Source organism: Canis lupus, chromosome 22 (assembly GCF_011100685.1).
Source record: "Canis lupus familiaris isolate Mischka breed German Shepherd chromosome 22, alternate assembly UU_Cfam_GSD_1.0, whole genome shotgun sequence".
Classification (NCBI taxonomy): domain Eukaryota; kingdom Metazoa; phylum Chordata; class Mammalia; order Carnivora; family Canidae; genus Canis; species Canis lupus.
This window is the reverse complement of record NC_049243.1, coordinates 41,865,128-41,937,216: the sequence shown is the minus strand read 5'-3', so window position 1 is coordinate 41,937,216 and position 72,089 is coordinate 41,865,128. Positions and strand designations below refer to the sequence as shown.

General features: G+C 34.0%; 1 long non-coding RNA gene across 1 annotated transcript; it reads left to right on the top strand.

Annotated features, from left to right (window-relative positions):
- The first annotated feature begins 34,434 nt into the window (after nt 1-34,434).
- Nucleotides 34,435-60,926, top strand: LOC102157325. The gene is made up of 3 exons (XR_005376070.1): nt 34,435-34,553; nt 56,864-56,996; nt 60,731-60,926. It is a non-coding gene; the product is annotated as an uncharacterized LOC102157325 (long non-coding RNA).
- The last annotated feature ends 11,163 nt before the right edge of the window (nt 60,927-72,089 follow it).

The window sequence follows — 72,089 nt, the reverse complement described above, 5'->3', positions numbered from 1 at the left end:
AGGATTCCCGATGAAGCTGAGGCTATGGTGGGGAAAAAAATCACCATGTCTTTGGGTCCTCAGCAGAAAGGAGATATAACTGGTCAGAAAATGGTTTCATACACTACGACAGTTTCTCTGTACTGTACTGTATTTTATAATCAAAATCATTTTGTGTTTATTTCATTTGTATTACAAATTCAGTGACATTACAGGCCTATCCTTAAAGGTTTAGTAGTATATCAAAGCCATAATCCTAGAGATGAGAAGACTCTTTAGGGGACCAGGTCCAGCCCAGTCCACCCACTTATCCAAGCAAAACTTACATCCTCAGGTTTCAGGTTGGCCATATCCCCAGAACTTGTCACGTAGCCTGTGCTTATTAAATGTTATTTTGAATCTAATGGAAAGGATTATCCACATCTGAAGATTTCTTCTAATAAGATTACTGTAACACATATTTGATTTTGAGCCTGGATATCATAAAATGCATCATTCTTTACACTGTACTGAAATTTGTCTCTTCATGCCCTTGACCCTTCTGTGCTATTTATGCCTCCTAAAGATAAACAAAGTTACTCTAATCCCCTCTCAAATTACCCCCATGCAAGATCTATTCAAAGACAGTTACCAAATGACTTCTTTTTTAACTCTTTGATTTCTTAGATTTTTCTCCAGTTATAATGCTTTCAAGAGCCCTCATTATTTAACTTCTTTTTCAGTTATATTAAAATTTATGATTATATATATATATATATATATTTTACAGTAGCACCTCCTATAGTAAAAGGGATAAATTTCTGAAAACTCTTCTGAAAGTATATTAAGAACATATATGAGGATGCCTGGATGGCTCAGCGGTTAAGCATCTGCCTTCAGCTCAGGGTGTGATCCTGGAGTGACAGGATTGAGTCCCTGTCACTCCATTGGGTTCCCCGCATGGAGCCTGTCACTCCATTGGGTTCCCCGCATGGAGCCTGCTTCTCCCTCTGCCTATGTCTCTGCCTCTCTCTCTGTGTCTCTCATGAATAAATAAATAAAATCTTAAAAAAAAAAAGAACATGTATGATTATGTTATAAGTGAAAAGGATAGGTAGGGCTTAAGTAATAAAAACAAACAAACAAACAAACAAACAAATAAATAAATAGCTTTTATTCAATGCAGAATAACTATTCCAGTGGTTCTATTTTGTAGCTCATCATCCAGAATTATATCTCTCCTAAAGCTACAGTGGATGTTTCTTTGAAGCTGCTTTTCCAAGAATAGGGTCTGTTATGAACAGAATCATATCCCTGAAAAATAAATGAAGTCTGAACCCCAGTACCTGTGAATTTGACCTTATTTGGAAATAGGGCCTTTGCAGATATACTTGAATTAATATGAAGTCATTAGTAGGGGAGCTAATTCAATATAACTGGCATTTTTATAATAAGAGGAAATTTTGGATACAGATGCACAGGGAGACAATCATGTGAAAACAGAGGCAGAGACTAGAGTGAGAAGCATCCGACAGCCAAGAAACACCTAGGGTTAATAGAAGCTGGAAGAAACAAGGAAAGATACTCTCCTAGGGGCTTTGGAGAAAGTGGGGCCATGATACCACCTTGAATTGAGAGATCTAAATTTCACAACTAGAAGAGATTAAATTTTTGTTTTAAGGGGCACCTGGGTGGTTTCGTTGGCGAGGCATATGACTCTTAATCTCAGCTCAGGTCTTGATCTCAGGGTTGTGAGTTCAAGCCCCACATTGGGCTTCATGCTGGCTGTACAGCCTGCTTTAAAAACAAACAAACAAACAAACAAACAAACAAACAAACAAACACATTTCTGTTTAAAGCCAGCTATTGTGGTCATTTGTTTTGGAAGATTATTGTGGGAATCTAAAACAGGGTCAAAATATTATTCATGAGCAAAACAACTCTATTGCTACAGTACTTTGGGCTCTTGTCTTCAAAAATTAGATCTATGACATTGCAATCTGATATCATCATCAAGAGGTCATTGGCTAGGGACATCGTCTATAAGTCTAACTGGGGGCTTTTTTATTTCTGAAGTTGGCCTTAAATGGCTTGTCTCAAGTACTGGAGCAGTCTAAGCCTTCAGAGAAGAAAGCTGGGTAGTGGAACCTAGAGCTCAGACCCAAGAGGCAATATCTTTCTAGGTTTCCATCTTGTTGGTCTGATGGAAAATAACCATGATCAAAGGTAACTTTTCACTGTTTGAGGTTTGTAGTATCTCTTCAGTTTTCTAGATTTTATTTGTTTACTAATAATACTGAAAAGGTAAGGAAATAAAAGGATACTGCATGAAATGATACTTAACAAAATAAAAACTGTTCTGGCAGTGAACTACAGAATAAATGAGAGTTTAGAGACAATGGAATTGAGGAAACAAACACTTAGATTGTTTTTACAAGGCCCCAGTGGCATAAAATGAGAACCATAATCTATAGGAAAGAAGCTATAGGCTATCTAATTTATAGAGAACACAAATTTAGTACTGGAGGATCCATGAACTATTTTTGATGTAATGAAAAAAGAGAGAGAGATGCTTAACATTTACTCATGATAGGATTGATAAACTGTTTTAAAATTTTTAGGTTTAAAAAAAAATAAAATAAAATAAAATAAAATTTTTAGGTTTATTTGGTTTTATCTTAAATGAAATGAACTGGGTTTTTAAATCTTGAATAACTAATGGGAAAAATAAAATGTCTTAATACCTATTCATTTTTAATGAGCAAAACAGTATGTTAGGGGAAAATTACATAAAGGGTTTTTAATGGTGGCAGCTCAGGGTCATTGCCTTAGGCCTGGTTCATTCTCCACAGTGCTTGCTCCTCAGTGGCCTGATACCCTGCTGTCTGCTCAATCAGCAATCTCAATTAAAGGAAGAAACAGAATCAAGGTTATTTCTTCTTGCTTCAGAATTGAGAACAGTTTTATTTTCAGAGAAATACATAACCACTACTCTAAATTCTATGAGGATATATGCATTATAAGAGTTAAAAGAATTCCAAAAGTGATGTACTCTATTTATTGCCAAAATATGAAGCTAATTTATATTCATTTATACTGAAAGTAGGACACACTTGACAGCTATTAATCCATACAGTAATTAACATTAGCTTTGCAAGCTGAAGATAATATAAAAAGCTTATGCTGTGATATAAAATGTTTCAATGGATCATAATTAACACACAACTTGAGTTTCTGATTAATCATTTTTCTTAGATTGTTTTATAGGTTATCATTTTTCTTAGATTGTTTTATAGGTTATGCCTAATTAATGAAAATGAATATAGAATTTCAGTACTGTATGCTAGAAGTCCAGAAAAAAAGAATTACTATAACTTCACCTTGCTATTATTCTTCATGTATTGATTAAAATTTGGATGGTTTCATATGAGATTATTATTACCACAAAGTCTTATTTCATAAAAAAAAAAAGTCTTGCTTTCTTTCTAGAACTCTAAAGGACATATTAAGAATTGATGCTATAGAAAATTTTAATTCTAAAATCATACTTAATAACAACTAAATATGTGCAGAATTATCACTCACTGACTACTTGTTTATAGAAAAATATTTAGGGACACCTGGGTGAATCAGCAATTGAGTGTCTGCCTTCAGCTCAGGGCATGATCCCGATTTCAGGGATCGAGTCCTGCATCGGGCTCCTTGAGAGAAGCCTGCTTCTCCCTCTGCCTCTCTCTCTGTGTTTCTTATGAATTAAAAAAATCTTTTTTAAAAAAGTATTTAAGTTTTTCATATTCCTTATCAAAATCCATGCCAACATCTTAAGAAAACATTAAAAATGTGGACGTTGAAAATCATGTCATAACATATAAAATCGAAATCCTTAGATAACTTTTTTTGAAATGAAAGATATGTGGTAATTTACTACTAAAGTTGCTTTAGTACTGTTCTTGTATCCAGAATGCCCCCCTTTAAAACAACTAATATGACCTAATTATTTTATGTGAAATACTATGAATGCTAACCAAATTTCTTTTGGATGTTAACATCCTTTTGTAAAATGACTGAAAATAATGAAGATATTGTTTGTGAAAAAGTAACTCCAGTCCCTTTACTTGTGGTCCCATAGATCATAGATAATAAGCCAAGACCTGGATTCCTTTCCGATGTGGGAAGATAATATTATTCAATTTCATGAGGACAAATTACATTCCTGGCCTATTTAGTCACATAAAATGAATACCACGTTTTCAAAGAATTTATATAAAGTCATAAATTACTACTGCAGAACAACTCCAAACTTACAAAAACCCACTGATTAGCAATGAATTTGAGGTATTGCAAATTTTTATCTTTTTATCCTTTTAATCAAATTAATTTTCAAAGTTTTCAATTATATATTCACAGCTCTCTGATTACCATTCAACCTAGATATTAATTTATACCCTAAAATCAGGAAACCCCTTCAGGACTCACATGAACATCTGCAGGGCAAAAGTCATTCAATGCATTTTAACTCGGAGTCAAAGGCTAGTGCTTAAAGAACATTACATCCCTTTGGTTTGAATATATATCTAAATTTTACACAATGATAACAGTCTCATTCTTTCTAAAATAACCTTGTTTAAGCAAAAAATCATCAATTTATTGGTAAAATTTCTGTGATGGCATTCTTCATATTATTTCAGCAAGTGAAAAGATTCATTGACCATTTTCAGTGTAAGTGAGTCAATGAAAATAGAAATCATGAATGTATAAAGAACCCCAGCGTGCCTTCACTATCAGCAAGGGTTGTTTCTGGAAAACATCACCGAAAGATGAGAATAAGTTAACTCATGCCAGTGGAATATATGTGGATATGGAGCTTTCCTGTTCAGAATGTGGGGACATCAACACAAGTTGTGCCCTCAGGCAGTGATATCCCCTCAAGAAACTTCCTTTCTCACTTCACAGTTACTGCATTTGGTTCTCTGGTTCTTTTAACTTCCCTGCTGTACCTGAAATCTCTACTTCTCTTCCATTTCCAGCACCTCTTGGATCTTGACAGTCTTCACAATTACATTGTGGGAAATAAGCTAAGCTTTTTCCTTTTCCCACTGGCTATGACCTTGGATATACCTACATCTGGGAGGTATACAAGATTTCCCAAAGGGTGCATGAACTTGGACACCTGAGATACCTAGTTTCCATATGAAGTCCTTCCCACTGGTTTTCTCTCTCATCTTACTCTTGCAGTTGCTCTCTCTCACTTTACAAAAGACATATAGACCTCTTGGCCACCCTGAGTCTTCATATGCTTCTTGTTTATGTGTGTAAAATTCCCCAAGGCATTTAATAAAGGGATAATTCCAAGTCTTTTTCATTTCAGTAAGACCTATTTCCCATCTTTTGAGAGAGAGTAAATTTTCTCTCTCCTTGATTGGAAACTAAAAGAGAACCACTGGTATATTAATACAAATATTAATACAAATATTTAAATTGAAAAATGTATTCAGTCTTTTCATGGTAGAAAACAATTCTAACTTGGCTTCTTGGTGAGACCATAAAGACTGGGTTTGCCAATTAGCCTATATGGTGGATATATTTGATATTAATTGAGCTAAATCTGCAGCTCCAAAGTTTTCCAGAAAATATATTTAAAGCATGTGATAAAATATATACCTTTTAATTAAAAAATATAAACTTAGAAATTGTGAAAAATAAACCTTAGAAATTATGTATTGGGATTAAAAATAATTTGATTTTCCAAATTATTTAAATATTTTGAACAAATATTCTTTCTTGGGGAAAACTATACTTCCAAGAAGCTAAAAATGTGATTAATAATTGGGGAAGAAATCTTTTTACATGTCTTTGCCTCTACAAAACTGAAAGGAGTGGCAAATGAAATTGTCAGCAAATAAATTAATAAAAATTAACGTGCAATGATCAGTCATTGTGTGATCTAGCCTAAAACTCCAAAGTTGTTGAAATTCTTGAATGGAATATTATAATGAAACACCTTCCATTCTCAATTACATTAACATGTTTTCTCAGTACTGGCATTTAAAAAATATATTGCTGTAAAATTGTACTTGGGTGTCATTCTAGCAATAAGTATTAGATTTTTCCTGTCATTAAGAAAAACATTTCCAATGATTAGTCATTAACAAAATGTATAGCATTTTATGTTGTTCTTTATTAATCTACTAGTAGTAATTGAAATGAAAACTCAATTTACATATCTTTTAAAACTTGGGGGCTTCTAATCATAGAAATAAAAATTGTATTTCAAGTGTAATATGGAGTGTGATGAAGGGTTATTCATTTTAGGGATGTATGATATGGGGATTAGTGAGAGATGCTGGCATAAAATTCTGTTATGGCAATCAAATGTTAGCACAGAGATAACAAAAAAGGAGATATCAAAAAATTAATCAAAAATTAACACCTGTTAAAGATGTGCTTGTTCATGTATTTTTTTAAATGAATGGATATTATTATCAGATATCATGTCATTATACTACATAATATACATGTAAAATCTAAATTTAGTCTTTATATGTCAAAGATAATGTAATATGTTAGGAATTATGTACTTTGAGAGTATTTAAACTCATGATTAAACTTGTTAGATGGCAGTCTAAACTGTGTAACAGCGAACATAATTTTTCTAAATGTTTTGGTCACTACTAAGTAAAATTGCTTACCAACCACTATAGAATTCCACCTGTTTACTCTGTGGAAAGAGATGTGGAGGGAGAACAGTAACTCTTTTGGGTGGCCCATCTATCCTTCTTCTGATCTTTTCCTACTCTTTGCTCCCTCATTCCCTTCTCCTTCTTGTTTTCTTTTGCCACAGCCTACCATATTTAAAAAAAAATTAAAATCGGACACATGTAATTGCAGATCATTTTCCAATAAGCAACTATCATGAGATCTACAAGCAAGTATTATATCCCCCCCATAGATCTGGTATAATTTTTGAACCTTATTGTGATGTAAAATAACTGTCTCCTTCTTAACTTTAAGACAAACTGCAAGACCATTTTGAATTTAGTCCTAGGAAATGTCATAAAAATAACCAAGGCATTTCTTTTCCTTTCTTTTATTTTTGCCATTCTTGACTTTTTAAAAAAGATGTCTTTATTGAGATATAATTGATATAAAGCATTATATTATTTTTAGGTGTACAACATAATTATTTGATACATTGCAAAAGTATCACCACAGTGAGTCTAGTCAGCATTCATCACTACATGTAGTTATAACTTTTTTCTTTTGATGAGAATTTTTAATATCTATTCTCTTAGCAATTTTCAAATATAAATAGAGTATTGCTAGCTATACTCACCAGGTCTTATTTATTTTACAACCAAAAGTTTCTACCTTTTGACCCCCCTCTCCTATTTTACCCACTTCCTCCCCTGCATCTGGCAACCACCAATCTGTCTTCTGTATCTATAAGTTTGATTATTGTTGTTTTTAATGATTCCATATACAACTGAGATCATATGGTATTTGTTTTTCTCTGTGTGACTTATTTTAGACTTGATTACAAAAGAGCGAGGAACGTTTACTTTCTTTTTCTTTCTCTCTCTCCTCTTGTCTCTTCCTTCCCTCCCCCTTTATAAATAGGACTCAGTGTAAAGAATGCATAGAGACCCTACACACCTTTTAATAACTATTCTTTCTTGTTACAATTCAATGCCAGTTGATTAGCCACTTATTAGTTGGATTTCTTTAATTATTAACAAAATTAAATTGTACAGTAGAGAGTGATTTCCTGGGGTTCTACTTTGTGATGAAAACATGGGCTTTGTGTGAAGTTTGTTAGATAAATTTAATTATGATGCTGGATTCTGTCCTTAGGCATTTCCTAAACTCTTTAGAAGAAAAGCTTAATATTAAAATAAAAGCATAAAGGAAGTAATTATTTGTTCTCAAAGCAGATTTGTGTCTGTACCTTTGTACTTTATTAGAAGAGATTAGCTTGCCAAGGAGACAATTTGTATGATTATTATATTTTGAATTTGCCCTTCTTAACCTCGGTTACTATAAGCAAAGAAGGTGTTGGTAATGAAACGATAGATAGGATCCTTCGTATTTATAATTATTTGCTTATTATGTAAATTTTGAGCTAATTTAAGAACCATATTAGTATAGTTTGTCTTAATAGAGCCACTTAATAAGTACATCTTAATAGCCCATTGGCCTGGTTTATTAGTAAGATTTAAACTTTAAGCTCTGCATGATGGTTTTACCTTGATTTTCTTCCACATTATGATAAGTAGAATGGAATGATATTTTAATTATTATGTAATTTTGCAAAATATTTACATTTTCATCTAAGAGTCAAAATTTAAAAATGAGAGTAGTAAATTGTTTTACAAATAATTATTCTCAACATATGGAACTGAACTTTTCTTTCTGGAGGCTATTTATTTTGTATTTTCATACTATCTGTTGATTTTATTCAATTGAAAAAATGAACCAAAAATCAAACAGATAATGCTGAATACTTTAGTTCTTTCTTTGCTTCAAAGGAAAAAAAAGTGTAAACAGGTTTTTCACTGTTACATTACACAATGGATTTTCTCATATTCTGAGTTTCTTACAAATATCAAGAGTATAATTATTAGTAATGAGATTAGCCAAGTGTAAGGCTAAGGAGTTTCTAGATGTTTTGGTCATTTAATCCAAACACTCCATGAGTTTGATTCTTTCATGCCAAATTTAAGTACATTGTTCAACATTGCACCACGTTAATAGACATATCCAAGATGTAAATGAATATCCAAATGCTCTGAAGAGTAAACTACAGTTCTAAGTTTCCATTATAGAAAAAAAAATGGGTTTTCAAAGTTCCGATTTTATGGTCATTTATTCATAAACCCAACAATTTAAAGATGGACTGTTTATGATCTCCTGATATGTTTCAACAAGAATTCAGATTCAGTGCTATAATGCAGAAATTTTCCTCTTTTTCTTTCTGTGCTATATTCATTGGGTAATTTTTTAAAATGATAGCTGACTGAAGAAATACATAGAAAATTCTTTAATAAAGTTTACAATCAGTTCCCTTATCACTCACTCTTTTTATTTGGTAAATGCAAAGAACCATGACTTTTTTATCTTCAGATCTAGGAGAATCATTAAACAAAAAAGCACTTTTATAGCCATTATACTATACTCTACCCACCCAATAATTAACAATGTTGCATTTTGTGTATGGAAATGTATTTAACTCAAGTCAGTATAATTTAATTTGAATAGGATGAACATAATTCAATAGAATAAGATGGAATGGAATAGAATAGGCAGACAAGACAATATTTTTAATAAGCAAAATAAGATAAAATTTTCAACCACTATATGGAAAAAAGCCAGCCAAAATTTTCTTGTTCGCTTCATTTTCCTTCAGATGCGCTGACAGGTAGAATTCAAACATCATCTCTACTCTGTTCAGATGACCACCAACAACGTCTGTGCCACAAAGCTATGGTTGTTATTTAATGACTGAGGGCAAATGAGAAATTGTTACTGTAGTCTGCTGAGGCTAACATGCCAGGAAGTGTGAGAGAGACGGTTCTAACTAATGATATTTCCTAGTGCAGAATTGGGCCTAAGTTGAAACCCCATTACAAGTTTCTTTCTGTTTAGGGAAAATAAAAGACATTTTTCTCACCATTTTTTTTTTTTTTTAAGTGGGATGCTAGGGAAGAAGATTCCTAAACAAAAGGATTATCCAGTGGAGTAATAGGTGTTATTAATTTCCCTTCAACATAGGCCAACAGAAAATGGCCCAGAAATCTTGACCAAATCTACTTAACAAAAACAATTTTAGTTGATCGTATTAAAAGGAAAATATCATAATTAATTTGAGGCATAATTTCATTTTTCCAACATCAATATGTCCCAATTTGCAATCTCTTGAGGATTTGAGGGCATTATTTTTATTTTATTTTGTTATTTATTTATGATTTGTTTAGTTGTATGCTTATTATGACTAAGAGATCCTATAGATTTTTCAAGTACTATTGGGAATTACCTTGTGAAGATGAAGAAAAGAAAAGCTGTTGATACAAGTGAAGAAAGAAAAAAAGTAATAATTTCAAGTATAAAATCCTTCAGGAGGCCAGAATGAATAAAATCCACTAGAGCAGAAAATAGATTAGACCATTGGTAGATCTAGAAGGCAAAGATCTAATCAGATCTAATCAGAGGACAGATTTAAGGATTGGGATGATATTTGAACTTGGTCTCATAAAATTATCCCGTTTATTGGTTCACATTCTTTTTTTTTTTAAGATTTTATTTATTTATTCATGATAAACATAGAAAGAGAGAGAGAGGGGGCAGAGACACAGGCAGAGGGAGAAGCAGGCTCCATGCCAGGAGCCGGGACTCGGGGCTTGATCCCAGGACTCCAGGATCATGCCCTGGGCCAAAGGCAGGCGCTAAACCACTGAGCCACCCAGGGATCCCCCATTGGTTCACATTCTAAATCAATAATAAAATATTACGATCAGATCAGGAATGATTAATTATTCAATAAAAGTACATGTTTTTAAACATATTAGCTTGAACTGTTCTCTGGTTAGGATTCTTCATAATATTGAAAAGCTGAATCAAAGAGGAAAAGGTATAGCCATTAATGCAAAGAGATGGATGTTTTACTGGGTGAATTTTCATTCACATTCAAAGTTAAATTACTTAATTTTTTCAATCTATGTTCTAGGCTTTTATACATTATTATAAAATGTTAAGCAGTTTTAATTAAAGTATGTGTTGTTTTATATGTTTGAAAGTTAATTAGTATATTCAGACAGCATTAATCAGAAACTCTATACATATTTCTCAAATATGTTAATCTTATCATTGTCATCTCTCTCTCTTTTTTCACCTTTGTTAAGTGTATTTGAGTGTATTTCTTCTAATAGTGCTACTAACCCCTGCATTTCTTTTTGCGGCTTCTTGGGTTTTTTTTTGTCAACATATCCAGACAATGGATAACCCAGAGGTAGTAACATTGGATCTATACCAAAAATTACCATCAAAACACTGATGGCTCTGAGCTTTCAAGGTTTCAGTCATTGATGCTGTTTTATTTATAGAGACAGGTTCTACTTACTTGACTGCTATGTCCAAACTTTTAAATGATTAGCTGGTTTTCATAGTTAACTAAAAGGACAAAAATAGTTATAATTATTGTAATATGAAACTTTCCATTAGAATGATTTTTTTAGAAATTCTTAGAGAAGAAGGAATAAACAGAACCTTGAAGCATTCATTCATCTAATTAAATATGTGAGAGGAGTTTTTAGCCTCTCGACTTTTTTTTTTTAATTTTTTTTTATTTATTTATGATAGTCACACAGGGAGAGAAAGAGAGAGGCAGAGACATAGGCAGAGGGAGAAGCAGGCTCCATGCACCGAGAGCCCGATGTGGGATTCGATCCCGGGTCTCCAGGATCGCGCCCTGGGCCAAAGGCAGGCGCCAAACCGCTGCGCCACCCAGGGATCCCGTAGCCTCTCGACTTTTAACATCTCCTATGGCTCAACCCATTTCCACAGCAGGGAAATCTGGAATGTTTTCCCTGGAGAGAACTTTGGTAAGTCTCTACTAGTCTTGGTAGCTATAAACAATGTAATTTCAATGCTGAAGTATCTTCCTCAGTTTGCTCAGGACTGTTGAGTTTCATGGAACCAGAACTTTCAGCCAACTGTGATGAGTGGTCAATGGATGCAGTAATTGTGGCTGTTAAGTGTTTTATTTATTTATTTGTATTTTATTTTATTTTTTTAGATTTCATTTATTTAGTCATGAGAGACATAGAGATAGGAAAAGCACAAACAGAGGGAGAAGCAGGCTCCCCATAGGGAGCCCCATGAGGGACTTCATCCTGGAACTCTAGGATCACTCCCTGAGCTGAAGGTAGATGCTCAACTGTTGAGCCCCCTGGGCATCCCTGTTAAGTGTTTTAAAGGAGGCTTGGTAGTAATTATGTCAATAATTGATATATTTGAATTTTATTAGTATAATAAAATATACTTATGATATGGAAAAGACATACTTCTCTCTGCACTGCTGGGGACAACCTCTGATAAGGTTTTGAGATTTTGGTTAATACAGAAAAAAAAAAATCCATCTGATTGAAAAGAATTGGCCCTTTCCAAATGGGGCACTCAAAATCCTAATATATTCCTTGCATTGTGTCTCTCTTCCAGTAAAACTCTCCTTTCCTACCCAAGATTCTTGAACTTTTATAGTTATCATTTTCTTGCTTTTCTTAATAGTTTACTACCTATTACTATTACTACCTACTATTCTTGCCTTTCTTAGTAAAAGAGTTGTTTTGTCTGTTTGTGAACTTTATAGAAATGGAAGGTAGTTATTGTTTTTTGTTTTTGTACGTCTTATATATTTTATATTTTCATTTCATTAAAATAATGTACTCATTTATTTATTATACAGAGACATTTGCTTTGTTCCCAGTTTGGGGCCATAGTGAGTGCTATGAACTTTCTTGTACATGTATTCTGGCACATATGTACATGGTTTCCTCTAGGCTATATACCCAGGAGCAAAAATACTGCGTCATCATGTTTGCATATTTTTAAATTTACTAAGTAATGCCTATTTTCCAAAGTATTTTTGCCATTCACACTTTGGCCATCAGTTAAGGCAAATTCTGTTTGCTCTACATCTTTATAGGCACTTAATTCTGTCCACCCTTTTCATTTTTGCCAGCTGGTAGTATCTCATTTTGGTTAAAAATTTTCCTTACCCGATTACTACTGAAGATGAGCACAAGGAATCTTACTTTATCAACTCATTATTTACTCTTTATTGCCTCTAGATCAATGACTTAGAGTCCGTTTTCAGAACAGGCCTAGCAGAAAAAATAAATCTTGCTTAGTGAGAAAATATTGTCTTCACTAAATGAATTATGGGATCTGGCTAACATGTTTGGCAGGATAAAAGGAAAAACATGAAGAAATTGATTTTGCGGGTGTTGTACGAGAAGGGCTTTTCATCATATTACATTATTTTTGCTTCTCTAGAGTTCTTTTCAATAAGTGAAATTGGCTTCATCATTTATTTATTTTTTTATTGCCTGCATAATACAGTTAGAATGTAAGCTTCTGCTGGCAGGAAGCCTGCCTGTCTTGTACACTGCTCTACTGGGCCCAGTGGCAGCACTTGTCACAGATCAGGTACTCAGTGGTAACTGAATTCTCTAATATAGGCTGCCAAGTGGAGCGTACAATGGAGTCATTATTCCTCTAGTTGTGGAGATTATACTTTTCCATGTACAGGATTATTGTCATGTGTGTGTGAGAGAGTACATGTATATTCTATAAAAGGCTTATGATTCTGTGCAGGTTTGTCATTTCTCAGCCTCTCTCTTTTTTTTTTTTTTTTTTTTTTTAAGTAATCACTATACCCCATGTGGAGCTTGGACTCATGACCCCAAGATCAAGAGTGGCATATTCTACCAACTGAGCCACCCGGTGCCCCTATTTCTCAGCCTCTTTTAATGAAATTTCCACATGAATGACTCCTTTCCAGAGAGATGCATTTGGTAATTCTGTAAACTTATGTGGAATCCAATCACCTTGACCTTAACTGATGGAGTGAGAGTAGACATCTCCAATGGAAGATAAGCTATAGTCTGATTTGCGTCATATGATGTGACCTGGCTCAAAACCTCAAAAACATGTGTGTAAATTCATTCTGGGTGATGCCTGGGAGAAATTACTGTTTTTCCTCTTATGGAGCTTATCAAGTGGTGACCAGTTGCTAAGGGGGATCAACTGAAAATAACTTTCAGAATGAACCTTACAGTATTTTGTGAATCTTCCTGGCTCAGACAGATATAAAATAGAAAGAGTATGAAATAATAAATTTATAACATAAAATAGGAAGTAATATTTTTATTTTTAAAATTTTTTAAAAGATTTTATTTATTTATTCATGAGTGACACACACAGAGAGGCAGAGACAGGCAGAGAGGGAAGCAGGCTCCCCATAGGGGATGCTAGCTAGACTCAATCCCAGGACCCCAGATTCACAATCTGAGCCAAAGGCAGATGCTCAACCACTGAGCCACCCAGCACCCAGGTTCCCAGAAATAATATTTTTAAATAGAAGAAAATATTGTTGACAAAATGTAGAAGTTGATTCTTCAGAAGAAAGTCATATTACATTGTGATTCATGTCTATGGTCACTTTAGAAAAAAGGTAAACTATCTTAGAGACTTGAGTTGGGCATTAATTAACATAACAAACCAACACTTTATAAATCTGGTTAGTAACTTTTTTCTTACTTCTGTCATATGAGTAGCTCTCACATGTAAAATGCTTTGTAAGGAATACAGTTTCATTAAACTCAACAAATAATTAAATTACACTTTAAAGGTTGAGATTTGATTATATATGATTGATCATACATTTTCTCAGCTTTATACAAATAAATTTTAATATTTATCTGGATCAATGTTGAATTCATTTAATCTCTTAAGTAAATTAACTCTACTTCCCAGAGGTCTCATCTCCAAATGTGATCAAATTAAGGCTTCAACATATGAATTTGGAGAGTACACAAACATTCAGTCCATCACAACTTCTTCCTGGTTGCCACTATAACTGGTCTGTCCAAATCTACAAGGATCCTTTCTTTCTATTCCCCAATGTTCCAACAGAGTATTTATTATACTCAAAAAATATATGCATGGGGCACCAGGGTGACTCAATTGGTTGAGCATCCAACTCTTGATTTCGGCTTGGGTTACAGGATGGAGCCCCAAGGCAGGCTCCATGCTCAGCACAGAGTCTGCTTGGGATTCTCTCTCTGCCTCTTCCTTTGCCCCTCCTTCTGCTTGCACTTTCTTTCTAAATAAATTCATTAATTAAAAAAATTTTAATATGCCACTTCCTAATGTTACATTTAATTGGAATCCTGTTATTCTTACATTAAAAGTAAAATAATCAACAAATCTCTTGTGGTAGAAATTAAAAGCCCAGACTTAAAATTAGTTTTAAAATACTTTCAAAAAATCTTCTATCATCAGCTAAAGTACATCACAGGAAAGAAGGATGAGAATTCTCATCTTGAGATCACATTCCATTTTCTTTCTACAACTTAAGTCCATCTTTATCTCCTTCTGATGAAACTCAAGGTAATCTGAAAGTACTGATGAAATCTTTGGAAACCCTCACAATGTTTGGGCAGATGGAAACTTTCTATCAATACATATTCCTGTTTTATTATGACAGCATTGATTTCTTCTTTCTTCCCTTTATGGCTATACCTTCCACAAATGTATATATTCTCATATTAAAGTGCTTTTCAGAAATCATTGTAACTACAATAGCTATTGTTAAGGCATTGGAAAGAATTTACTACTACAGTGATTAGCCTAGAGTTTTCCAGTTCTCTACCATAAACCCTGAGAGTGGTTGATGCACATATTCATAGAAGTTTCTCAAGGTTTCATCATGGTCTTCAATTTGTTGTGAGTTATTATATAGGATAATAACTTTCCTCTCTGAGCTAAAGCCTCCATAAGGTAAATACTTTTACATTCAGCTGGTAAGTCTGATTTTGTATTCATTTCATAGAAAATTTGTTTAGTTACCTAAATATACTTTTCAAATTAAAGTTACAATACTATCTTTGTAAAAAGCCAAAATCTTTTATGCATTATAAGCATATAAATTTGCAAATATGCAAAACTTCTTTCTTTCTTCTTTTTTCTTTCTTTCTTTCTTTCTTTCTTTCTTTCTTTCTTTCTTTCTCTCTTTCTTTTTCTTTCTTTCTTTCTTCTTTCTTTCTTTTTCTTTCTCTTTCTTTCTTTTTCTTTCTTCTTTCTCTCTTTTTTTTTCTTTTTATTTAAATATTTTATTTATTTATTCATGATAGAGAGAGGCAGAGACATAGGCAGAGAGAAAAGCAGGCTCCCTGCAGGAACCTGATGTGGGACTCAGTCCCTGGAGTCAGGATCACACCCTGAATCAAAGGCAGATGCTCAACCACTAAGTCACCCAGGCATCCTGCAAAACTTCTTTCTTAATGCAATAGCATTAATAGTAGGGACTTGATACTCATAAATATTTCTCTGCTTAGTGCAAAATCTTCTCAGGCTTAAAAAATGCTTATCCATTAAGGGAGAAGCTTATTACCAACTCAATTAATTTAGAATACTTACTACAGGAGGTTTAGGCTAGATGTAGTAACTGGATGTGCCACTGTAAACCATAGTTTTTATGGTCATATGGATAAATTCATTACTCCAGGAAGTATGCAATCACTTAGCATACATGTTGGACTTAAGTTACACCTATTCCTTAATCATCTGTCTATTTATAGAAATATGCAGCTCCACTCCAGCTTCACTATTTAATTAGCAAATTAAGTTACATAAATATCTTTTTAACTCTGAAGACTTTAAAATTAATAGAATCTCTAACTACGTATATTTAAATTAACGACATTTAGCCCTGATAAGTTCTTGCTTTTTTTTTTTTTTTTGTATTATTAGTCTCATGGAACAGTTAAAGATAATTAAAATGATATTCAATTGAATTTCAACTATTTTGCATGGTTTTTATTTGACAAATATGATTATTAAGCTGATATCCTTCCTTGAGTCAGAGAAAATCTTCCAACTTTTGTTTATAATGTTAACTAATTTCTATATACTCCATTGATAAGTTTGCCAATAATATCACATAAGTAAGAGGGCTCAAAATAATAATATTTTTCCCTCTACTAATCTTATTAAATTTTCTGTGTTAACTTCCCCTATATTTGGTTATTATGGAGTTTATATAGATTCAAAGTGTTTTAATTAAATATAGCCATTATTTTCCTTTTTAAAGATTTATTTATTTATTCATGAGAGACACACAGAGAGTGAGAGTGGCAGAGACACAGGCAGAGGGATAGCAGGCTCCTCGCAGGGAGCCCAAGCGGGACTCGATCCCAGATTCCAGGATAATGACCCGAGCCGAAGGCAGGAGCCCAACTGCTGAGCCACCCAGGCATCCCCATTATTTTCATTTTGATGCTCAAATTTTCATGATTTTTTTCTGCTTGGCTTCTTTGTGCCTTGGCATGAGTCTATTACTACTTAGAAATGTTCTTTTCTTTTGACTCAAAAAATATTATGTAAAAAATTTTAAACAGAATTTTTAAAATAATTAATGTTTTGTTAAACATTAAAATAATTGATTCTGTTTGTACATTCTTGCTCCAGACATGGAATAAACCAGTTCTACAGAAATCCCTGGTTACTTTCAACTAAAAATTAGTATTAGAAAACAAGATCTAAGTATAGGCTGACTTGATCTGAATACATTGCAATGACAGATCTAGAGAGGCCTTTTAGGAGATAGATCATTTTAAGAAAATATGTAAAAGCACCTCTATATTTTTTTCTTTCATTTTTCTGTTTCTATCTTACACTTGGTAACTTCATTCCTAATGAAAATGACAAACTTCCTTGTTTATGTGAGAAGGAAATAGAGGATAACAATTTGATACTAATGTGAGTAACGACAGTACTGAATAAACTCTAGGGTCTATCTATATTTCCTGTTTTGTTTTGTTTTGTTTTGTTGATGCACCTGGATATGTGTGCACAGTCAATTTATGCTTTTTAAATGTCTCATTAATCATCATTCTCTGTGACTCTGTAAGTGCTTATCTGATAGACTGTTTAGTCAACTTCTCTAATTTTCTTTCCACTTGAGGTCATTGGGTTTTACTTGGTGATCATATTCAGCAACTGGAAGAGAAACAAGAACTCCCCCTACTAGTATACTTCAAGATGATAAGGAAATTCCAGCATGTTAATCCCAAAAATTCTGTAAAAGAATTTCATTTTGGGGTACCTGAGTGGCTCAGTCATTAAGCATCTGCCTTCAGCTCGAGTCATGATTCTAGGTGTTAGGATCAAGCCACAGCTCGGGCTCTCAACTCAGCAAGGAGTCTGTTTCTCCCACTTTGTCAGCTCCTCACCACCCCTGCCACTTGATTGTCTCTCTCGCTCTCTTTCTCAAATAAATAAATAAATAAATAAATAAAATCATTAAAAAGAAGAATTTCATTTTGCAACTGTTTATCTACATTGTGACTTATTACAGAGTTAGAAATACTTATATATAAGTTCTAACTTGATAAAGTTATATCTATAATTAGACAAACTTTCTGCATATTACTCTTTAATATTTACTACTATGTGACATTTATATTCTATTTTCAACAAAATTTTAAATTGATCAAATTCTCTTTTGAATTAAAGCTTTTTAATTTATCTTGTTTTCTTTTCTGATCTTCAAAGTTTTCTTTTTTTTAAAATTTTTTTTAAAATTTTTATTTATTTATGATAGTCACACAGAGAGAGAGAGGCAGAGACATAGGCAGAGAGAGAAGCAGGCTCCATGCACCGGGAGCCCGACGTGGGATTCGATCCCGGGTCCCCAGGATCGCGCCCTGGGCCAAAGGCAGGCACCAAACCGCTGCGCCACCCAGGGATCCCCTCAACTTCATTCTTAATTAGAGAAAGGTAAACCCAGACCACAATGAGATACCAATTTACATTAAAAAATTAGACAATACCAAAGATCTGATGAGTGATTCAACGATAACTCTGCATACATACAGCTATTGGAAATTTGAATGAGTACCACTGCTCTGGGAAATGGGTATATATTTTTTGTAAATTGGACCATTTTCTCATCGTATTGCATACCTTTTCAATCTCTAGATTCACCGCTACTTGGCACAATTGAAAAAAAATGAACAGATGTACATGTAGCTGGAGCTTAGTGAGAGAATGGGTTTGAACACTGAGACAAAGAAGTCTCCTGTCATTAACTTCAATACATGGACCCTGAACTTTATGTCCAACTAATATTCGATAAAGGAGGAAAGACTATCCATTGGAAGAAAGACAGTCTCTTCAATAAATGGTTCTGGGAAAATTGGACATCCACATGCAGAAGAATGAAACTAGACCACTCTCTTGCACCATACACAAAGATAAACTCAAAATGGATGAAAGATCTAAATGTGAGACAAGATTCCATCAAAATCCTAGAGGAGAACACAGGCAACCCCCTTTTTGAACTCGGCCACAGTAACTTCTTGCAAGATACATCCACGAAGGCAAAAGAAACAAAAGCAAAAATGAACTATCGGGACTTCATCAAGATAAGAAGCTTTTGCACAGCAAAGGTTACAGTCAACAAAACTAAAAGACAACCTACAGAACGGGAGAAGATATTTGCAAATGACATCAGATAAAGGGCTAGTATCCAAGATCTATAAAGAACTTATTAAACTCAACACCAAAGAAACAAACAATCCAATCATGAAATGGGCAAAAGACATGAAGAGAAATCTCACAGAGGAAGACATAGACATGGCCAACACGCACATGAGAAAATGCTCTGCATCACTTGCCATCAGGGAAATACAAATCAAAACCACAATGAGATACCACCTCACACCAGTGAGAATGGGAAAATTAACAAGGCAGGAAACCACAAATGTTGGAGAGGATGCAGAGAAAAGGGAACCCTGTTACACTGTTGGTGGGAATGTGAACTGGTGCAGCCACTCTGGAAAACTGTGTGGAGGTTCCTCAAAGAGTTAAAAATAGACCTGCCCTAGGACCCAGCAATTGCACTGTTGGGGATTTACCCCAAAGATTCAGATGCAATGAAACGCCGGGACACCTGCACCCTGATGTTTATAGCAGCAACGGCCACAATAGCCAAACTGTGGAAGGAGCCTCGGTGTCCATCGAAAGATGAATGGATAAAGAAGATGTGGTCTATGTATACAATGGAATATTACTCAGCCATTAGAAACGACAAATACCCACCATTTGCTTCAATGTGGATGGAACTGGAGGGTATTATGCTGAGTGAAGTAAGTCAATCGGAGAAGGACAAACAGTGTATGTTCTCATTCATTTGGGGAATATAAACAATAGTGAAAGGGAATATAAGGGAAGGGAGAAGAAATGTGTGGGAAATATCAGAAAGGAGACAGAACATAAAGACTCCTAACTCTGGGAAACAAACTAGGGGTGGTGGAAGGGGAGGAGGGCGGGGAGTGGGGGGAAGGGCACTGAGGGGGCACTTGATGGGATGAGCACTGGGTGTTATTCTGTATGTTGGTAAATTGAACACCAATAAAAAATAAATTTATTAAAAAAAAACAAAAAAACAAAACAAAAAAAACTCCAATACATAAGTTTGCGTTGAAGCAGCAGTAAGTCCGAGTTAACACTGAACATGAGGTCAATGTTATGTATCTCCAAATATCCTGGTAAGTCTAATTAATGAACTATAGCACAGTGTACATAGGGGTCAATGAGAATTGGAGGTCCAGTAAGGAAGGCAGGGACTCAGAGAGTGGTATCACACTTAGGTTTGGATATGGTGGTACAAAGGGTCAGGAAATCATTTTTACAGGACCCAGGCAGTAAGGTGACATTCATCTCTATTGAAAGGTTTTGGAGAAATAAAATTAGATCCTCATAAATGCATGGAGACACCAAAAACAAAAGTGGAAAAGGAAAAGTGTTCATCGATACCAATAGACACTCTATTTATGCATAGAAGGGAATTGAGGGAGCAAAGGGGCTGCTTTCGACAGTTCCTGATATATAGAGGAATCCTTCTCTGATGGAACGTTATCAATTTCTCTGTTACCTACATAAAGAGGCAAATCATTACTTGCAATAATTATTTTTAAATTGTTTATTTACAGAGAACATATTTAGTTGTATTCCAAAAGTCATACATAGTTGAGGATGAAATGCTTTACCAGGCAATCTATTTGACTATTAAATTGTAGTAATCTGCAGTCCAGAGATTGATGCCATGTAATCACCGATGAATGACTGAACGTTAAACTGCCTAGTGTCATAAATCAGTTTTTATGTTACAGGTCTCATTCAGGTGTGTTTTTAATCTAAACTTAGAGACTGAGTTTAATAGTGTGTGAAGAAAAGCAAAGACAAACCCTTTTTCACAGGGGCATATTATATTTCCTTTGTGCAATATGAAAGTGATGCTTTTACTTTATACTGCAAGAATGTGGTTTCTCTCAAAGCAAATGAAAATTAACATTAAAAGCAAATTTATTGTCTTTGTTCAACTAACACCAAGAGAATAATATGTGTGGAAATTTTAGGAAAAGAAAAAGGCTTAAACTTCTTTATTAACCACTTAATATTTCTTTATATTCTCAGAATTGGATTAGCAGTTTCAAATCTCATTCAAGATTTTTAGAAAGACACTAAATAACAAGCTTTTAAGACTTTGAGCAGTAACACAGGATGCCAGAGTAAATGGAACAATATCAAAGTTTTGAAAAGTAAAATTAGAAGATTAGCATTCTGTTCATACCTATTCAAAAGCCATAAAAATTTTAGCTGAGTTGGGACGCCTGGGTGGCTTAGCGGTGGAGCATTTGCCTTCGGCTCAGGGCATGATCCTGGAATATCGTGATGGAGTCCCACATCGGGCTCCCTGCATGAAGTCTGCTTCTCCTGTCTCTGCTTGTGTCTCTGCCTCTCTCTCTCTGTCTCTCATGAATAAATAAATAAAATCTTAAAAAAAATTTAGCTGAGCAAAAATCCTAAAGTTTTCCAAAATGCATATATATTATTTATATATTATATGATATATATTTATATAGAATAAAATATATGAATATAAAAACAGAAAGTGAAATGAACTCGAAAAAAATTAAAAGAGCATCATACAGTCTAGTTGTTTTTAAATGTGGCTGGTCATTAGAATAGCATAGGGAGTTTTGAAGAAAAAAACAATAACTCGACCCGACCATTTGTATTTTTTAAACACTTTAAAATAATTCTACTGTGCAGCTGAGCTTTAAAAGCTGACAAAGTTTGGTAGTTTTAGTGATATATATGGAATTCTATTAAATTCTCTGTGGACTAATCATGATATATGGAATTAAAGTGAATAATAGTTACTTAATCATAATAGAAAAAGAAAATGTTTATCTGTTTTCAGGATCAATAGACAGACCAAAAAACAAAAGATAATTATGGTTGTAAATCATAATCCAAATATGATTAACCTAATGATGGAAACATAATAACCTAAACTTTAAGGAGCAAGGTGAGTGATGCAGTGGGTGAAAATTCTTGTGTGCATAGGTTTCTATTGCTTACAACTATATAGCTCAGTCAACAATGTTTGAATTTATTAAATCAGGTAGTAAGGAATGGACATTTTCAAAGATTTAAAACTTTTGAGTTAGAAAGATATTTACTAATGAACTAAAACTAATAGCAAAACCAAGCAGAATGAAAAGGGAAAGAAATTTATTTTAGTAAGTAAAGAGCACCACAGTCTGTCATCAGTGATGCAAAATTTCAAAAACAGTATTTATAAGCAATCTGTGCCAAACTATGTTACTAATGCATAAGTAAGAAGAGGAGAAATAACCCCTAGCTATGCTCTAAAGCAATGAACTAGTCTTAGGGTAATCCTCTAAAATTTTAAAAGTAGTATTAAAAATAAATTCAAAAGATAATTGTGGTAGCATTTCTGAGACTAGTGAAGGAAGAATCATAGATCAGACATATCTTCCTGACTAAAACAATTAAAACACAAAGTAAAGACGGAATGGTTTTCATGCATCAGGTATCAAAATACAAGGCTGTGAAACCTGGGAAACAGCAAATGGCCAATGGTTCTTCAGGAAGAGTCAGCCTAACATCTTGCTGATTTAGGAGAAAGAATCTGTCTTCTTTCTGAATTGAGAGATGATGCTGGGAGACTGGAGAAAACAAGGTGACAAGAGTTTGTAGAACGGATAACCATAGAAGACAAGTCTGCCCCGAGAAGGAACTCTGATTATCTACAGGTATTCCCTTTGAGTCTTTAGCTGAGTACTGATCTGTGCATGTACGTGAGGAAACCAGCCAGGGCTCAGATATGAAAAACTTAATGAATTTAAGGTAGCAAGCCTCATAGTTTATGTGTGACCAGGAATAGTTTTTGTTTGACCTAGACAGCATGAAAAAAACAAAAACAGAAACCAACCAACCAAACAAAAACTCTTCCTAATTCTTTGTTTAGTATACTCAGAAGGGAAGTGGGGCAAAATTGGACCTGGCCTGAAGGCTGTTTTTAATATTGCCTAACAAAACTTAAATGCAAGCTTGAAGGAATCAAACTATTACCAAGTAATTTAGATGTATCCCAGAATAATACTCAAGAATGTTTATAGGGATAAAAAATATATATACTACCATCAATTTAAAATCATAAGGGATCCCTGGGTGGCGCAGCGGTTTAGCGCCTGCCTTTGGCCCAGGGCGCGATCCTGGAGACCCGGGATCGAATCTCACGTCGGGCTCCCGGTGCATGGAGCCTGCTTTTCCCTCTGCCTATGTCTCTGCCTCTCTCTCTCTCTCTCACTGTGTTCCTATCATAAATAATTAAAAAAAAAAAATTTAAATCATAAGACCAAGTATCCATCAGAAATTATCAGGCATGCAAAATTATACACATATATTTTAATAAATATATATTACATTTAATAAGTATATAATACATATAAAATAAATGTATATATTTATAATAACACATAAATAAAATTACATATGTATAATTCATATATATGCTGAAGTATCTATTTTATCTCAATTACCTCAATTATTCATATATATCTGAATTATCTATCTATATGAATTATAGATCAAAGCTCTAGACATAAAAATTCACTGTAAAATAAAAAATACATAAGCCAAACATTAGCCAGCACAGAAGAAACAATTAGTAAACTTGAAGGCATAACAGTAGACACCATCCAAAATTAAATGCAGAAAAAAATAATAGAAACAGAATGATCAGAGAAACAAGGATCTGTGGAGCAAATTCAGGTAGCTTAATGTATATATTATTGAGGTTCCTAAAAGAAAGGGGGGTCAGAAGGAAAAATATTTGAAAAAAATAATGGCCAAAGTTTTTGCCAACCTCTGCTCAATAGATTTATATTAAGAGAGTTATTTGGGATGCTTGGTAGCTCAGTCAGTTAAGGTCTGCCTTCAGCTCAGGTCATGATCCTGGAGTCCTGGGATCAAGCCTGGAATCAGGCTTTCTGCTCACTGGGGAGTCTGCTTCTCCCTCTCCCTCTCTGTTCCTCCCTCTTCATGTACTCTCTCTCTCTCTCCTGAGGGGGGGGGGGAGGAAAAGAGAGAGTTAGTTATGTAACAACTGCTGGCATTTATCAAGAGCTTAAACTGTATCAAAACTCTGCTACTGGGGCATTTGGTTTCTGCTCTGGTCATGATCTCCTGGTGGTGAGATGGAGCCCAGCATCCAGCTCTGTGCTCAATATGGAGTCTGCTTTAGATTCTCTCTCTCCCTCTCCCTATAGCTTGTGCTATTTCTCTCTCTCAAATAAATAAATGAAATCTAAAACAAAACAAAACAACTCTGCTGCACACTAGAAATTAACCACATTTAATAATTCACTATTATTTTTTTCCATTTACAGATGAAGACATTATAACTCTGAGATAGGAAGAGACTTGCTCAAGATCATAATGAAAGCAGATGTGAAAGAGGTATAATTCAAAAACAAGTTAGGTTTGACCTCCAGTTGCAGAATTACAACCATTATGCTAAGCAGCCTCATATTTTAATTAAACTTAATTTAAAATTAATATGATATATGGGAACATGATATCTGTATTCAGCAAATGAAACTGAAAGCCACTGATTTAAAACCTTAATGGAGGGAAAAAATGAGATGAGTTTTTTAATCTTTTAGTGTGCTACCTGACATTGCTTTGCTGTTACTATTTCACAGACCAAATCCCAATGCAGGATTTTTAACAGCCTTTTTAACCATAAACCTCTCACTTCACTTCCTCATCATTGTTTCCTTAGAGCTACTGAAGTAACAGATAAAATGTAAGAGAAAAAAAGCCTTTGAGAAGACTAAATTGTTTTAAAATTTATCTTTTAAAATATTTGTGTAAAATTTATAATTACATTAATTATAAAATCTATTTGAAATTAAAATTTATTTTAAAAATTAATAGGGAGAAAGGAGATGGCAGGTATTTTAAGTATCTAGAGATTGGAAAAAAATTGGAAAAGTTTTAGATAAAAAGTATGAAGTTTTAGAGGCAGCTGCCAGGTGAGAAAAAAATTATGAAAACTCTCATTATATTGTGTAAGTCTCCACAGTGTCCTCAAGACTTTTTTTTTCTTTTGGTATAATGTCTACATATTTCAAAAACTTTTGGGAATTGGATTAATGTGAATGTTACAATGTATGAACTAGAACCTCAGGTCAAGTAAAACAAGGTTGGCTTTTCTCTGGGTTATTTACATTGGTGGCAAACATTCCATGCCGTTCATTACATTTTTTACCTCTTCTGATTTTTTTATCATGGAAGGCACATTCAACATTAGTTGCTTTTCGAGAAAATATATGAGTTTATTCCTTTATCTTGTCAGCCTTATATTCCTCATATTGAGATGGTTTCTACTTTTGTGGAAACTTTCTCACAAAGCTTGAATTTGTTTTCCAAGAAGAGAATCCTTTTAGACTTCTTTAAAGACCTTCTTTATGCATAAGCTTCATATCCTGGTATTAGCTGTGTAATATGAATCCATTTCTAGTGACAATTCTATCTATGGCTGAGCTGCCAGCCTGCATTATGGCATCTATTTACAAGAATAATACACAACTTTAAAATTTCCATTAACAGCCAACCTTCACATTTTCTTTAAGATAGAGTTACCTTATAAGCTTAAGGAGTTACTAGTTTGTGGGAAAAGAGAGCTTCAATTTTTCATTTTTTAAACAATGAACTTAAAATATTTTCTTTCTGTACTTTTGATCATGCAGAAGATAATATTACTATAAAGAAGCTATTTGGGATCCCTGGGTGGCGCAGCGGTTTAGCGCCTGCCTTTGGCCCAGGGCGTGATCCTGGAGACCCGGGATCGAATCCCACGTCGGGCTCCCAGTGCATGGAGCCTGCTTCTCCCTCTGCCTATGTCTCTGCCTCTCTCTCTCACTGTGTGCCTATCATAAATAAAAAAAAAATAAAATAAAAATTAAAAAATAAAAAAAAGAAGCTATTTATTTTTATTTATGTTTAATGGACACACAAATCACTGGGTATTTTGCTATAGTGCAAGTCTGTATATCTGATAGTGTAGATTTCTACCAAGCTCCTAAGTGATATCAGTAAGGCTGGCCTGCAGGTCATATTCTGAGGGCAGGGAGCTACAGAGTAGTGAAAAAGGGGAAAAGGAAGCTGGATCTCAATATGTCCACGCAGAATAAAATTATTTCACTGTCCTGGATTGACTCACTGGAGAATTGTTGAGTGAAAGAGAAATCAGTTTAATATATCTCTAAACCACTACTTCCCACCACCCCCATTCGATTCCTAGTAATTATACCTATTAGCATCCACCTTAACTAATACATGTGGCTTCTATCCTTAAGTTTGTTCAAGATCTAAGATGGCAGCTGAAAAGCTAGTCATTGTCTCTATGTTCTATATTGGCAGCGGAAACAGGAAGGCAAAGGAGACTGCCTTTTTTCCCCAAGGAGACTTCCTGAAGTCCCACACAATACTTTCTTTCATTTGTATCTTATTGTCCAGAGCTTAGTCACATGCACCTACTTTTCTGAAAGGGAGGCTGAGAATTATAGTTTTGATTCTGATCAACTATGGTTTACAAATAGGAGGACCACAGAATTTATTGTACAACTAGAATATATTGATAGTGAAATTGGGTGCTATTAAGAATAATCCTGAAACAAGAAATTTAACACAACTCTGCTTAGGCAAACTGGAGTAGATTTACGGCTTTCTTACAAAATAGTGAAGAAAGGATATTGGAATAGAAAACTAGTAGTTGCTATCACATAGGTTTCCCCGAGAATTGTTTGGAGAGCAAATGTGAGAGGATTGAGGTAAAACATGCTTTAAAGTAGCTTTCCTTAAAATGCTGGTTTGACTCCTAGAGGGTATCATTATACATTTTATTTATAAAGTCCCTTTTCAGGTACAGAGTTTCTTCTGAATGATCAAAGATTAAGCATGGAGTAGGACAGACCCTTAGAGAAACTATGCTTTTTATAACTGAGAAATGGTGTTATGGAAAGCTAGGGCTATATCCAGGAAGTGCTACTTATTCATGGTGGGAGCAATACTTATATGCTGCCAAAATGGCAAGTATCAGAGTCTGATATATGATGGAGGCTGGTGTTGTGTTAAAAGCCCAGCCCCTGAGATCATTTGAGTCCTTTAAGGAAATAGCTCTGTGATGACTGTGTCGAAATGTCCAAATATACATGGGCATGAGGGATCCAGTGAGCTATAAAGTAGCTAAAACATGAATATCTATCAGAAGGCTTATAAAGAGATGTCTGTATATATCATGTGGCTACAGATTTTGGTGTAGGGAACTCTGACCAAAGCACTTTGGACACACAGGTGGACCAGTTTGATACAGTTTCCCGCTGTGCTAACTTTAATTGAAACCTTTTTCTGAACTTACCCTGACACAATGTGACCATTCTCTAGTTTTGCGTGTGTGTGTGTGTGTGTGTGTGTGTGTGTGTGTGTGTTCTGCTTACATAAACTAGCTGGGCAAGTGGAGGAGAATGACTAGCTTTCACTCTTTAGAGGAGGTAATGCACAGTTTGGAAGAAGGGCCTGCTGGCAGTTCCAGCACAGACCCTGACAGGCAGTGTGCTAGAGGAGCAAGTGCAACAGCTAAGTGTCTTACAAACATGCCAGTTGCATTTTGGGAATTTGGGTATGGATGCTCTTACTCAGGCTTTCCATTACTAACTGAAAAAGTCAGAAAGACATAGCACAGGCAGACCTTGTCTTACTGGGCTTCACTTTGTTATGCTTCACAGATGTTGCTTTTTTATTTTTTTATTTTTTTTATTTTTATAAATTGAAGGTTTGTGATTCCAGTAAGTCTCTTGGTGCCATTTTTCCAACAGCATTTGGTCATTTTATGTCTCTGTCACATTTTAGGAATTCTTGCAATATTTCAAACTTTTCCACTATTGTATATTTTGTTATGGTGATCTGGGGTCAGTGATTACAATTCACTGAAAGTTTAGATGATGGTTAGCATTATTTAGCAATAAAGTATTTTTAAATTAAGGTATGTACATTGTTTTCTTAGACATAATGCTATTGTAAACTTAGTAGACTACAGTATAGTGTAAAAATAACTTCTATATGCACTGGGAAACCAAAAAGTTTTTTGACTCTCTTTATTGCAATATTTGCTTTATTGTGGTGGTCTGGAACCAAACCCGTAATATCTCCCAAGTCTGCCTGTAAACCAAAAAACAGGTGACCAAGTAACCTCTTAAAATTGTGATTTCCCCAAAGCAAAAAATGCGAACTGTGATAAGAAATCATCTCTGGTATCTTAAAGGGCTGAAGGCACTAAAAATATGCCGCGAACAGAAAATGTTCTGAAAAAGGGAGTCTTTCTTCTGTCTTTCTCTAATAACTTCACTTCAGGTCACTCTGGCAGTTTGCAATCTTCTTCAAACAGGCAGGGCCCTGAAAGGAGTTGGAGATGGAAGCAAAGAAAGAAAGATTTTGAAGAACAATCATCCCAGATAATGCATTAGGTATTATCACTACGCTTAAATAATTCTAGGCAAACACATGGCCTCTACCGCTTTATAAAATGACTGTCCCTTGTGGCTTGTTTGCCTAATCCTATTCATAAATGCTTTATGTAATCACCAGAGAAGTATTTCCTGAATAACTAAAGAGCACAATTTTGTTTGATTTGAAAGTGTCACTTTTATATTTTGATCAGATCCAAGAGACCTGTAGGGATGCATAGAATAGAACAGATTCTAACTTCAGACAGCATGCCTACACCACATCTCAAATTAGAATTCCCAGGAACTATTGACATGATGGGGGGGAAGATGTTTAGAAGTCATTTGGAGTAGATTCTAAGAGATATTCAATGACAAAGGTGTTATAAATCAATTTAGTTACTCTCCATTATTGGGCAAGTGTTTCGGGTTTATTATGGAGCAGATCTCAGCAATATGAATATTGATTCCCTCTCATAAATGGACCCATTTGGATGCCATTCAAATGAGTTTTTACAAGGGGAACAGAATAATTTAATACAAGAGAAAGGAGGAGTAAAACACAATGCTGAGGAGAGTATAGCTAAAACATTGACTTCCTCCTCATTCTAGGCTAGCAATTGGGGTTAATTACCTCTGTTGAGATGAGCAAAAAAAAAAAAAGTAGATAGAGGCATAATGGACAGATTTTGAGGTGAGGATAGATTGAGGAGAAAAAAAAATAGAATATTCTGGGCCAAAGATTGAGGATATTCTCCAAAGATAAATGAATTTTGCCAAATTACAAAGCAAAACTCACTAGTGGGGTGCTATTCTAATTAGTAACCTGAAGTTCATCTCAATAATGGAAAACTATATGAATTTGTAACTGCAAAAATAGATAATTGATATTTCCCAATGAATAGCAATATCTGGTTTTGACAACATTGCATAATAATCAATTTGGTCTTATTAAAAATGGCTCTAAAACTGATCTGTAACCAATTTATCTGGTCCCAGATGGCATAAGAAGTCAAACTTAAATTTAAGACTCTTTTCTGCAGTACTGGCTTACATAAATGCTATTTAAAAGTTACTGGAATTAGAATATATGGACAACTTGTCCTTAGAATCCTCTAGTCAGAATACAGGAAACGTTATGTTGTTATTAAATCATTTCCCCTTAAACTCAGGCTTAACTAACCAGGAACAAAATGTCATAGTAGTTGCTCATTTGCTTGAGGAAATAGAGAACATATATCACATTTTTACACATCTCTAATGCCACCAGAAATAGTGTCACTGACATTTCAGCTTGTTCCTTGGAATTTGAAAAGGAATGAAAAGAAAAGAAACATAATCTTATCTACCCATTGATATCTTCTTGCAGATGAATGTGTATAGTAAATGAGATGAGGCATTGAGGACATTATAGAGGAAAATTCTAGGAATGCAGCCAGTGGAGTGTGCTGAATTGAACAAGTTCTAGAACTTTTAGTTGGGAGAATGTTTAGTCATATCTCATTATTAAGAACTTATAGATTTTACTAAATATTTTAAGATAATTTTAGGGAACAGATTATGCAGTGGAAGGTAGTGTCCATGGATTTTTTTTTGTTACTTATCACTCTTATTGATGTATCTTTTTCAATATTCAATTAATTACCCCATATAAAAGAAATTACAGAAGATGTAAATTACATTTGTGCCTGTATGTGTGTAAATTATCATATAAATATATACATATATATTAACTTCTATCGATCTAGCTCTAAAAAACACAGTATTCTAATTTTTAAAAGAGGGGTGTACTTGTGGGTACTCTGATATACAATTTTTATTTCAAGCTTTTTGTATGCCTGCTTTACTATTTAATATCATAATGGGAAATATACAACAAAGCAATGTACTTTTTAAAAATAAGATTTATTTATTTTAGTGTGCGTTTGTGCTAGTGGGGGGAGGGGTGAAGGGAGAGACTCTTCAAGCAGACTCCCTGCTGAGGTTGGAGCCCCACACTGGGCTCAATCTCAAGATGCATGAGATAAGGACCTGAACCTAAACCCAGAGTCCTTGGCTTAATTGACTGAGCCACCCAGGTGCCCCACCAATGTACTTTCTTTTCATATTTGCACCATAGAACAATATTTCAATGTACTAGGGAAATGGCACTTTTGTAAAATAAAATAATTTAGAATTAGACATCTCAGTGTTTAATACTTATGTGATTGTGATAGAAATTTGGTTTTCAAATCTCCTCTTGCAAAGTTATCCCATTTCCTTTCAAACTGGCATGACAAAGCAAATAAAATCTGATGAGTTCCAAGCTTCTTAATTAGATTACTAACAATTAGATTCTAAAATAAAGGGAGGAGTAGAGAAAATAATTAATTAAGAATAACCCAGGTAGGGATCCCTGGGTGGCGCAGAGGTTTGGCGCCTGCCTTTGGCCCAGGGCACGATCCTGGAGACCCGGGATCGAATCCCACGTCGGGCTCCCGGTGCATGGAGCCTGCTTCTCCCTCTGCCTGTGTCTCTGCCTCTCTCTCTCTCACTGTGTGCCTATCATAAAAAAAAAAAAAAAAAAAAAAAAAAAAAAAAAGAATAACCCAGGTATAGACTGTCTAAATACAGTGTGAACTGATGTCTTTAAGAATTACGATTTAGGTAGAAAGGAATGTGGATTGGCATATAGCTGTTATAGACTCATGGCTACCTGTTCATAATTGCCTAAGAATCCTTTTCCATCCTGTTTCTTACTTATCTTCTAGAAACTAATTTGGAAAGACATCTTTCAGTTGCGATAATTGAGCAGCTTTCTACAGCTACAAAACTTCTGCATTAAAAACTGAAACAATCTTGAGAGAACAAAATGTGACCTCTAAATAACAGCTTACTTTAGAGACCTCTGGAATAAAACTACAGGGATCCTTTTACATCCAATAGAGGAAAACCTGTTTATTTGCTCTACTTTATTTCTATCCAAAAAAGATTAAAAATTAAAGTATAATGTTCAAGTGATTTACTAGCCGTAGGGATGGAAGAGTAGGTGAGTAAGATGGAGTAGTAAAGAATTCTATTGCCAATAATTGTGCAAATCTTACAGAAGGGACACAAGTGATTTTGATAGAATTTCCTTTCAATTTCAATTATTTCACCCATATATAAATAATGACTTTAGGAAAATATTGAGTCAATGGAAAGTCAATGCATGACAAACAACAAAAATATGTGTAATTATTAGATTACTACATCATTAACTTTTTGTCATGGCCTGTAGTCAATGAAGTGGAATGAAAACAACTTAGATTTTTTTTTTTTTTAAGATTTTATTTATTTATTCATGAGAGACACAGGGAGATAGAGAGAGGCAGAGACACAGGCAGAGGGAGAAGCAGGCTCAGTGCAGGGAGCCTGACGTGGGACTTGATCCCAGGTCCCCAGGATCACACTCTGGGCTGAAAGCAGCACTAAACTGCTGAGCCACCCAGGCTGCCCACAACTTAGATCTTAAAGGAAGTCACTTGTCTCTTCTGCTAAAGGATGAAGTGTAATTGACTATAGCACCTTAAATATCTGGCTAGAAATGTAGTGTATAGAAGTTCTTTTGGCCTGATGCCTAACAAGCAGAAATTTGGTAACGTCTTTATCTCAACCAAAATATTTGATTCTGCTTGTATCCTTTGCATTCATTTATAAGTTCTTTTTATTTAGTATTGAAAGGACTATTGAAGGTGTCATTTATTTTAGCCACACAGATCAGCATCAGCTGCAAAGCATGAGTGAGGCGATCTTGAAATAACAAAGATGCTAAGTTAGTATATTTGCTAATAAGCAATTTAATAATTTGCAGTTCAGTATAATGACAAACACAAAGCCCTATTTCTCATGAACAGCAAAGTGTTTTGACTTTCTCAGGTCATTTGGAATCAAATTATAGAATGGAAATAATGATCCTGATTTTTGAGTCTAGGATTATATGTTCAACAAAACTGGCTGTACCTAGACACTGTCTTACATAAGCGAACTTGAATTTTTTATATAAGTAAAACCCACATTTTTTTCTTATAAATTGAGATGATTTTTTGAAATATTTGATTACCAATTTATGGTTAGTTTTCTCCAGAAAACAGGGTGCTGCTTTAGGATAGTTATCAATATCTAAAATTGTGTTACTAAGCAGTGACAAAATAAGTCTGCAGGAGATACAGCAGCTGCCTATTCCATAAACCAAGTTACATGGTTTTTATGAAAATAAGAAAAAAGAAAAACAGTTTTAACTTCTCTGATCATTTTAGGAAGACATTGATTTAAAGAGATTATATACTGCTTTCCTGAAATTACTAATATACAGCAGGGGCATTGACACTGAAGACCATATTACCAGCAGCAATAATCTGCTTTTGGACCAGATACTATTAATCAAGATCTCTCTGTTTTTTTAGTTTTCTTTGATATTGTTCAATGATATCTTATAATTTTCTCCACAAAACTCATGGAAGTCTTTTGTTACATTTAAGCCTATGGATTTTTAAATGCTATTTTAATATTATATACTTTGTGCGCATTTTAATATGTATATAATGTTGATAGATGTTGTATAGACAGAGAATTGAGTTTCATACATGATTTTTAAAGAAATCAGCAACTAGCTATAACTATTAATTAGATCCCTTGGGATTTTTCATGTTGAGAAGCATCACCTACATATAAATTTTTTTGTTTGTTTCTTTCTAATTTACATATCTTTGATTTTCCTATTTTGCTTTACTCAGCTGCCTCAACTGGATGGAGTTCAAAGTCAAGTGTTTATCTTGTACTTGAATTTCGAGGAATTACTTTTGAATTTTACACATTAATAATATTGGCTTTATATGTTTCATAAATACAACTTATAAGATTAAAGAAGTTCTTTTCTATTATGCTAATAAATTTTTAAGAATTATATATCAGTATATTTATCAAATTCTTTTCCTACATTAATTGAATTATGGAATGCCATTCTCCCAATCATTTAATATGTTGAATTACATTGATTTGCTAATATAAAATAAAATTTTCATTTTTTTAACAAATATGATTTTCTCACACAAAACAGTACCATTTACTGTAACTTCAAAAAGGTGAAATAGTGAGGTATAAATTTAACGAAATGTGTGCAAGATCTATATGCTGAAAACACTGTTAAATCAAAATGTGCATCAATTGGAAGACTCAGATGTCCCAATTCTCCCCCAAATGATCTACAAATTAAACACAAATCCAGTCAAAATTCAAGCAATAATCTTTGTAGATACAGACAAGCTGATTCTAAAATTTACACGGAAAAGTAAAAAAATTAAAGCAGCAAAAAGTTTAGAAGAAGGAAAACAAAGTTTAAAGAATCAGACTAATACGTTCTGAGATTTATTGTAAGGATGCACTAATGAAACAATGTCATATCAGTGAAAGGATAGACACTTAAATCAATGGAACATAATGCAGAAATAAACCCACAAAACTATGATCAATTGATTTCTAAAAGTTGCAAATAATATGCAATGGAGAAAAAGTCTTTCCTAGAAATAATGCCGGAATAATTAGATATCCACATCAAGAAAAAAAGAAAAAAAGAATCTTGACCTATACCTTATAATGTTATATTAAAATTAACTCAAAATGGATCGATGGAAAAAATAAATAGAATAATTATTGGCTGGGTGGAAGACCTTCCTCTGCCCTATGGTCTTTCTAACTGGACTTAGAATTAAGTTGCCATGAGACAGATAGGTGAAAATTAGATTTCATAGGCTTATGTATGGAGAATCCACAGACACAAAATTCCAAAGACAATTAGGTCACAGGAATCTTGTGGGAGATAAGAAGAGGGTAGGGTCCTGAGGATACAAAGGAGGGAAAGCTCATTCCCAAGAAGGTGAAAGATGTTTGGAAAAATCAGCTTGCCCTTTTATGCAGGTAAGTTCCTTAGGAAAAGGACAGTCTCTGTTAATAGATCTCTTCCTATTACAGGCTCTTCCAGTGTAAATTCAGGCAGTTGAGGGGGAGACAGCATTTCCTCCAGCTTCTGGACTTTGATTAATTTTAACTCAAAATAATCTTTGTGCCAAAGTTGCCCGTCTTGAGGTGGCCTGCTCTGGGCCCCTACAATATAAAATATATGACTGTAAAACTCTTAGAAGGTAACATGAGAGAATCTTCTTGACCTTGGATTAGATGAAGACTTTTTGATATGATACCAAATCCATGTTTTAAAACAAAAACGATATTAATACATTGGAATTCATCACAAGTAAACACTGTCACTTTGTGGAAAACACTGTTATAAAAATGAAAAAACAAACCACTGACTGGGAGGAGATATTTTTAATTTAAACATCCCAAAAGTATTGTTTCTAGGTGTATAAAGAACTAAATAAACTCACCAATAAGAAAAAATAAATGCAGTTAGAAGTGGGTAAGTTATTTGAAAATGCATTTCACCAAAGAATAAATACATTTGAAAAGATCCTGAACAATCAGTAATATATAAATATATAATAAATTAATAAACAACACTTTCTCCCTTTTTCTCTCATTCCATTTGTTTTCTCTTTCATCCTTTTTTCCTTTCTGTGTAATTTTCATTCCTGCTTTGATCATTCTTGACAGAAAAATGATTTAATATATTTTGAATTAATTGAAATCCTTCTGATAGAAAGAGCTATGCAGGGAATGAATTTTTAATAGTGATACTTATTCAAATAAAAAAAATACCTTTTCAAAGCCAAGTGTGTGTTTATTTAAAAACTGACAAGAGATTAACATGTGTTACTGTTCTTTCCTTTCCTTCTTTGACACTTTGCTCTACATACTCTTTGTCTCTCCTTTCATTTTATGAAAAGTTATCTCATCCAATTTATCATGACTTATCTTCCTCTTTTTTTTTAATTTTATCTATTTATTCATGAGAGACACAGAGAGGGTCAGAGACATAAGCAGAGGGAGGAGAAGCAGGCTCCACACAGGGAGCCTGATGCGGGCCTCGATTCCGGTACTCTAGGATCATGTCCTGAGCTGAAGGCAGACGCTCAACTGCTGAGACACCCAGGCATCCCCATGGCTTATTTTCCATCCCTCCTCAACAAAAGGTGTCCTTTTTCCCAAATGTACTAAGTTGTTTGTTCATTATATAAAAATAAAAACATACGAAACTAACCAAATTCCATTCTGATTCTTCTTACACTATAATATTATCTCACTGCTAAAATGTATATATGTTATCTTACTCCTTATCACTAATTTTCTCACTAATATTTTCAAAGAAACTTTAATTGTTTTAATCACCCTTTGAATCCTCAATTCTCTTGATTTCAACTTCCTGTTTCCCCACCTCCCACACAGACCTGGTTTTTTATATAGGCCCTTATTTCTTTCTGGCTGTTTGGACTTCAAAAATTTACTTAAATGTCAAAATCCTGATTTTTTTTTAATCTCTAAGTGATCATAACACCACTATCTTAAAATGGAGTTGAGCTAATGTATAAATGTATTTGGTTACACAGTACAAGTTTGACAAAGGTTAAGTGTTCAATCCGATTATTATTTTCATGATGATAAATATTAATGTTATTATACACACTTTTAAGTAACATTCAATTAGATAAAATTCAAAGTGATTTGAAACACATAAATTTCTTTGCCCCCATTTCTTTTAATCCTCCAGGGCTTTGCTAGGCTCTACCCTCAGGCAAAAATATCTTTTGCTTTGAAGTTCATTTTATTACATTATACCTCCCTGGATTTATTAGTGTGGCCTATTAATGTTTAGGTTATTTCTTTTCATTTATTAAGGCCTTTCTATAAGATATTCTCTTTCTTCTCTAACTTCTTTCCAGAATTCCTAACGTCTGCGGAATGGACAAAAGCTAACCCATCCTCAATCCTGGATTCCTCTTTAAAACAGTGCAGCAAAAAAAAAAAAAAAAATAAATAATAAATAAAATAAAACAGTGCAGCAAAAAAAAAAAAAAAAATTAAAAAAAAATAAAACAGTGCAGCAAGAGGGAAGGGGTGAGGGGATGGGCAAAATGAGTGAATGGAAGTGGGAGGTATAGGTTTCCAGTTATGGAATGCATAAATTATGGGGATGAAAGGCGCAGCATAGAGAACACAGTCAATGATATTGTAATAATGTATGGTGACAGATGGTAGCTACTCTTGTGGTAAGCATAGCATAATGTTTAAACTTGTCAAATCACTATGTGGTACACCGGCAATCAATGTAACATTATGTGTTGACTATACTTAAATTAAAAATGCATTATGGGTGCCTAGGTGGTAGAGCCGGTTGGATGTCCAACTCTTGGTTTTGATTTCGGTAGTAATCTAATGATTGTGGGATCCAGCCCCAAGTCAGGCTTCGAGGTCAGCATGGAGCCCACATGAGTTTCTCTCTCCTCTCCCTCTGGTCCTCTTGGCTCTTTCTCTCTCTAAAATAAATAAATAAAACCTTTAAAACATGCATTAAATCCCATATATTAATAAATAAAACAATATGGGAAGTGATTGACCCTAATCAATTTCAGCAACACATCAATAATGCTATACATCAAAATAGTTTTCCACACTGTAATAATATTCCTCATTAGCTAATTCCTCCATCCATTTTTTTTTAAGATTTTATTTATTTATTCATGAGAGATACAGAGAGAGAGAGGCAGAGACACAGGCAGAGGGAGAAGCAGGCTCCATGCAGGGACCCCAACATGGGACATGATCCCAGGTCTCCAGGATCATGCCCTGGGCTGAAGGGGGTGCTAAATTGCTGAGGCACCCTGGCTGCCCTCTCCCATCGATTTTTAAAAATCTTTCCCTTAAGCAAGTTTGACCATATCTTAATCTCTCCTTTTCTTACTTTCTATTTATCCAATATATCCACTTTCTTCTCTGCATGGGTTAATACCCCTGCTTCATGGCTGCAATATTTTTTTCTAGCAGAACACTCAATGTGCTTATCTCTTTTTCCATTTCCTCTATCTTCTTCAAAACCCATGAACTTTATTATATTAAGACCTTTTCATTAAAAAAAAATTCTCTTATTTTAGGATGCCTGGGTGGCTCAGTGGTTAAGCGTCTGCCTTCAGCCCAGGGTGTGATGCTGGGGTCCCTGGATCGATTCCCGCATCGGGCTCCCGGCATGGAGCCTGCTTCTCCCTCTGCTTGTGACTCTGCCCCTCTCTCTCTCTCTCTGTGTGTCTCTCATGAATAAATAATTAAAATCTTTAAAAAAAAAATTAAAAAACTCCCTTATTTGTATATCTTTAAACATGTATTTCTTAAATATTTCTCAAATATTTTAACGATTTTCAAATATTTCTCAACCACCTTTATGATGGATTTTGGTTGTGCTTGGCTTGTTTGCTCTTAAACAACACTTATTACTTTCATATTTTTTTAAGTTTTATTTATTTTTTTAACATTTATTTATTTGAGAGAGAGAGAATGCAAGGGTTGGGGAGGGAGAAAGAATCTCAAGCAAATTCCATGCTAAGCACAAGTGGGGAAGAGTAGAGCGAGAAGAAGAGAGAGAATCTTTTTTGTTTTTTTAAAGATTTTATTTATTCATTAATGAGAGAGAGAGAGAGAGAGAGAGAGAAACAGAGTCACAGGCAGAGGGAGAAGCAGGCTCCATGCAGGGAGCCTGATGTGGGACTCGATCTTGGGTCTCCAGGATCAGGCCCTGGGCCAAAGGCGGTGCTAAACCGCAGAGCCACCCGGGCTGCCCCCCCCCCCCTTTTTTAAAGATTTTATTTATTTGAGAGGGAGAGTATAAGCAAGAGAATGAGAGCACAGGAGCAGAGTAGGAGGGGCAGAGGGAAAAGCAGACTCTCTGGTGTGCAGGGAGCCCGACGTGGGGCTCTATCCCAGGATCCCAGTATTATAACCTGAGTGGCAGGCAGCCACTTAACTGACTGAAACATCCACATGCTGCAGAGAGAGAGAATTTTAAGCAGGCTCCACACTCAGCACAGAGCCCAAGTTGGGGCTTGATCTCACCACCCTGAGACCATCACTTATGCTGAAACCAAGAGTGGCATGCTTAACCAACTGTGCCACCCAGGCTCCCCTCAGATTAAGTTTTGAACACAGTTTGAAAACATATCCCCAGTCAGTGTTTATTTTTAATTATTATAAGAGGCAATTAAACTTTGCACTATACTTTCCCCCTCCTTTCAAACATTCTTTGACTTGATGACCTAGCCTCCTACTATTGAGAAATAATTGAGACTATATGTCGTCAATTCCCTTAACTATCTACTTTCTCCACTAATAGATTTCCTCTTTCCTCTTTTCCTTCAGTTTAAGTGGAATTGATGTATCTCTTCTAATCTGCACATAATTGTTTTATCTCTGCTCATGGCTTCATCCTGTCCTATGGTTTTTGAATGGGCCTAGCTCTATCAGCATTCTTTCTCTTTAGTGGTACCAACTTTTTTTCTCCTGAATCTTTATTGCAAATATATAATAATACTAAAATCTCTTCCATCACAAAAACTAAACAGACTAACAAAATCATCAAACCACCAACCTCTCCATTGAGAGTTAAATTCTAGACAATGATACAGCTCTCCTTCTAACTTTACAAGTAAAGTTTCTAGAAATAATGCTTTATGCTCACCGACTTTACTTTCTCACTTTTTTGTATATTCATCCATCTGGCTCCAACATTTATTTTACTCTGAAACTGCTCTTATATAGGCCAACAGGCCAGATGGTCCTGAAAACATACTATGAGCTAATAATGCTGAGAAAGATCTGAGATTTTTTTTTTCAATTTTGAAAGGTGTGAAGACTATCAGAATCGGAAACACTGTATAAGATCACTTTCCATTTTATAGGCAAGGCTCTGGCAAAATTCAGAATCTTCAATATATGTCAATCTCATGTGCGCAATAGCTACTTGAAATCAATTTTTGGTTTTGTTTTTGTGATTGCACATCTGGCTACATGGTTGAAAACTTGTTTACTTCAGTGAAAAACAAGTAGAGACAGAATTAAAATACAGTATCAGTCAAAATAATCATCAGAGTTATACAATGACTCTAATTCCTTGACCCAAAGTTGTTTTTTTTTTTTTTTTTTCCCAAAGATTTTATTTATTTATTCATGAGAGACACACACAGAGAGAGGCAGACATAGGCAGAGGGAGAAGCAGGCTCCATGCAGGGAGTCCTGATGTAGAACTTGATCCCAGGACTCCAGGATCATGCCCTGAGCCAAAGGCAGGTGCTAAACCACTGAGCCACCCAGGTGTCCCTGACCTAAAGTTTTAAAAGAATTATGATAAACTATCTTGCAACATAAGGAGAAATGGTGATTTATTGAAAGCCATAATGTTATCACTCCAAAGAGCACTTAACTGAAGCAGGTTTAATTTTGATGATAGGCTATAGATGCAACCCTTTTTATGTAACTCTTTTTTATGTAAATTTGGAAAATATTTTAAGGCTAATTATATGAGTATTTAGAAATAAGACATTCATACATTTCTAAAGGTAGAATAAATTGGTACCAAATTCCCTGAAGGACATTTCTTAATAATAATAATATTTAGCTTTGGTTTTAAAAGAATTATACTATTTTTGGAAGGTGTTTAGTTGTATATAATGTGAAAATTGAAAACAATCTAAAATCCATGAGTAGGTGTGATGCTAAGTAAATGTACAATGGCATACATAATTGGAGGCCATGAATGATTCTATAGTATCAAATTATATACTACTTAGAAAATATATTTCCAACAGAAGATTTAAATGACATAATAGTTTACAAAATGGCATATATCATAGGATTCCAATTTTATAAATTAAATATAATATCTGATCTATTCACTCAGAAGTCTGAAATAATTTGTAATTATTGATCTTGTTTATTTTTTGGTGGTGGGATTATGAATAATTTTTGCTTTTTGTAAACCTAAATATCCTAATTCTAAAATAAAATACAATATATTCATATAAGGCAATTTTCTGAGGAAATATTGAAATTGTTACTTGCATTCAATCACCTACAATTTAACAAAGAGGTGAATTCTACATATGACCATGTCTCAGAAGAAAATCTATCAAACTATCTATTATATTTCACAGGTGGTGATACATAAATTATACTAGAGACCATAACAGATTGTCAGTCCAGATGTTATTCAAACATTGTGATTAGCCTCATGCCTTTAAAGTCATTGGGTCAAAAATATGCACATTTCAGCACACATGTCTATTTAAAGTAATTTGGACATTTGAACTATTTACTTTTAAAATCTGGACATATTTTCTGTTCCTATGTAAGGGTTTGATGTATTTGTTACTACTCTTGACACTTTATACATATTCTCATAACTTTTATCATCTAGTTATAGTTTAAGGAACATGTATTTGTTTTAAAATAGTATCTCTATTTTTAGGATTCATGTAAGATGATCAAATTCCATTATTCAAGAATTAAACGAAATTCCCTAGATATAGATAATAGTTTTAAGAAAAATAAAAGGAGAGAAAAACTGAAGCAGACTCTATGTTGAGTGCAGAGCCCAACACGGGGTTTGATCTCACCACCCTGAGATCACCACCTGAGCCAAAACTAAGAGTCAGAGACTTAACCAATTAAACCACCCAGGTGCCCCAAGCATGTTCATTTTAAAAATTTCATAGAATTACACACTTTTAAATGTCAAAGAAACATTAACCTATTTAAGTTAAATAGATCTTTTTTTTTTCCTAGTTGAAACTATATAGAACTTACTGGTACAATCAATATTATTTAGTTTATTTTGTTATTTTGATAAAATCCTTTCTATAATATTAACCATAAATCTATAATATTGGTAGAAATCCAAAGTCCAGGTAAATGAAGAAATTATCAATCTTTAAGGAAAGAATATCTAAGAGTTCAGAGAAACCAATAGTTTTTAATTAGCATACTTAGTCTACTCAATATTCCAATGAACAAGTATGAAAAGAAAGTGAGCAATACAATGCTATGGAGCCTGCCAAAACTATTTAAGATCCTTGTTACTTTTACATTTGACCCTCCACTTTAAATTCCAAATGACACTTGATTTTGAACTATCAAAAAATAGATTCACAGAACAGAGAAAGTACACTTTTAAATACTCTGCTAATTTAGAAGTGAAAGAAAATTAATTGAAATGATCCAACACTTTACAATAAAGTTCAGTGCCTTCAATGGGAAGACTTGCAAACAGTTCTGTGTTAACAACTTGTCTTGTTTCTAAAATTAATTGCCTTCAGCTGTATTAACAATAGAGTATGATCAAGTAACATGAAGGCTTTGGACAGATCAATAATAAAGGCATCCTAATTTATCCTTCCTTCACCACCATCACCACAAGATTAATAAGTTTCAAAAGAGCCAGTTGAATGAAGTCTTTAGCCTAAAATTGCTGCTAAAACATTATCCAAATACAAAGCACAAACAGCTCCTCAAATTGCTAAACCAATCAGGCAAAAGTAACAAAGACTTAGCAGTAGGGGGAAGGGGCATTTGCAAACACACATTTCTTATGCATCTGCTATAAAATGCTATAATCCCTAAGAGCCTGAATTGTCTTTTGCATATGCAAGACTCAAGGAAGTCAACAAAAATAGAGAAATTAGTGGCTTGGTGGCCAAAGATTTTGTTGTACAAAGAACCATAATGGTTTGTCTTCATTTTCATCTTTTTCTTACATAATCCTTTCTGTAATAATAAGAACCAGAGCTTTATAAAAAGTTTGATGATGCAAATGCTACATTAAGAAAATAATCCAATTAAACATGCACTGAGCCTACTCTATCCAGCTCTTGATATATGCAGACAAATATATATAAATTCATGAAAAGCTCTATAAATAAAACATTTCTGATAAATTATGGCTTTAGGAACGTCTGTTTCAAAAAAAAAAAAAAAGTAGCATTTCACAAGAGGTTAGGAGAGCATTTTCCTAGTCCTATATTTGCCTAAGAAAAGTTCTCTGATCTTAGGTAAACACTTGGTGCAATATATCTCTTATGGGTATTTATTGCTCTTTAATTATATGATACTAACTATAATCTCATCAGAGAACAGGAAGGGAAAGCAGTTCAGTGACTCATTGTTCCAGCATGTTCAACTGTTAGATCTCCTATAACTATTTGGTGATATAAAAGCAATATACATGTATATCTATACATACATAGAGAGAAATTTAATTTTTCATTTTAATATGTGTATATTTCATTTTGTACAATGTAAGTCTCTTAGGTTATTCTACTTTTCCAGACTAAAGAAATGATGTATATGATCAGAATGGACATTGTTTCTGAAAATTTTAGAATATACTAAATTACTAAACTTAGCCTTGTTTTGTTATGAGAGTATTTTCAGTGGTTATTCATGTTTAAAATCATTCTAAAACACAAATTCCCTTTTCTATAAAATGACTCTTTATTGAATTTAGTATTCCAAATTTGGACTTAGAATGCAAAGATTATAAAAATAATATATACTCGAAAAGTAATTAAATATATGGAGGTTGAATTTGAAGTCTAATGTTTAAGAAAACATAACTGGAGATTATAATTCATTTCCAATATTACTTTGCTCTCTTGCATTTATTAAAATTATTTTTATATAATTTAGTAGAATAAATCCCGAGTTTTTATAATTTACTGAAAGATCTCTAGCTCAAATATCATCTCCCTATATACTTATTTATCTATTATTAAAAACTAAGCATTAATGAAGAAAATTGAATTTATCATTCAGAATTGAATTATTCATTAGAGATATTTACATAAAGATAAAAATATTGATGAATTGATTCCAAATGAAAAACCTCAAACTTGAAAAAGGAACATTTAGAGAGATTTAGAGCAAACTGATAATGAATAATAGGATGTGCTAAAAGGTATTATTGTAGTCATCTTAAGGGCATGACCTAGAGATAAATTCATATTAAAATATATAAAAGTTCTATACTCCATTTGCTCAGGTAGTAGACAAGCCACTCTATCAGAAATACTTTTACAATGCCATTATTATATTATTAAATGACTTTTTAAAAATGTCAATGCTAGCCAAAAATGATCAAATGAGGAAAGATTGACTTTGACACCTTTGTACTTCTCCCTATACCATCTTGTAATGCTAGCTGAATGGGAACATACAGAGGAGGTTGCTGGTATGCAAAGCAGTGTCTGGCTCTGACTGAATTGACAGGACAATTCTGTGGACCAGAAATTCAGTCATTTGAAACAATTCTCTTTCTTCCCTTCCAAATGACTTATACCTTATAGTGATCCATATCTCCCAGTCTCCAACCAAGCACCACTTCTTCCCTTGTATATATTATCCTCTGCCCCCATTGCCTTCCCTCTGTTCTTTGAAACATTTACTAGGAATCCCATCCACCTGATAGGTAGTGCCAATGCTGAGTTTATAGCACCCTGAAAGCAACAATGGACATATTACTTCTTCAAGTCATTTTTTTGAAAAATTTTCTACCAGGACGCCTGGGTGGCTCAATGGTTGAACGTCTGCCTTGGGCTCAGGGCATGACCCTTGGTCCCAGATGGAGTCCCCAGATCCAGCTCCCCATAGGGAGCCTGCTTCCCTCTCTGCCTATGTCTCTGCCTCTCTCTGTGTCTCTCATGAATAAATAAATAAAATCTTAAAAAAAAAGAAAAGTTTTCTACCTATTTATAGGCCCTATCAGCCATTTTTTCACAATGAAAAATAAAAACAATAAATTCAATTAAGTAACACTTAATATAGTCTCTAAATAGAAAATACAAGACAAATCTACCATCATTGTCTCAGTTATTCAATTGGTTCCACTTATAAAAACAGTATCAGTTTCCTACTGATATATAAAATAACTCTTCTGATCCATGAAATGTAAATGATTGGTCAGGATAATACTGCTACAAAACGCTACGAGATTCGACACAGGTAAGTATTTTGAAAAATGGTGATTTGAAAAAAAAGAAAAAAATAATAATTTGAAAATTCATTATAAAATTGAGCATGATTATACATAGTATATATATATCATGTACTATATATATATATATATATATACTACTTTGATCTTAATTAGATGTGCTGTAATGTAATAATAGACTGCACTATAAGAAATGAATTCAGTGAACTCTTCATATCTTCCAGAGCTTTTAATATAATTATTTTACCAGAAATAATACTGGAAGACTTAGTTCACAAATCCTTTATTATATAGTTCTCAATGTATGGCTAACACCCAAATGCATAACAGAGAGGTCTCAATCTATATCACTACTTATATTAATGATAGCTAAATATCCCTTGGTGCTTAAGTCAGGTACCATACTAGATTATTGAAAGTCTAACTCAACTAATTCAGGCAGGTTTAGGAAATGGGATAATGAAGAGGAGGACTGAAGAATAAACAGGCATTTGTTAGAACCAGCTCTTTTTGATTAGAAGCATCTTTCTAGCATGAAACACATTTTCTAAAGAGTCAGCCTTTAAGTATACGGATAAGTGGAAGTGGTTATGACAAAAATGAGATAAAATAGCAAGGAGAAAAAGGAAAATGGAATGAACAGAAGTAAGCCATTCTCCTTTAGGACATTGACCAATTTGACCACGTTTTTTAGGCTTCTATCAAGACACTGGCCCCTGTTTCGTTTGGAGGCACTTTGACCATTTCAGTTTCTCCTCCTGGTTATCGGCCTGTCCCTTTACCTGTCTCCCACTCTGTAGCCATTCCTTAGAGTCATAGTATTGTCTGTGGTAGTACTATGGTTCTGCCTCAAACCACATTTCTAGATAAATAAAGCTCTTATGTTTGTGACTATATTACATATTGCCTCTTTATAAGTCCCTTCTCTTCTTCCTTTCTTTTTGTATTTAAGACTTGGGCAGTTCAATGCTTTTAATCCCTTCTCCCTTCCCCCATTTTAAAAAGAGTCTCGTAAATGTTGAATCTGACTATAAAGTCTTTTTAAAAGTTTTTTATTTGAAAAAGAATTTGAACATACATCAGACATATGCTCATAAGAAGTCTGTACGACTAATTTTTCTGTAAATTTCCACGGGCTAGTAACTCTAGGTGACCTTTCATGCAGGTTGGCAGTATCTGCTTCTCCTATGGTAAGAGCTTTGTTCACTATTATCTCAGTCTCCCTATTACTTACCTTCTTGGCTGCTCTACTCATTTTCTTTGTTAACTGTTCTGTGGTGGCATTTGATACTGTATTCTTGTAATAAGCTACGAAGCATTGTGTTAAGGAGCTATAGATGGACTAATGAGTTGATATTCAATAAACAGGTAACCTCTCTTGGAAGACAAGCAGAAACCAACCAGTTGTTCACCAATATCTGTATTTTCTCTTCTTTGACAGACTTCTAGTTTACATTTCCAAAATCCTTTGCAGTTAGGTAGGGCTGTGTGATGCGTTCTCACCAGTGGTATACAAAAAAAAAAAAAATGATGAAGCCTTTCCTAGACTTGGGCTCTAAAGTCTCCCTGACATCTTTCAAATTCTTTCTTTCTTTATCTGAATGCAAACAATTAAGTGGAGATTTCTGAATATTTAAACATGCCAGAGCTTTGAGATGGAAAGGGCCAGTGTCCTTGATTGACTGCATAGAACAGCAATTACTCCTTACCTGCATTGTAATATGTCATGAGATAGGCACAAAACTTTACTGATATAAGCCATGAGGAATTATTGGTTATTTGTAAGAGAAGTTAAATTATCCTGATTAGTGCAACTGCACTACATGGAAAGTCTAATTTATAATAATTGTTATAATGTTAGATAACCGATTTTTTTCCCTTACACTTACAGCTTTTTGTAATTACCAATGAATGGCATGAGTTATTTTTAAGAGCTTTGCTTGTCTCTTGGAAACTTTATTCTTCTTGATTTCTCTGTTTCTTATTTTCAAATCAAGGAATGGTATTTTAATATGTTGATATGACATTTAAATCAAATTGAAAGAGATCTATATGTATTACCAATAAATTAGACATGTAATTTTCTGTCCAAGCTAGGACACTTAAAAGTAAAAAATTGGGCAGTCCCGGTGGCACAGCGGTTTAGCGCCGCCTGCAGCCCACGGTGTGATCCTGGAGACCAGGGATCGAGTCCCACATCTGGCTCCCTGCATGGAGCCTGCTTCTCCCTCTGCCTGTGTCTCTGCCTCTCTCTCTCTCTCTCTCACTCTGTATCTCTCATGAGTAAATAAAATAAAATCTTTAAAAAAAGAAAAAAAGGCTACAATATTAAAAAAAAGTAAAAAATTTGCTAAAAATGATTGAAATACAAATTTATAACAAATTGTAAAGCAAGAATACTGTAAAATATTAATTTTACGATAACAAATTGGTTTATTAGATAGGTATTTGTAAAAACTTTTCGATTTCTTTTAGCTTTTAAAAATAAAATTCTTTATAAAAAGTATAAAGCAATATATACATACATGTCAGCAAAATTTTAAAAATAACTATTTTATATTGATTATCTAAACAAAAATAAGCAAATCAGAAAACTTATTCTTGTCACATATTTACATACTTTAATCACTTTACTAGCCCTATGAGTCTCTAATATCAAGTGATTTATACATTTTTGAATCATGGTATCTTTTCAACAAAGTATTAACATTAAATTTTTTTAAGTTTTATTTATTCATGAGAGACACAGAGAGAGCGAGAGAGAGAGAGAGAGGCAGAGACACAGGCAGAGGGAGAAGCAGGCTCAATGCAGGGAGCCTGACCTGGGACTTGATCCCTGGACTTGAGTATCACACCCTGGACTGAAGGCAGTGCTCAACCGCTGAGCCACCCGGGCTGCCCACATTTTAAATTTTTTAAATCAATTTGATCATGATCTCTATCACAATTGATTTGTATGCTTAATTAATTAAAAACATTTGCCACATTCAATTTAGTCTTAATCTTAGATTAGAATATTTTTAATTGTGAGAAAGCTCAGGTAAAATGCTGGTAAGAAAAGAATAGTATTTGGGCACCTGGGTGGCTCAGTCAGTTAAGTGGCTGCCTTAGGCTCAGGTCATAATCCCAGGGTCATGGAATCCAGCTCCGCTTTGGGCTCCCAGCTCAGTGGGGAGTCTGCTTCTCCCTCTTCCTCTGCCACTTTCCCTTGTTGTATGTACTCTCTCTCAAGTAAATAAAATCTTAAAAAAAAATAGTATCAATGTTTTTCACTATTCAAATATGAAAATATTGCAGCCCAAATATAGAATAGCTACTACTCTCCTTTGCCTGTGAATTCCAGAGTATCTTTTCTTTGGTAAATATTTACATGAGAAAAAAGCCATTCTATTAGCTCTTTCTTGTTTCAAGCTTTGTTTTAAATAACTGCAATATCCTAAAAGGTTAAAAGGATTAGATTTTAGTTCTCCATCCACTGAATATTTTATTAAAATTTCTACCTGATTTCAAATAAATTTTAACTAAAATATAAAGTGGTGCTTTAAAAAATAATTAAAACCACCCTGGGTTCTTAAAGGCGATTTCTAAAAGGTTTTCCAAAGGTCAGATATTTCTTAAATACAACTGATAATGGGCACTAGAAGATAAAGATGTAATATAATGCAGAAATTCAAGAGCTACATAACTAAAAACATTAATCAGTTACATTAAATCCTTATGTGGGGATGCCTGGGTGGCTCAGCGGTTAAGCATCTGCCTTTGGACCAGGGCATGATCCTGGAGTCCCAGGATCGAGTCGCACATCAGGCTCCCTGCATGGAGCCTGCTTCTCCCTCTGCCTATGTCTTTCTCTCTCTCTCTGTCTCTCATGAATAAATAAATAAAATCCTTAAAAAAAAAAAAAAAACTGTGTGTACCTGCATGTGTGTATATATATGTAGCATATGTTACATTTTGATAGCTACAGCTTCTATTACAATTGCTGAAATATGAATTTATTTGAATGTAATAATAAATTATGTCTATGCCTTGAAACTTATTTCTAATATACTTTGTACTCCATATGTTTTTAAGTTTATTAAGGATCATTTTTTAAAATATGATACTCTGTCCCACTGAAATTTATCATTAATATTGACTTTATAGTAGCATTAACTAATGTTTGATGTTTAATATTTGACAAAATGAACTTCTAATAGCTTCATTCTGATTTCATAAATTGGATGAAAATATGCAAGCTATATAAAATGTTAGGTAACTTCTTATATAAAGTATCTGATGGCATTGCTATAAAACTGGAATAATTTCATTATCTATGAAGGATTTTCTGATGACACAACTAACATATTGACTATTTTTCATGATGTATAAGAAAAATTAGGGACGCCTGAGTGGCTCAGTGGTTGAGCGTCTGCCTTTGGCCCAGGGTGTGATCCTGGAGTCCTGGGATGGAGTCCCGCATCAGGCTCCGTGCATGGAGCCTGCTTCTCCTCTCTCTACCTGTGTCTCTGCCTCTCTCTCTCTCTCTCTGTGTCTCATGAATAAATAAATAAAATCTTTAAAAAAAAAAAAGAAAAATTGAAGATGAAAATAGAACAAAAGTAATTTTTAAATTATTTATTTATTTATTTATTTATTTATTTATTTATTTATTTATTTATTTATGATAGACACAGAGAGAGAGAGAGGCAGAGACACAGGAGGAGGGAGAAGCAGGCTCCATGCCGGGAGCCCGACACGGGATTCGATCCCAGGCCCCAGGATCGTGCCCTGGGCCAAAGGCAGGCGCCAAACTGCTGAGCTACCCACGGATCCCCAGAACAAAAGTAATTTAAAAAAATCTTTGAGTAAATTTTGTAGCCACTTTTTCATATCAGCTTTAAGTTTATAAAGATAATAATAGAATTTGACCAAAATAATAGGGATAGACAACAGAACTTCAATCAGGTGACAATTTCAAATTTAGTTCTATGGTAAAGAATGATGATTTAATTGCTAAAACTTTTTATTTGAACACATACATCTTCACATATCAACTAGTTTTATCAAGTATTCCTCAGCAGATTTGATACTTTAGACTTCCTTTTTTTAGATTATTTATTTATTTATTCATGAGAGAGAGAGAGAGAGAGAGAGGCAGAGACACAGGCAGACGGAGAAGCAGGCTCCATGCAGGTAGCCCGACATGGGGCTCGATCCTGAGACTCCAGGATCATGCCCTGGGCCAAAGGCAGGCGCTGAACCGCTGAGCCACCCAGGGATCCCTTGACTTCCTGTACTGTATCTTGTCACCATGGTGGGCAGTAAATATTGATCAACATTCTGTGTGGCTACATTATCAATAACAACTTTCTTGGACAATAAAGCATATAACTCAACTTTCCATTAAATGTATATATTTTTTAGTTTATTGCTACCTAATGATTTTAAAAAAATGACACAAAAGCATCCAAATAAAAGCATGACCAAACAATAAATGTAGAGTTGTAAGTTTGAACCATAAATGACAAAATAATTAGTATGACAAAAACATCCATATCAATATGTTCTACTGCATGGCTACTCAAATTCTACATAATGCATATATTTACAATATAATTAACACATGATTTCTCCTTACTCCTAGTGGCTTTTGGTATCTCATAAACATTATCAGGTGCCATGCATGGCACAGCTAGCTATCTGTCAAATCTTCAGCAAAGACAGCCAAGTGAGAGAACATACTTCATGTTATTAGTTAGAATACTATCTTTAAAGAGGTTAGTTCCCTTGGGTCTTGGAAATGTTAGGAAATGAGAACCAGGGTTTTAGTTGTCTTTCAGATTTAAATGCATGTTAGAACTTAGTTCACTACCATGAGTCTCTACCACCATGGGAACAAAGGCAGAAGATGAAAGTACAAAGTGACAATATGCCATACCCATCCTAGATGAATGCAACTATTGATAATAATTTTTAGTAACAAAAAAAAATCATGAACAAATGGTAGATAAACCAGATGGGTCTCAATAATAGTAGGTGTAAACTGGACATATCCCAGGAAAACCAACATTTGGTCACCCATGATATTGACACTTCTTTATCATGGAACCATATTTGAAATTGTCACTTGGTTGGAGTTCTGTTGTCTGTTCTATAATTTTAATCGAGTTTCATAATTATCTTTGTAATCTGAAAGCTGATATGAACCTTAAAGTTCTAGGACAGAAAAATCTCAGTCTGATAGCTACAAATACTGAATGTAAGTATCTGGATGGATTGCCAATCACTATAAAAAAAGTAAATAATCTCATTTTTAATCTAGTTACATTGATGCACATTGAGTCACATAAATTTAATCTGGAATTATAATCATGTAATATTGTTATCATTCAACAGTAAAAAATTTAAAAAATGCTGAAGGTATCACAAAGTAAAACACATTGGATTAAAGACTACTTGAGCATTCAGTTGCTTGTTTAGTGAGGGAGCTGTGAAAATGGAAGAGTATAAACACTAACACAGAGGTCCCTTTGCCATTAACATCTGTGACAGCCACGGTTATTAATATTATAACCGTTTTTCACAGCAGGAATGATTTCAACTTCCATTTTATATTACAACAAATAATTTGGGAAATGATTAATGAGATTTTTAATTATAGATTGAGTTTATCTTAAAACAATCTGTGGCACTACAGCTGGAAAGGATCAAGCTTTAATTACATCCAGGAAAAATTCCACAGTGATGCGAAACACGTCCATTTTAGGGTGCCCAGATCTTCTCTGTGACTGGTTCACCTTCACACTTGGCTGCTTAGCTCTGTTTTTTAGCACATGGTGCTAATGAGTCCACGGTCGTGTTTTCACTCCCCATATGTGCCAGTTAGCTTCATTCTGTTCCAGTGCTACAGATTGTTTTCCTAAACTTGTACTGCTAACCCAAAGATTTCTCCACTCACTCACCAGGGAGATCTGGCAAAAAAGCATGGAAGATTCATCATAAAACTAAAACTACTGCTGATTGCTTAGGGATGAAGATAAGAAGGCTTACTTGGAAAAATCAGTGTATATTCCTTAAAATGGCATGTTAATTCAGAGGCTTTCTCTGACTTCATTAGTTTTACTTTAAAAAAATAATTACTTAAGGGAGACTGCATAGAATAAAAGAACACTAGACTAAGGTTTTAAACCCAGATTTTATTCTGACCATTTTGCCAAAGTAGCTGTAAGACCTTGAACATTATGTAATTAGCCTATGCTCATTATCCTTATTGGAAAAGTCTGAATAGTGCCTCAGATAATTGTCCACCAGACGACCTCTAAGTGTTTATAATTCCATGACTCAAGATGTCAGGCACTGGAAGCATTATTGGACATGAAGCTGGAGGCTGGAAGGGGGACTTGACGTATCTCAAAAACTCAACCTGAGTCTCAGGCAGTTGTTAGTTGTTAGTTGTCAGGATCTCTTGTTGAGCAAAAATGTGCTCCCATTGACATACAGGTGCTTCTGTTTTGTAGAGCTGGCTTTACAGTTTGTTCCTTATAGGAAGTGTGCAATATCAGCCTTCAGGCCAGGGGAATAAATATATGGTATTGGTCTCAATGAATTTGCTCACTAACTATCTTTCTTTTGTTTATCTCAGCAGACTTCTGCCGTAGGCTTAGAATGAATACATTCTTTCTTGTCAAGTCCTGGTAATTATTTTTCACCATAAATAAGCACAGAGCCCTTTTCAGCTATGCATCACCGAATAACTGTCAGAAGACAAGTGCCATGACAAGAAATGTCCCTCCTTAAAATGATTTATTTATTTCTACCCAAAGACACTTTGTTGAGAGGAGAGGTTGACATGATATCTTTCTGCTTCACATAAAAATAGGCTCTTGTTTACTAATCTAGAGAGAAATAAGTAAATCCATATTTAACCTAAGTGCCTATCATAAAGACTTAGGGTTTGTTTTAACAATATAGGCTAGAGACGAATCAGGACTAAAGCAATTGTTACTGAAGAATTTAATTATTACACCTAAAAAGAAACAGTACCCATTGTTAGTTTATTCATAGTAACTATGCCTGGGGTTGGGGTAGACAGAGAATACTTTTATTTATGAATGAATGAATTTCCATGGCTTAGTGTTCATGAGATATAATTTTAAGTATTTTTCCATGGACACTTAGCAGGATATGTAGATAATGCAAATACTTCATTTACTTTTACTCACTTACACACACAGACACACACAGAATATTAAGGGTTATTTATTCTATCCTTTCATTCCATTCCATTGATTCTTGCTCCTGGTTGTATGTAAGAGGTGGACAAGCAGCCTTGCCTTTCTGATTCCACAACTGTTCTTACTCTATATGTTTAAGATTAGGAGACAGAGAAGAATGCCAAAAATCACCTTATTATTGTTTTGGAAGGAAGGGAAGAACCTATTAGAGCCAAGAAAGAAGTAAAAGATGTAAATATGAAAAAAAGGCAGAGTGAAATTTATTATTCTCAGTTGACCTGATTATGTGTGGAGAAAATCTAAAAGAATCACATAAAATTTTTTGAGTCAATAATCAAATTAAGTAAGAGTGCAGGTTAAATTAGTAATCAAAAATCAAGAACTTTTAATATGCAAACTATCATAAGGTAAATAATATTTTGTAAGAAAATACTCTATTTCAATGGCAAAAAAAATACTATAAAGACAGCAGTTCTTCCTTTATTCAAACAATGACAAACCACAGAAGGTAGTTTTTTTTTAATGGCAAAATATGCTAACTTCCTTGTGTAAAACGAATCAGTTTGCCATGAAAATCTGAAAAGTAAGAGTGATAAAGTAACTAGACTCTTAGGTAACAAAATATATATTGAAGCAATAATATATAAAATAAATTTTAAATAATTTATGGACTTTTATTCTTATATTTCTTTTTTAAACAACAATCTGGTTGGCAATAAAACATGTTTAGATTATAAGACATTTTTATGTTTGGGGTATTAAACCTGTGACTATCAACAAAGGTTGTTATTTTCAAATCTTTATGTTACTAATATATCAAAATCAGAGCATGAAGGGCATAAAGTGGCTCTAGGTCATGTTCAGGGACTGTTTAAATGCTTTTTCTTTAGCTGGTAACCCATCACAAAATTAAGAACCAGGTTTAAATAACTACAAAGCCAATTCCAAAATTATATCATTTTGCTCTATTTTGAGAATTGAACACATATTTAGTTGAAAAGTTAGTGGAGATTTAATTAATTTGCCACATTTCTTAAATAAAGCAGATGCTTGTTAACATTTTATGTTGTGTTTTCTTCTTCTATAAGATGGCAATTGTGCACAAGAATTGGAAGAACATATTTGAAAAGGCCTCTTTGCTAACACAAATCACTGCTTTTCTTCCACCCATGCTTCCTTGGTCATCATAAAGCAGGTAGCACCAATGGCAGAAGATAAATAAATACTGAAGACTAACTGTCCCTCACTAATACCCAACAGTTTACCTTGTCCTTGATATTTGGAGAAATAACTCAAACTTAATCTTAAATAGCAGTGTAAGCAATCATATACACTTCAAAAAAGTATGCTAGGAGTCATGTACTTTAAAATTAATTCAGTTAACCAGCAGTTTGATGGTTTTAAATCCAAAATTAGAGAAATGGAAGAAAGGGTAAAACTACTGGAAAAACACAGTAGGGAATGTAAGTAGAGTGTGAAAACTGCTGTGGAACAGATTGCTGTTATAATTAGAGACAACATTTCACTCTCCTTTAAATACGAGTCCCTGGAAATTGCTCTGAGTGAAAGAGAGGGAGACACAGCTGTTTCAGTGTACAGCTGGTGGGAATCACAAAGACCATAGTCAGACATAAACTGGTTGAAAAATAAACCAGCTAAGAAGTAACAGTAACTGTTAGCAGACCTTAGATCAAATATGTATTGTTCTTAATAAAATACAGTAAACTTACCTGAGTTTCAATGGTGAAGAAGATGTCTACCTGCTAAAAAATATATTACATATGTATAATGATTTCTGCAAGTCTTCCATCATATAGAAGTGAAAAGCCTAAATCTAAAAGAATAAGATAGTTGAATATTATAAATTTAATAGGGTTAATTGTAGCTTTAACATTAAATTATGTCTCATATAAATCTTGAGAAAAAGCAACCAAATATTTGGTGATTAATTGAGAGTCTTCTCCCTGTAAAGTCTAAACAACATTGAATGGAGGACTGGGAAGGACATTCCACATGCCCAATTTCTGGGATCACCAGCCCTCTGCATGTTCTCTGGAGGATCACGCATCCTCTATCCTCTCTCTTAATTTGTCTTCCTACATCAATGCCAGACAAATAAAAAATAAAGAATGCATATTCCTTTGGCTTGGAGTTGACCCAAACCTCAGAAATAGCAGAATTCCTCATTTTCTTCTCTCATCTTTTAATTTTATCAAATAATGACATATACATTAGACTTTTCTTCCTTTTCCTTTTCCTCCTCTCCCCCTCCTCCCTCCTCATCTCCTTCTCCTCCTCCTTCTTTGTTTCCACAACATACACAGAACAGTTCCCACCAGAACATTAGCTGTGCAGTTGTACACATAGACCTATCTTCTAGATTTTGCTAGAGAGGCTGTTATGATATTTGTCAAAAACACATTATCCTGTGAGTGTGAGGAATGCCAGAGAGGTGGTAAGTGACTGTGAACTGGCTCTAGGAATCCACAGGTTGGCTGTTTGCCCTTTGTTGATCGTATTAAAAAGCAACCCGGGAAGCCTGATGTACTTGTCTCTACAATGCAGACAATTTTCACTTTTCTTGCCTTTGCTTCATTCTGCCAGGGAAGAAAGGAGTGTAAAGAAGAACAATCTCTCTGATGAGAATCCAGATACTCAAACAGCATTTCTTCTGTGTCCCTTCTCTCTGATTGCTGTTCCATGGAACATTTGCACTTTAGCATTATAAGAAAAGGAGCAGATCTTTTCTTCTAAGTTAGGGACATGTTATGTTTTGCTGGGTATGGTTTAATCAACTATTGTTGATAATAAATGTATTGTACAAGATGTTGTCCCATCTTCCCTTCACTTGCATATTAAGGAGATATTTGACATATCTCAATTTCATGTGTTAATAGTCACTTGTTCGTAAGAGTGTCTTGACTACCTCTTCTGACCAATAAAATGATTCCATCTTTTATTTTGAAAACTATGGAAGAGGCATAAAAAAAAGAATGAAGCCAAGTTACTGATAAAAAAAAAAAAATAGATGTGGAGGGGATCCCTGGGTGGCTCAGCGGTTTAGTGCCTGCCTTCAGCCCAGTTTGTGATCCTGGAGTCCCAGGATGGAGTTTCCACATCAAGCTCCCTGCATGGAGCCTGCTTCTCCCTCTGCCTGTGTCTCTGCCTTCCTCCCTCCCTCTCTCTCTCTCTCTGTGTGTCTCTCATGAATTGAAAAAAAAAAAAAAAAGATGTGGATTACAGTATGAAAACAACATTAGGTCAATATACATGGTGACTCAGATAATTTTTAAAAACAAAAGGCTTTGCTTAAACTTGGGAATTGTTATTAATCAATAAAAATAGAATTTTAGTGCAATTCCTTAGTTGAACTCTGAAACCTCAACTGATATGATATTATATTCTTTAATAACTCCTCATTGTGCTTTAAGTTTATTGATCACATTCAAAATAACTTATCTAATGGCTGTATTTGCCACCAGAAGGATTTCTGCATGAAAACAGAGAAAATGTCTACCTCTAGGGCCCTGAACAGGACCTGCACATACTATATACTAATTAAACACTTCCTGATTTACTAATTATTCATTCATTCACTCATTAACTCCACAGATTTTATTAAACACCTGCCATTATGGAACTTACATAGTATAGTAAAAGATCAGACAATAAAACATGCAAGTAAATCATCCATTTCATTAAAAGGAAAGAAATGTTACAGGTAAAAGAAAAAATGGAACCACTTAAGAAGGATTAAGGATGTTGGCGTTGGGAGTAGGGTAAGAGAGGCCTCATATACTGTGATTAGAACAAATCTGATTTGCACTTGAATTTCTAAATGAAAACTGCTCCAGGCAGAGAAAAAGCAGGAGAACATCTAATATATTCAAGGAACAGAAATTACTTTTGTTGAAATATTATCAAGAATCTAGATGTATTTTTATGTTATCTCCCCTTTCTAAAGAGTCTTTGTATTTGTGGGTTTTTTTTTAGGATGGTTTTGCAGATTACCCATGAATTATTTTCACAGTTATGATGACAGGAATCCAAATACTATCTTTTGACACCACAGATCTGTTTTCCAACAGAGACATTCATTCCTTCCATCTGAAACGACCATGGAGAAAATAGAGTCGAGGTGTAATAGAGCTTAAAATCAACTTTATTAAATTGAATTTCTCCAGAATTGAGAAGACATCTCACTTTTTCTATAGCCTTCAGGTAAACACTTCCAAAGTGGTATTTTAATAACTATTTAAGCACACAAGGACAGCTGTTCAGGTGGTCTCAGAGAGGATGAAAAATTGCATATGTCATCTGCCAGAGCAGATACTAAATTACCTTGGCCTACAGAAACTTTTTATTTGCCTAGAAGGTATTTATTTTCCCACTTGAGGTGTTGGAAAAACAATAGTCTAAACTTCCTATGACAGAAAATATATCAGTGAAAACTCAGCATCGTTTTATTCTTTTATTATATACTGTTACTAGTGACCTAAACTTTCTATGATAGAATATTAGTAAAAATAGCACTGCTTTCATCTTTTACTACATCCTCTGTTACGTTGTTTCTGGGCTTATTGATAGCATAAGCCAAGGATTTGATCTTTTTCTTAATAAGCATTTCTTTAGCATTTCACATCACCTATTCAATCAAAAGAACACATAGTTCACAGAGGTTTAAATTAAGTATTTTCTTCTTGAAGTTTGCTTAATTCATACATAACATGCTATTTTTCTAAGTACTTTTTTTTTTTTTTTTTTTTTACCTGGGGACATTTCAATATAATTAATATATTGAGCTTTAATGGACTGAAAAATAACTAATTGAAAGTATTATTTCTGTATTACATCTAATGTTGAATGTGTGTGAGAGGGATGCCTGGGTGGTTCAGCGATTGAGCCTTTGGCTCTGGGCATGATCCCGGGATCTGGGATCGAGTCCTGCATCAGGCTCTTTGCATGGAGCCTGCTTCTCCCTCAGCCTGTGTCTCTGCCTCTCTATCTCTCTGTGTCTCTCATGAATGAATAAATAAAATCTTAAAAAAAAAATAATGTTTGTGAGAATACCTTGGAAAATTTGTGGTCATTTATGCCAACAGAGGAAAAGGAATGAATACAACAATATAATTATTTTTGTTACTTATGAAAGTCCTTTTAGTGTTACATATAATTCTCTATATAAAGCTAATTTTTCATTTTATATAAAAATATTAACTCACATAGTGATAGTTTGAATTAAGAATAAGGACAAAGCAGTGCACATTCATTAGGATGGCCATCATCAAAATAACAAGTGTTGGTGAAGGTGGGGAGGAACTGAAATACTTGTGCACGGCTGATGGGAATATAAAATGGTACAGCTGGGAAAACAATATGAAATTTTCTCAAAAATTAAAAATAGAATTACCATGTGATCTAGCAGTTACACTTCTAGGTATATATACCTAAAGTAATTGAAAGCAAGGTCTCAAGGAGATATTCGTATGCTCATATATGTAACAGCATTATTCACAAGAACTAGAATGTGGAGGCAGATCAAGTATCCCTTGATGGATGAATGGATAAGCAAAATATATGTACATATAAAATCTGCATACACATAATGGAATATTATTCAGCTTTAAGAAGGTCAGAGATTCTGACAAATGCTACAACATGGATAAAACTTATGGACATTATGCTAAGTGAATAAAGGCAGTCACAAAAAACAGCTATTGTATGATTGTATGATTCTAGGTACTTATATGCAATACCTAGAGTAGCCAAAATTATATAGCTAGAAAGTAGAATGGTAGTTACTGGGGCTGGGGAAAAGGGAGACTGCAGAATTATTGTTTAGTAGGTACAGTGTTTCCATTTTACAAGTTGAAAAGAGTTCTGGAGTTAGATGGTGGTGATGGTAGCACAACACTATGAATGCATTTAATATCACTAAATTGTACATTTCCCATGATAAACACATTGCAGAAAAAAATTTAAAAGTAAAAGCACAGGACCTTGATGTTCTTACCCTGACACTGCTGTCTACTTTTTTTTTTTTTTTTTTTTGCCATCCCTGTTGTACATGCTTCTTAGGTAGTTTTATCCACACTTAATTCTGTCCAAGTTTCAAATTAACATTATATGAACATACTTCATTAGAAATAGCTGCTGAATATCCTACTAATGAATATTTTGTAGGTCCTTTTGTGAGACTTCTTTTTTTTCTGTTAGTTTGATAAAGCTTCAGTGAATTGCTGTGCATAATAGGATCATTTCCTTAGATATACATATATGCAATAATTGAATCAAGGAATATAAACTTAAGGTACCTTTCATAAATTATATGACAAAGTACTGTTTTAGTCTCTATTGCCTTGAGAAAATGAAGTGCTAGTAACAATATATTATCACCTGCATTGGTTATTTTAATTATGTATCCTCTGTGCCTACTGAATTATAAATGTACATCACATTCATTATCAAATAAGATGTGAAATACTTCTCCGTGCTTATTTACTAATTATTTCTTTTATGTCCTTTTCTCACTTTTTTGTTTACAACAATGTATTTGAATCAGCTGACAATGTAATAAAAATACTACCTATAAAAATGGTTAAAATGGTAAATTTTAGATTATATGTATTTTACCATGTTAAAACAATTATAAAAAAATCAGTACAAAAGAATTAGTCTAATTCTAAAATAAACTTTTGATTGAATTGTAAACTCATTGAGTAATATTAAATATCACCAACTGACAAGAATAAGATGCCATTTCTGGTCCCCCAAATCTTAGCATCACACTGACGAATTAGGATCCACACTTCACAAGAAAAATGATGATATTCATAGTGTGACTATATTTGTGTGTGCTTAACTGTGACTAAACTTCATTATGGAAGTATAAATTATGATTATATTTGATAAGTAATCTGATAGTGAAAAAAATACTATAGTCATAAGCACTTTGACAATTTCAAATATTATTCAGGCTTTTTCATTTTTAATGGTTAAAAAAATGGTGTTAAATAAAATGTATATTCCTAAACTGTGCCTAATAAACAAACACCTCCTTGGGAGGAAAAAGTAGGTATGGCCAAGGTCTCATTTAGTATTTATACTATACATATTCAGGGTTACGAATTTTTTTCTTGTAATGATTTTTATTCAGTAAGCATGTTGAAGGAGGTCACTGAGAGGACGTGACCACCAGTTGACCTGTAAGCCCATCTGGGCAATTGGAGGCTCCTCTTGCCCTCCCCTTGGAATGTGCTTTCAGACAACCATTCCAGAGGTGGGAGCAGTTTCAAGGATGCAGCCTTGAGAGACCATGTGTTGCTCTGGACCGTGTGAGGCCCTCTGGACACGTATCTACTGTAGAATCAGTTAAGGCCTCTCCTTATAAACCTTTAAGATGCTGGCAGCAGCCACGGAGATCCCCTGGTCTTGCGGCAGCCTAAGAAAAGCCTCTTAAGCAAGTTCTCTTGCTTGTTGCACCTGCCACCAACCAGTCCGGAGTGGCTGTCTCTGAATGCAGTGACTGCTTGCCCTCTGTGCGCCACCAGGATCACATTTCAGCTGCTGCGCTCCCAAGATGCAGAGCCACAGAGCAGGAGCAAAAGTCTTTCTCTGCAAGCCTTGTATGTGCAGTTTTTAATTGGAGGACTCACAACAGTGTGACAATTTAAACAGTTTTAAAAGACATTATTGTATTTGTCCTCTTATCTTCGGCAACCTAAGAACTGATGAGTTGTATAAATGAACTGTACAAATCCTGTTTGACTTCTTTAGCAGAAAAAAACACTGCTTTGTATTTCCCTCCTCTCATAGAGGATCTGTGTTTTCCACAGTATTCATAGAAAAATTTCAAAATTTCCAGTTAGGTGATCCTTACAGAACTAACGCTATGTTAAAAGCCCACATAAATATGTATTATATAAAATGTTAAAATCTTTTTTTTTCTCCACAAGGGATGAATAAGCAAGTTGGATCATTACCAGTAATCCAGGGGAGCTGCTTTAAGTTGAATATAGACTTAATGAACATGGAGAAGTATTTTTCATATCCTATCTTCACTAAATGAATGATATTGATGAATTTTGTCTTGGAAAAACACATTTATGTGTTCATATAATTCATATAAAATCAATTTTGATATGTGTTTTAAAAATTCATTAAATAAAATTTTATTAATATATCTAATACTGAATATCTATGCATTTTTTCGTTTGGAAAGTTTGTAGCAATTTGTGTCAATGTAGGAATAAGAATAAATGTAAACTTATCTCATTTCACATATCTGTTTCTTCATCTCAATTTTTAATTCTGTGTATAATTCAGTAAATATCTATAGTAGCCATATCAGCTAGAATTACATTAAAGCTATGTGAACAAGTAATTTGACTTCATCAAATAGAAATTTCTTTCTTCACATAAGTAGCATAAGGGAAGACTATTCAGACAAGATATGGCAGTTTCATTATGTCCTCAGTGACCCTACCTTCTTTAGCCTTCTATTCCATCTTCATGTGCAGTGTTCATCCTCATTCTTGTAAAATGGCTTCTGCATCTCTAGCTATTATGATCGTGTCCCAGAGTACAAGACAGAGGAAAGATGAAAGGTGATAATCAAAAGGTGCTCATGATTCTATAGGTCTGCCAACTCTGACAAGCTAAAAGCAAGAGAGAAAGCAGATTTTCTTATGTGAAAAAATATATGATAAATATTTTTAATTTTATTTAAGCATAAGGGATTGGAATTAAGAGTCAGATCACAGACAGCAATTGGGAAAGTTAGAAACCTTTTCATTATAACTATGAACAGGGCTATCACACAAAAGATAAAAGAGTGGGTCAGGCATTTGTTATTATCTGGAATCAGGAATGAGGCAAAGAAGAAAGCAACGATTAAACCAAAAAGAATCGATGCCAGGGTTTAAAGTGAGAAGAAATGTAGACTTTGGGAAACCAACATCAAGATTGTGGCGGGTTATAGAGCTTTCATGGAAAGAAAACATGAAATAAGAGGACATTCTTTACACTCTATATACATTTTAATTTCTTTTGGTGAGAAAATGAGACTAGATATGAGTAATTCACAACTATTAAGGGGAAGTGATAGCAATTTGTTGCCAATAAGGGGATTACTGTGAACATTTGTTTTTTTTATCTTGGCTGGAGTAAATGTGGGGTTTTTAGTATTATAATATCTACTTAGATACTATGAAGCATTCAAGTACACTTTTTTTTAAGAAAACATAGACTTGCTGACCAAGTCCTATGATGAGGGACTTCACCTGTATAAACACAGTAGGGGAATATATATTGGTCCCACTAGTCTATTGAGGCTCCTGCTGTTTCAACCCAACTGTGGCAAGGCTTTTATGGATTAGTATAGACCAGAATGTTTGGCTGGAGAAAAATTAACTGGCAAAAACAAAACATCCCATGAGGTTCTAAACACAAAACTGAATTTTGTTTTTTTTAAATTGAATTTTTAAGTGACTCACAATCTCTCTGTCCCTCTCTCCCTCTGTCTGTATGTGTGTGTATATATTTCTATCTTTAAAAGGAATAAACTCTATTTCAATTAAATAGCTTACGGAAAGTGCTAGCAAAATATCTGTTCCATAATAAGCACTTGCTCAATAGTAGCTCATATGAGAAAAAAAAGGATCATTTTCCTTCAAGAAGAAAATATATTTATACACACAATTGTTTCTTCAGAGTTTAGTTAGAGGGGTGCCTGAGTGGCTCAGTTGGTTAAGCATCTGCCTTTGGCTTGAGTCGTGATCCTGGGGTCCTGGGATCGAGTCCCACATTGAGCTCCCCACTTGATAGGGGGCCCTGCTTCTCCCTCTGCCTCTAGTTGCTACTCCCTCTGCTTGTGTTCTCTCTCTCTCCCATCTGTCAAATAGATAAATAAAATATTTTTTGATAAAGAGTTTAGTTAGAAGGTGTCATTTTATACATCACTGACTTTCAAAATTTGGGGCCTGAAAATCCTTTTGTAAAAATCATTTTCTGGAGACTTCCAATGTCTAAAAATGTAAAAGAACTATTCTAATTAAAACAGATGTCTGGAATCCTGCTCCCTCTGCTCCTCAATCCAATGACTTTGAGACTCCTGTGGCAACTCCAAGTTGCCCTAGAAGTCCTCAAACATATTGACTCTGGTAGAATAGGCCATGCAGAAGTTTGTACTTCTAGTTTTAAAATAATATTTTGAATTTGAAATATTCTTGTCTGTATTGTTGATTATTCAATATAATAAACTATGAACCATAGCTACTTCTCATTCTTTTTTAAAGAAGGAAGTTTTATTGAAATCTCTCATTGTAATATATGTCAGAAGACTTTAAACTGATGAGAATCACGCTATGAAATTAGACTCTTGGTCTATACTCCCTTGTTCTAATTTATTATGATGTGTCACCTCTAATATATCTTTTTTTTTTTTTTTTGGTACAATTCTCTTCAACTAATCTGGGGGTTAAAATGTCATTCTTCAATTATTTCCATTTGGATTCTTATTCAGCATTTTAAATCTAGAGCAAGTGGCACAGGCACACACACATAAAATTGGATTATTTGGAATTTATGTTAGTGGCAGTGTCAAGTACCAGAGTGCAAAAGGCACACTTCTGAAGCATAGTTACTTCTTTATATCCTAATTCCTCTGAGATATGACCCTCATTCTTATATATTTCCCAAACTTGGCTTAATGTTCTTCTCATTGATTTTATAAACTGAATAATAACTTTCCATTGATTCCATTTTTGAAATAACAGCAAAAGTCAGACTTGGTTTCTAAGAACCTGATTTGTTCCGTAATCTTTATGTATGTATATACATAGACACATAAGCTCATGTACATACACTCATATAATGACACAACCATTTAAGTTTTGGGTTATTATAGAAATAACTTGCTATGATATTTTATTTTATTTCATTGATTTTATCAGATTCTCAATACATTATTTTGGTTAATAATACTAATTTAACTTTAATAGTAGATTGCATAAATTTCTAAAGTTGGTGGATTACAAAGCTTTTTAATTTTCATCATTGAATAATTGTGTTAAATAGTGATATTTCTAATATATACATTTAGTTTCTACCTCATACTATTAAATGTATAAATGCTCCAAATTCTTAGCTTAAGCCAGCATATATTTTGAAATAGTTTTGAAGAGTAATGCCTTTAAAGTGTATTCCCATAAAATTTAAAATGTGAAACTTTTCTATTTTTTAAGCAGTTTTAAGTTAACAGCAAAATCAAATGGAAAGCAGGGAGTTCAACATATCTTCTGCCTGCATACACTCACCAGCGTGGTACGTTTGTCATAGTTGATTGATATACCTGTATTAACATATCATCATCACCCAAAGTCCAAAGTTTACCTTAGAATTCACTCTTGGTGTTGCATGTTCTATGTTTTTTGTTTTTTTTTTTTTTTGGACAAGTCAATTATGACATGTACCCCCTATTATAGTATCAAAGAAAACCCCTATTATAGTATCATAGAAAATAATTCTACTCCCCTAAAAATACCCTATTCTTTACCTATTCATTTCTCTCTGCACACAAACTGCTGATAACCACTAGTGTATTTACTGTCTCCATAGTTTTGCCTTTTCTAGAATGTCATGTAGTTGGAATGATCCAGTAAGTAGATTTTTCTGATTGCCTTCTTTCACTTAGTGCTATGCATTTAAATTTCCCCCATGACTTTTCATGGTTCAATAATTCATTTCTCTACCATTGAATAATATTACACTGTACTGATGTATCACATTTTTTTTCTATTTACCTACTGAAGGACGTCCTAGTGGCTTCTAAGCTTTGGCAATTAGGAATAAACTGCTATGTATCTATGTGCAGGTTTTTATATAGACACAAGTTTTTACTCATTTGGATAATACCAAGGAGCACAATTGCTGACTTTATGATAATAGTTTGTTTATAAGAAATTATGAAGCTATCTTTCAAAGTGGCTATCATATTTTGAATTCCCACCAGCAGTGAATGAGTTCCTGCTGCTCTACCTTTTAGCCAGCATTTGATATTGTCAGCATTATGGGTCTCAACCATTCTAATATTGTTGTCTCTTTTGAATTACATTGTTTTTCTGATGTCTTGCTATTACTTTCCTGTTCTTTTGGTTTGTTCTTCATAAAAAGCTGTCTTATCAATCCTGTCTAATCATAAAATATATGACAAAAATCCTGATTTTCATGAACATATCAAAATATTACAGTGATCTGCCCAAGAAATTTCCCAGTGATTATATCCTATGAATGGTCTTAATGTCCTTATTGCTTTCTTCCCTGAAGAGAGCAATAATTGTGGTTTTCTCCCTTTACGTTATGTTCAATTAGATAGTCATCTTTATTGAAAATTGTCTCCCAATCTTTCTTTGGGGAATCAGATTTTACCTTCTGCAAAAAGATAATTTCTTGTTTCATATATAGCTATTTTCTTACTTACTGTGGCAGACACTGTTAGTTGCTTTCCTGTCCTTCCTCACCAACTTCTAATTTTTCTTAGGTGCTAAAATGACATGCCCCAGGGAAGTATCTGAGCAAGTCATAGCAAAATGTTACCATTTTGCCTCTGGTTGGAGCACTAGAAATCCTGCCACTCAGTTCTACTCAAGCAGAGAGGTAAGGGGCAGTCCATGATGCCTTGAAAACATTTTGTTTCTTGATAAAAATAGAGATAGAGAAAAATTCCTTGGGCTATCTTCTTTCTGAATGGATCTATGAGAATATGTTCACTAGAGCTATGGCAGCTATCTTGTGAGTAAGAAGAAAGAAGTAACATGTTGAAAATGCAGATGGAAAGATGGTAGAGCTTGTTTTTTTATGTGATTTTTGACTTATGTAATCACTCACAGTACCACCTATTTCCAGATTGTTTGCTTTCTGGGATATGTATCTTAATATTAAAGACACTGTGATTTGGTATTCTGTTACTTGCACCCAAATGTATCATAATTGAAACTGTCCTCCAAATGGAAGACAAGACTTAGTGTGAATATCCTTGCCTCTATCTTTGAAACATCATCAATGTTATTTACATGATGAAAAGATGCCAGTTAGCTTCCTTGCTGTCAAGTCCTAAAACTCTTAAGTACAAGGAATTAGTTAATTTCACATTTTGGCTCCTTTCTTAAAATTCATAATCATAAGAAATTTAAAGCAGCTTTTTGTTTGTACTTTGCATTTGTGTCTTCACCTCATCTCTAGCACCTTTAAACAGAAGAAAAACCAAGATATTCATTGTATTGCATGTGTCATCTGTCAAATTGAACCCCACAAATCTAAGAAATATGAAAACAAAAGTTCAAAATAGCTCTGAGTAAAATTTCTAACTTGTATTGTTCTTTCTCCTTCCTTTTCTATCTTACAAAACTAATTTTATTTTAGTCTTTGAGTAGAGCCAAATGGGTTACACAGCCTCTTCTTGATGGTCAGCAATTCCCACCCACCCCACCACGAAACAACTCACAAAACATAGATATTATTAAGTCCTTTTTTTGAGATTGAGATCAGTAGAGATGGGTTAAAGCCACTCTATTTGACAAAAACTCTCATTTTCTTCCATTTGCATGTGTAGTAAAATTCAAAGTCATTACTACTGGAGGTAATGCTGCTAGCTATCTCTCTAGCTGTATCTTTATAAAATCTCCCCACAGAGCCTTATAGTTGCTGAAGTTCTCCAAAATATTAAAAAAAAAAAAAGCAAAAACAAACAAACAAAACAAAACAAAACAAAAACAAAAGACTTTACAAACACAGGACTTAGGATTTTCTTCTCCCAGAGAGTTTCACTTCTCATCACTTTAGCTTTCCCAAATATTATCAACTCAGATCTTTCCTGTTCACTCTACTGAAGGCTCTGCTTTCCATCTACTCAATATAAGATGGCTTTTATTCATTATTGCATATCACTTGTCTTATCCCAGATACATATTTTAATCTATGTGCCTACTTCATTATTGCCAACCCTTTTCTCCCACCACTGACACAAGGTATGACCCATTAGAGTACCTTGTAAATTTCACTCACTTATCATAATCCTTGGCAAAAAATATACTTTTGAATAAATACATGAATAAATGAATAATGATACATAATAATGATATAAATGAAAAATGATTTTATACTCCTTTTCTTTCTTTCACTCTTAGTACCTTAAGCTTCAGCCCACTCAGCAAGTTGGTTCACCTTTTCACTTCTCTCTCAATACTACTGTTTCTCTATATTCCTTTTGAGCTCTTATTACTCTACTAAGACATTTAGTGTTGACTTGAGTATATTCTATCCATGACCTTGACATTGAAAGTTCTATCTTCCCAAAGTCTTATTTTATTAGTTTCATAAACAAATATGGTCTACTTCTTAAAAGTACTCTGGTATCAGTTGTTAAATTAATATTTTTCCGCCACACCAGATAAGATAACCAGTATTCTTCTGGTCACTTTACCCAGAGATAAAGAGTTTTTATTTTTATCCATCTTTTTGAGTTGTGATTGAATTATTTTTGAGCATTCAAAAATATTTTTAAAGTTTAAATAGTCTATCTGATCATCTAATTAATCATCATATTTATCATATTCATAATAAATATTTTAAAATACTGAATGGTCTTTTTCTGGAAAAATCTATTCTTCCTCTTTAATAACCATTAAATTAACAAACAAAATCAATTTATTAGCATCTATTTTTCAGAGAGTTTGTAAGTATTATTGAGTATAATTGACTTCAGGAAATATAACAAACACAAAAATAACATAGAAACTTAGGGCCATTCTCACCTAAAAAAATATGGTGAACATTTTTTCATATTCAAATATTTTCTTGTTTATATAAATCTATTATATGCAAGGGTACCCACAATCACAACATTATACATACATTTAACATAATTCTATATTACTCTTTTCCCCCAATATTATGTTTCAAATATTCAGACTGATATGGGGTGCTATCTAAAATGGCTGTATGATTCATTGTATTGGCCTGTATTGGTATTAGGTCAATTTATATTAAAATGTTATTTCTAGGGGCACCTAAGTGGCTCAGTTGGTTAAGTGTCTGACTTGATTTCTGCTCAGGACAAGAACTTAGGGTCCTGAGATCCAGCCCCATATTGGCTCTGTGATCAGCAGGGAAGCTGCTTGATATTCTCTCCCTCCTCTTCTCCCTCGAGATCTGCATCTCCCCCTGCTTGTGCATGCTCTCGCAAATAAATAAATAAATTTTAAAATGTCATTCCTGTTAAATATTAAGAGTGATTTTTGAAATGTTATACATTTCTTATAGCTACAAATTCTTCACTTGTGAAACAGATGGTATCTAAATTCACGGAAGTTATGATAACTAAATAAGATAAAAAATACATATACATATGTGTTATATATAATGTGTGATTATGTATGTATAATATACATATATACACATATATATGTGCACATATATTTTATATATAATTTATATATAATATATCAGTGCCTGGTAGTTATAATTTTCAAAAGTTCTTTATATTTCTTATCATAATAACTACCCATTATATATTTCTGATTAAATTTTATTCCATTACTAATATGAACTTTAATTTATTAAATGATTTATATATCTTGGCGTATTTATCTTTTTCTGATTATGATGTATAACAAATATTTTAGGAACTATTTCTATTAATAGAAACAGGCTTAATATTAAAATAGACATATAAATTTAGACTGGGATAGAAATCTTTTTCTTTTTTTTTTTAAGATTATTTATTGGAGAGAGTGAGAGAGAGAGAGAACATGAACTGGGGGGGTTGGGGAAAGAGGATCAAGCAGACTCCCTGCTAATCTGGGAACCTGACACAAGACTGGATCCCAGGACCCTGAGATCATGACCTGAGCCACTGAGGTGCCCCAGAAGCCTTTTTCTTAGTTATTCTCCAAGATCATCTCTCTTATATTAAGGCACATTTACATAATGTTCTCCTTTCATAGAAAATACCTTAGAATTCATGTACTTGAAAGCATTTATTAGAGCCACTTACAATGTCTTGAGAATGTAAGATATATATAGCATATTCAATAAAGGACTATTATTGAACAGAAATGCTTCTTTCAGATAGGTGTTTATCAACAGAGCATGATATCTTCTCTTCTGCCCTTTTCTCTCCACATCCCACTCTGCACAGGTGGTTTAGAAGTATGCAAGGCTTTCTTGAAAGTTCAGTGCTTGAGGTTGGTGTGGGCATTTAGTATTGACCTGGAAGAACTGGTAAACACTCTGAGTTGCACATGATATTCCACACAAAAGGAGTAATCCTTTTTAAAATGTCAGAACTAACCCTATTTGAAATAATGGGAGGTAGATATTTAATATCCATATGGAATTAAAATTAAGATTTCTGAATTCGTAATGCTTAATGATACCAAGCCTTGAAAAAAACCCACTAGTATCAGAATCTTCTACCTCGGGATCCCTGGGTGGTGCAGCGGTTTGGCGCCTGCCTTTGACCCAGGGTGCGATCCTGGAGACCCGGGATCGAATCCCACGTTAGGCTCCTGGTGCATGGAGCCTGCTTCTCCCTCTGCCTGTGTCTCTGCCTCTCTCTCTGTGTGTGCCTATCAAAAATAAATTTAAAAAAATTAAAAAAAAAGAATCTTCTACCTCTAGGTAAAAGAAAATTTCTCTAAAAATATATTAAATTTGTCATCTTGAGTTTTCTTGTTATATTATCTTGTCTAAAGTAACCACATATTCTCAAGTCATGAAAAATTTATTTAACCTTTTCCAATTTTTTTACCTCTTTTTTATGCTTTACATGTTTTTGTTTTGTTTTGTTTTGTTTTTGTTTTTGTTTTTGTTTTTGTTTTTGTTTTAGTCAGGAATTCCAAACATGAATGCCAAAAAAAAAAAAAGTTTATAGTGGTCATCACTTTTTTTTGTCACTTATGATAATAGTTGAAAAATACAATTCTTTGTATTACTTTGTTATTTTAATAAAATTTTAAATTTCTTACTATTTTGATTAAGACTATATCTTAAAGCCTTTTAAAATTATCAAGTCATGCTGACATCTTTCATAGCTTTTAAATTGTTTTGTTTACAATAATTAAAATAGTGTATACCCAATGTTAAATTTCTCAGTTATGTAAAAATATAAATGATATATATGACTACAGAGATATTATGTTTTAGATTTGTTTTGTTTTGTTTCAGATTTTTAAGAAGGAATAATGCTTTTTAAAAGATTTAACAGGGGATATAAGGTCATTCTTTCAAATAAAGACCAACTATCAAGATACATATATTATCATTTTATATTATTTTATTATTTTTATAAATCTTTAATGCATTTTTTTTCTGGTAAAGTCTTTAGTTATCTAATGCTTCAGTAAGTAAAATCAGTGCTGTTCTTCATAGATCTTTCCCTTCTTTTGTTACAGCTGCTTTTATGTTCTCTGGTGATTTGTTGGTCTATGTACTTAAATCCATACTGCCTTCTTTCTCAAACTGTTTCAAATTTATCATCCAGTTCCATCTGGTCAGTGTAATCACATTAACCATTTACCATCTGTTTAATCTGCTCATGCTCTGTTAATACCACTGAAGGTAAGACAAGAACTCCCACTGGAGACCCCTAACCTCTGACTTCAGCCACCCTTTAGGCTGGACAGCAAATAGGCTGGACAGACTAAACGCTATACCCTGGAAGCTCTTTCTTTCCCTGACCTCAAGTTTGCTTTCAACCTCAAGGTAACAGTCTTTCTTTCTAAACATCAACTCATCATCCTCATATTTATCATTATTATTTAAACATGGATGGTCCAGGGGATCCCTAGGTGGTTCAGTGGTTTAGCGCCTGCCTTTTGGCCCAGGGCACGATCCTGGAGTCCTGGGATCGAGTCCCGCGTCGGGCTCCCGGCATGGAGCCTGCTTCTCCCTCTGCCTGTGTCTCTGCCTCTCTCTCTATCATGAACAAATAAATAAAATCTTTAAAAAACAAACAGGGATCCCTGGGTGGCACAGTGGTTTGGCGCCTGCCTTTGGCCCAGGGCGCGATCCTGGAGACCGGGGATTGAATCCCACGTCGGGCTCCGGTGCATGGGGCCTGCTTCTCCCTCTGCCTATGTCTCTGCCTCTCTCTCTCTCTCTCTCTCTCTCTCTGTGACTATCATAAATAAAAATTAAAAACAAACAAATAAACAAAAACAAACAAACAAAATAACATGCATGGTTCATTTCCAATCCATGGAACTATATTATCTAACCTTCTAAAAATCTGGTCAAATGAAGAAAAACTATGGATGCTTACTGGCAGGATTTATAGAAGTATTAAAGAAAGTAATTAAAGTCCTTAATAGTGTGTTTGGTAAATCAGCTGTACTCAGTAAATGTTAGCAATTATTATTTAATTATCATAATTGGCAAACTTTCCCCAAATTATTTTACCCTACATAAATGACTCCTAGTGATATTGGAAAATCCTTCATTAGCAAAATATTATTAAGATGCTGATATTAGAAATTACAAGAAATGTCCTATGAAGTATATTCTAGTCACTTAAAATTAAACTTGTTCATGAAGTAGTCTATTACACATGAAATTCAGAACTATAGAATTTAAGAGATAGAAAGGACTTAAGATTTTCCTATTTGGGGTTGCCTGGGTGGCTCAGTCAGTTAAGCATCCAACTCTTGATTTCAGCTCAGGTCATGATCTCAGGGTCATGAGAGTGAGCCCTGCCTTGGGCTCTGTGCTCAGCAAGGAGTCTGCTTGAAGATTCTCTCCCTCTCCTCTGCACCTCCCCAATCCCTTTGCCCCTCCCCTCCACCCCACTCCACTTTGCTCACATGCTCTGTCTCTCTAAAATAAATAAATAAATATTTAAATTTTTTTCCTTATTTTAAGATCCTGAATCAGTGGTGAAGCCAGAAAGAATGCAATTTGTCCAATGACCTTCCATCAAAGCCTCATTAAAACAATGTTAGAAGAAAAACAAAAAAACCAAAATAAACAAAAACAAACACAATGTTAGAAGAAAATAGATTTGGTTCGTGTTAAAATCAATTTCAATGTTTAATCATTAACCAAATTATCAGAAACTATAGAATATCCAACAGGCCCTTCTTTCAGTGATCATTTCTAATATTATTTTAGAGTACATTTTAAGACTGTAATTTCAACTCAGGATTCAATATCACTGGTCTGTTAATTTTATTTATATTAAAAAAACCGAATGCCTAATATGTGCTATCATTAAGCTAAGTATTTTATAAATAATACCAAATTTGAACTTCACCTAACCCT